Source organism: Carassius carassius, chromosome 31 (assembly GCF_963082965.1).
Source record: "Carassius carassius chromosome 31, fCarCar2.1, whole genome shotgun sequence".
Lineage (NCBI taxonomy): Eukaryota > Metazoa > Chordata > Actinopteri > Cypriniformes > Cyprinidae > Carassius > Carassius carassius.
The window spans coordinates 13,008,010-13,080,098 of NC_081785.1; the positions used below are offsets into that span (position 1 = coordinate 13,008,010).

General features: G+C 37.7%; 2 protein-coding genes across 6 annotated transcripts in view; one reads left to right on the plus strand and one right to left on the minus strand.

Moving 5' to 3' along the window:
• Nucleotides 1-8,128: 8,128 nt before the first annotated feature.
• LOC132111584 (leucine zipper protein 1-like) lies at nt 8,129-57,877 on the plus strand. 2 transcript variants are annotated; one of them, XM_059519015.1, is made up of 5 exons: nt 8,129-8,351; nt 8,419-8,604; nt 45,497-48,645; nt 55,698-55,877; nt 56,067-57,877. In XM_059519015.1, the coding sequence occupies exons 3-4, from the start codon at nt 45,715-45,717 to the stop codon at nt 55,854-55,856; spliced, it is 3,090 nt and encodes a 1,029-aa protein (XP_059374998.1). In that variant the 5' UTR covers nt 8,129-8,351; nt 8,419-8,604; nt 45,497-45,714; the 3' UTR covers nt 55,857-55,877; nt 56,067-57,877. The 2 variants fall into 2 exon arrangements, with proteins under 2 accessions (XP_059374998.1, XP_059374996.1); XM_059519013.1 differs by lacking the exon at nt 8,419-8,604.
• Nucleotides 57,878-63,406: 5,529 nt separating this feature from the next.
• LOC132111585 (lysine-specific histone demethylase 1A-like) overlaps nt 63,407-72,089 on the minus strand; it is a 10,346-nt gene continuing 1,663 nt past the window's right edge. The window contains exons 2-20 of one of the 4 annotated variants that reach the window (XM_059519019.1): nt 71,204-71,369; nt 70,924-71,057; nt 70,220-70,298; nt 69,975-70,067; nt 69,583-69,689; nt 69,409-69,490; nt 69,189-69,283; nt 68,721-68,738; nt 68,302-68,444; nt 68,105-68,195; nt 67,889-68,023; nt 66,408-66,481; nt 66,193-66,304; nt 65,908-66,040; nt 65,635-65,822; nt 64,515-64,629; nt 64,025-64,152; nt 63,699-63,845; nt 63,407-63,612 (exon numbers count right to left, since the gene is read on the minus strand). In XM_059519019.1, the coding sequence (XP_059375002.1) occupies nt 63,424-63,612; nt 63,699-63,845; nt 64,025-64,152; nt 64,515-64,629; nt 65,635-65,822; nt 65,908-66,040; nt 66,193-66,304; nt 66,408-66,481; nt 67,889-68,023; nt 68,105-68,195; nt 68,302-68,444; nt 68,721-68,738; nt 69,189-69,283; nt 69,409-69,490; nt 69,583-69,689; nt 69,975-70,067; nt 70,220-70,298; nt 70,924-71,057; nt 71,204-71,369 (2,229 nt within the window). In that variant the 3' untranslated portion in view covers nt 63,407-63,423. Of the gene's footprint in view, nt 63,613-63,698; nt 63,846-64,024; nt 64,153-64,514; nt 64,630-65,634; nt 65,823-65,907; nt 66,041-66,192; nt 66,305-66,407; nt 66,482-67,888; nt 68,024-68,104; nt 68,196-68,301; nt 68,445-68,720; nt 68,739-69,188; nt 69,284-69,408; nt 69,491-69,582; nt 69,690-69,974; nt 70,068-70,219; nt 70,299-70,923; nt 71,058-71,191; nt 71,373-72,089 lie in introns of all 4 variants that reach the window. The other 3 variants (XM_059519017.1, XM_059519018.1, XM_059519016.1) reach the window with 3 other exon arrangements.

Sequence of the window (72,089 nt, forward strand, 5' to 3'; positions counted from 1 at the left end):
CACACAGTGCCAAAGCTTCCAGTACCTGGTTTAAGGACCATGGTATCCCTGTTCTTAATTGGCCAGCAAACTCGCCTGACCTTAACCCCATAGAAAATCTATGGGGTATTGTGAAGAGGAAGATGCGATATGCCAGACCCAAAAATGGAGAAGAGCTGAAGGCCACTATCAGAGCATCCTGGGATCTCATAACACCTGAGCAGTGCCACAGACTGATCGACTCCATGCCACGCCGCATTGCTGCAGTAATTCAGGCAAAAGGAGCCCCAGCTAAGTATTGAGTGCTGTACATGCTCATACTTTTCATTTTCATACTTTTTAGTTGGCCAAGTTTTCTAAAAATCCTTTCTTTGTATTGGTCTTAAGTTATATTCTAATTTTCTGAGATACTGAATTTGGGATTTTCCTTAGTTGTCAGTTATAATTATCAAAATTAAAATATTTCAGTCTGTGTGTAATGAATGAATATAAAATTACAAGTTTCACTTGTGTAATCACTTTTAATGGAATTAGTTAAATAAATCAACTTTTTGATGATATTCTAATTATATGACCAGCACCTGTATTATGCTTTAAATAAAAGGTTTTCAAAAAACAAAAAAAGTATCTTCAAAAGTACTTTTCTGCAGAGTAAAAATACTTCACTATTGTCAGCCTCTGATTTACACACAAAATGACCACCAAATGCAACTTTCAAATGCCATCTTTATTTTTTTTGCTTAACTGTCACAGAATGTAACACACAGGATTGTGGGTTTTTAAAGGCAGCGAAGAATACATATATGCTGCATTCAAAATTTGATCAGAAGAAGGTACCTCCAGAGACAGGAAGTAAAGCATAATTTGGATTCGGATCTGCCTTGATGCCTTCCTGCCATGGAATGCTGCCTCAGAAGGCAGCATTTTAGAGCTTTCGTACGCATCCAGAGTTTAACGGAACTTATGGCCACTGAGCTGGCTGATAATGCTTTTGGGAAAGTGACTGAGAAAAACTATATGCAAAAAAAAAACTATATTGCATTTGACAGAGATAATTTGTTAAATGTTAGAAAGGAAAGATAAATAGGATTACTGAACTAAATAAATGATCATATATATATATATATATATATATATATATATATATATATATATATATATATATATATATATATATATATATATATAAACTTTTATGCATAAAAGCACAATATATTTCCACAAATGTGAGTGAAAAGATCTTACATCAAACAAACTTGCTTTCAATACACAATTTTTAAAAAAAATAATAATTTTGGCATGTGGCTGACTCCATCTGTTTTTCAAAAATTTTCTAAAGCTATTTTAAATTTAGGAAATATGCCTGATTTTGACAGTCATGATTTATTTCACAAAACCCTGAATGATGATTGTGAATATGAAGAAGCATTTTAAAGTGCACCTAGATGTGCCTCAATTAATTTGAGTTTAAATTATTTTTAACAGGATGTCTTAAGTCAGATTGTGCCTTTAATATTCAGTCGAGGGGCCTGTTAAAGGGTTAAATAAAGTAGAAGCATTCAATCTCTGTCTCTCATTTCAATTTATAGATCTCATAGTGGCCACATGGAGGCACCATGGAATCAAGAATATTGTCTCATCCATTTAGTTCTGCACTGATTTTCTTCTTTCCCCTTAGGACTGTAGAAGGCCATTAGTAGCCTATAAGTTGTTATAATTTTTCAATTAGTATGATCATTATAATTTTAAGAGCCTCAAAAATTATTAAACCCCAAAAGCTAAATCTTCCCAATTATAGGACCCTATCTAGGGTGAGACCACAACATCAGTTAAAATATTCGACTTTTAAAAAAATTATTTCATACTACAAGTGGAGTGCAATTAAAACAAGCAAGAACACACAACGACTACTGTACGTCACACTATGGAAAATATTAGAAAAAAAAGTTCAGCTATGGCTATACAGCAGAAAATCAGATACAGAGCAGCTACTCCCCCTTCAGGCACAACAATCCCTCTCATAGTGCTCGTCAGTCATGGGACAGAGATGAGTCCAGAATAAACCAACATGTTGAAGATGAAGAGACATACAAAAGACTAAGAAAACAACAAAATTCTCAAAAACTTTCCTTTGTTAAAGAAGCTCATATATAAAATAAAAAAGAGGGGTGGAAAAAGTTTATGATTAAAGTGATTAAAGTTGCCTCATGCAATGCTACTTAAGTTTTAATATATTAACTTTAGCAACAAACACACAGCCCTAGTCCTGATGGAGCCAAAGGCTAAATCCTGGATTAAGGTTAACGATAGTCTTCAGCCAAACTGCTGTTATAATGGGAAGCACTGCCTGCAACAGAGATGAGAAACATACTGATGGAGCGGAAATAACCACAGGGCACAATAAAAACACACTCCACACTCTTATATACGAGCCATCTTTATCAAACGTTCTGACTGTGGTTTTGAGAGTCTCTGATTATTTTTTTTTTTTTAATGTTAAGAGCTTTACACTTGGGTGGCACAGAATCAGAATAACGAAAGGGTGCCTTAGGTGTAGTTTTATGGCATTTCAGCAAATGAGAGATTTGTGTCCTATTGAATAAATGTAGGCCTGCATACATGCAAAGTTCTCTAAATGACATTGTTTCCTATGAAGTTCATAATCATAACTCACATCTGTCTGCCACCATTTCATCCCTGCTGATATGGTCCAATGGAAGGTTACACTGTTATACCAGAAGCTGGTGACTGTCTTTTCGAGTGAGTCACTGAATCATTCACTGAACCGATTGACTCAAAAACACTGATTCATTCTGGAATGAAGCCAGTGCTGCGTGTTGCTCTGAGACGCATACACTTTATTCTACTGTGGTTTTGTATAGAACCATTTTTGTTCACAGAAGTAACATGCAATAGTTTGTCTAAAATGGCAAGTCACATTCATTTATGTCAAACTAACAGTTTAGTTCAATGTTAATGTTGCAAAGTTGACCAATTATGAAACAAGTTCATTTCAGCTATGAGCAGCTTCACAGAAGGCAATAGTGTTTTTTTTTTTTTTTTTTTGCTCAAATTCAATTTTGATTTAGAAAAGTTAATGGAAGTTACTCAAAATTAGTGACTTTCTGTATCTCACTCACAATAGTTTTATTTTTTATAAATAAACAATGTCAGGAACAATGTCACTCTGTCTGGGCAACACACCATCATTTTCATTGCATTTCTTAAAACTTCAATCATTCCTTACAGAGGGCAGGTCCTGCAGATGGAATCTGGGAAAGAGGAGGGGGCAGATGAACCCATGGGGAATGTTGGCCTGCAGCCCAAAGGATAGACTGAGCCACATACCAAAAGAAGCTGAAACACCTTTCACTGGATACTGTACATCCCCACGCAGTTAGATGACAACAACATGTTTTGCTTATGTCTTCGAACTGCGCCTTTGACAATAGAGAAAGACATGACGAGGCATCTTATGTATCTTCTAACTCTAGATTCTAAATGGCTGAGAGTGTTAATACGCCTAGAGGCATCTTAGAGTTTTCAGGTATTTTGGACTATTCACAACTCTGCACTAAAGATAAGACAATTTGTATAAGTTCCTAAGTAAAGAAAGAGAGAGAGAGAGAGAATACTCAAAACTTCTCTGTCGTGTTGTGACAAACTGATACCTGGGCATGTCCCAGCATGCCATGCTTTTGTAGCATGTATTTCACATGGCTCAGGCTGTTCTTTTAAATGATTTAACATCAGAATGATTGAACAGATTTTTTGGGATACAAATGAATGCATAGAAAAAATATTTACAATTATGTAAAAGAAAAAGAAAAAAAAGAAACCTGAACAAAAAGATATTTTGTTTGTGATCTCCATACATCTCTCATTTTATTTATATAGTAAGCATAAAACATACTAACTGTGTATATTCTTCTGTGCAAGGCAATAACCTAAATAACTGGGTTGGTCATATGAATAAGTGTCTAGAATGTTATATAAGAGCATATTTTCCCATATATTTAGCTTACCATTTCACTAAACAGTGTGAGCTTGTGATGTTCTCCCCACCTACAGTTTTTCCTGCTGTGACATGCAGTGGCCTTACACAAAAGTAATTAAAGAGTGAAGGACTTTGTTTTGATTTAACCGATGACAGTTTGTGTAGGAGTGAGAGATCTGAAAGCCACTTGTGCTTTATTCCTTCACATTCAAACTCATAACCAAAAATAAAGGTGTTCAGATGAAAAAAGCAATAGAAAATACTGCTATATTATCTTCATAATTACATATTTTGCTAGTAATTTATTTCAAACTTAGTTCAATCCATTCTGAAATAGTCATCACTGAGTATTGTTGTATCCTATATGCTTTACTTGCAATATGAAGTAAAGACAGTTAGAGATATAATTCAATACAATATAGACATAAAAATGGTGTTATTTGACATATACGTAGAGGCTAATAAAATACAGCATAATATTCCTAAAAGGACAGGCAAATCAAATTTGGTGTAACTATAGTTACACTTCAGCCACTCTGAGGCCACTGGCTGTTTTTAGAATTGTATTCCTGCCATGTGCTTATTCAGGATTGCTGACACTGGAGAAAGAGTAATTTTAACTACCATGAACAGAGTATATATATGAAACTTGAACTGTAATGAAGTGAGCCATGGTTCATTGATGACTACTGACTTGATACATAAACATTTTACATGACTGGAGTGACTCTCATCTTATTTCAATGAAACAAAAATAAAGAAATAAAGAAACAAAACCTATTCTGTTTGTCAATCCATATATGCTACAGTACATGGACTTATAAATTCCAGCAATGACAGCTTAGAGTCTGGTTGTGGACTACATGCTGAAGTTGTTTGCCTTACCATGGTGGGCAGCTTTTACTTTTTTATATATACTTTTAATGTTATAATAATACTAAATGTGCCTGTTTCATGGAGTACTTAATTAGTAAATTGCAGAACTCAGATTAAACTTGGCCACCACACTAACATGTTGCTCTCAGAATTGTTGAAAATGTTTTCCATTCTTTTTGGACCAAAACAGGTCTGGTCTGTTAGCATTTGGAGAGGATATAAATGTTACTGTTGAAAATAACATTGTCAGTCCTCTCATCTCAACATCTACCAAAAAAGTTTATTTTCTAATGAGAAACTGCAATGCATTGCTTTGAAATTACTCTAATGAAGAGCGAAAAGAATGCAACCTAAAACAGTGTTGGTGTTAAAATTATAAGGGTGATTCGTGATTTGGTGGTAGCTTGCGGGCTGAGGCTGTCAACCAGCAATCAGATGCTGGTTCATATCCTGCTTTTGAAACCCAAAGAAAGTCAACTCAACATTCTACTGGACTGCTTTTTTTCAGCAGCAATTGAACTATTTCTGACCACTACTTTTGCAAAGTGAGACATCTACAGTAATATCATGTCATTCTATTGTTAATGGAAATATTTAAATTTTAGCCCTCTAATGTTTCCTTACAAATACATTTTCTTTGGTTAGCAAGCACAACAAATAATACATGAATACATATACATAAAAAATATACATATACGTTTTCACACAAAACGGTAAAGTTACAGATACTCCATCCCAAAATGAAAATGTTGTCATTAATCACTTACCCCCATGTCGTTCCAAACCCTTAAAAGCTTTGTTCATCTTCGGAACACAATTTAAGATATTTTGGAGGAAAACCGGGAGGCTTGTGACTGTCCAATTGACTGCCAAATAAAATACACTGTCAAGGTCCAGAAAAGTATTAAAGACGTCATTAGAATAGTCCATCTGCCATCAGCAGTTCAACCGTAATGTTATGAAGCAATGAGAATATTTTTCGTATGCAAAGAAAACACAAATAATGACTTTATTCAACAATTTTTCTCCTCTGTGTCTCTCTGCATCACAGTAGCGCCATTTTGGAGAACATCCGCTGAACGCAAACTGCGTACACTATTCTGAGTCAGCCGCACAAGGATACATTTTCTATGTGTAGTTTAAATTTGATTTGAACAAAAACAGTGCATCCGTGCAGCGTGGCTGACACAGAAGAGCGCGTGCTGCAGCAGATATTCTCCAAAATGGCACTATGGTGATCGAAAATGAAACGAGAATCCAGGTCATGTTGGGCGGCCAAAAAATCGAAGCCATTCTGGATTGCAACATTGTCCTGCTACTATCTATGTCCTGATACGGTTGAGCTCAAGTAGCAAGTCTTCATAGAAAGACTCCTTATCTGCATTGGAGGCATCTTCTGTTGGTGCATAGACCTGAACAAAGGTCAGCTTCACATGTATTTCTTGCAGCCATACAGAAATGATCCTGTCTGAGACAGGTCTCCAACAGAGAAGGCACGATGCCACTTGGTGGGACAGGACAATCCCCACACCACGGACATGGTCACGGTTGTGGCTGGAGTATGAAGGTATCGTCACTTATCAACTTCCCACTGCCCATCCAACGGGCCTCACCAATGCCAAAAATGTCAAGATGATAGCGACCAAATCCTCCAGGAGTTGCATCGATTTTCTCATTAGGTATAATGTACAGTGTCAAATTAATGATTTGGCATTGAGGAACTTGCCATGCATCAGGGGTTGGACCTTTACTTAGTTGGAATTACTTTGTTCCGACACCGTCATCCATAGTCGGCAGTCATCTCTGCCATCAAAAGCACAAAAGTGGGGTCACTGGCTCCATGCTCCAACGCTCCTCCTTTATCCGAGGAGATTATTTTTATGTAATTATAATTTTTCATTTTTAGTGATTTTTTTTTTAATAATTAAAGGAGCATTGCGTAGGTTCTGAAATTTCTAACCGTTACTGACACCAGTGGCCGTTAGAGGAACTGCAGCCAGTCTCATGCTCGTTCTCAGTGCGCACGCTATTTTATTTTTTTTTTTACTTATGAGGAGTGTCCGTGGATGTCTGAATTGTGCTGAAGGCTGGTCGCTTCTTTCCATCCGCAGAGTCCATTTGAAAACACTATTGCCGCTGCTTACTATAATGGCTGGCGTGCCGTACGGTTGTAAGCCCAAGTAGACGAGAACGCACATGACGTCACATTTTGTGAATTTTCGCGCCAATTCGGGCCCGACTCCTCCACACACAATTGAGCCTACAGGCTGATAGCAGGCGGCAAGGAAGTCGACCGGAAGTTGAAGTCGGCCGCGTGCCACCATCTTGTAGCAGAACTTCACTTGCGTTAGCATTCCCATTGACTCCCATTCATTTTGGCGTCACTTTGACAGCGAATAACTTTACATCTGAGGCATTTAAAGACTCTGTTAAAGACTCTACATTTTTAAATACTATACAAAATAATTAATCAGAATACTTACTCTTGCTCACTCACGCCAAAGAACTACCCGCTCAAGCTCGCCGTCTCTGCAAGATTAACGATGGCAGTTCTCACGCACAGCTACTAGAAGATTTACATCTGTCAGACAGGTTGCTGACGTCATCAAGCTTAGTTTGAGTCGGCTCGTCAGAAACGGAAGTGCTAAAAAACGCTAAAAATGGGCTTCACTTGTCTCAATTGAGTTCCAATGGGGTCGCTGTGTCCATTTCTTTTACTGTCTATGGCTGATAGAGGCAACCGTGGTGGACAGTCGAGGTGTCATTCTTTTTTTTACATCATGGTTGGCTCATACATGTACAAATGAAAACTCTATCTTAAAGATTTTTTTAAGTAAAAACCTCCACATAGCTCCTTTAAGAATCATATGAACTACTAAAACTTTTTTTTAATTATTATTATTATTATTATTGTTGTTGTTGTTATTAATGCCTATGTTATTGCCTGACAGGGGATTATTGCTCACCTTTGCAGTGACGTCACATAAATTATACATAATTTTTTTATACTCATTTTTACTACCAATATACATTTTATTCGATTTGTTTACGTTTTTAATGTTTAATGTTTTAACACCTTTACTAATTGTTGAGCTAAAAAAAGAGTCTTGCTGTAGGCTACTTGTGAATTGGCTTTCCCGTTTTTCTTCAAGCTTCCTCTAGAGCTCAGCGCATGTCTGTCCCGTCGTTCTTTCGCTCATCGGGGCGGGACCGTGTTGCCGTGCAGGGCGTTCTTTCTGCGGTCACAGGCGGAGAAATCGTTCTAGGGGTGGGTCTTTCTTGGCAAAGGAAAACCCACCTTTTTCATTGTTTGTTTCTCGAGGAAGGAATGTGATGGTTTGATCTTGCGGCGCAAGGGACGGGGTGAGAGAAGGAACTAGCGAGGAGCCTGCTGAGAGCTGCTCTGTTCATCCTCAAAAAGTCAAACACGACTGAGTAGTTTGCCCTTCCAGAGCGCTACCAACGAAAAATCGTCACCGTTCTTCTTCCGTTGTTCAAGGTAAGAGAAAACCGAAGCGGGGTTAGTTTAGTGGAAGGGTAGCTGAATGGTGGCTTCTTGCCCCTAGACACAACTCCAAACTGCGGCAACTTTGGCACCCTCCTCCCCCTCCTGTTCGCTGCAGAGGAGCAGCTCGATAAGCAGGACTGCGGGGATTTCAGTCAAGCTATATTTTGTGGCAGATGTAAGAATGATAGCGTTCGTAGGGATGTGGAAGAAAACTTCAACGGGACTTTCCAAACGGCTGATAGAGGTAACTTAACTCAAACATGGTCGAGTATGTTCTAATTTTTTAGGGGGCTGAACCAGAGATTGCCTCTGTATTCTGATTGAGACGTTCTACGTCAGCAGCATCACACTATGTTGCGAAATAAAGTTTACGTTTACAGCATTTAAGCTCGAGTTGCACTTTATTTGTTGCGCGCGAGCATCGACATGTCAAACCGATTGGCCACGTACACCAGACGTAACGTAACCCAAGAATATTGTGTTTTCAAACAGGAAAAGTCGCTTTCTCTGAGAACAATACAGCAGACTTTGAGGTAATATGGCTTGGTTACAAGCCAGTATAAGTAGTTTCATTCTTAAAGAAAGCAGTTTTGTTGTGCTTAACCTTGAAAATGTCCCCCTCCCCTGCACGTTTCTGCCGAATAAGAAATCAAGCATGAAAACAAGCAAGTGTTTAGGGCTTCTGTTATGAAGCTCATGTTCGCTTTTCAGATATCCAGTGTTAGATTTTGATTTCTGTATCGTAACATGTAGCTTTTTTGACGCAGTGTGTCCCGACCTGCACTACTGTCTGCGCGGACGCGAATAGAATATGTATTTCAAGCCGTGGCTATTAATGTTGACAGCAGCTATTAGAGGAGTGAGGTGCTTTCACACACGGCGACAGACACAATTAAACGCGTTTCATGTCTTTAAACCTTGCATGGCTCATATTTATGCTTATATTAGAAATGGAAAGTCCTGTTTTTGCCTTGGCTTAAAAATCTGTTGTTTATTTTTGACTTATGTGCTGTAAGAGAACACTGCATATGTCGAGTCGAGGTCAGAAAGACTGATGCTTTCCTCATGTGTTTTGGCAGTCTGTGCATAATTGTGTATGTTCATGTCCCAATCGAGAATACACACACACACACACACAAGCAAATTAGTTTAATCTCAGTGATTCAAATCTTTTGAATTCTTTCACCTAAGGTTTGTTCTGATTTGTTCAGTGACTCTTTGTGCAGGTTGCATCATTCCGCCAGTAGGTGGCGAGAAGTGAGTCCCTGCTTCTCAACTAGGCCAACATAATAGGCAAAAAGTAGTAGAATGGCTGGATAATATGTGAAACAAAAATACTTGCCAAAAAACCCCTTTCCTTCTTAAAGTGGCAAACAAATTGTTAAATTGGTTGATCATGAAATATACATTTCCCAGTATTTTTTTAATGTCCCAGTTTATTCAATTTCTTAAGAAATATAATGTTCAAGTTTAATTGTAAACATAAATTAAATGTCTTTTTAATTTAGGTGTGTTTAAAATGTCTCACTTATGCATTATTCTGTGTTGTTGTGTTGAATAAATAGTGCAGGTAGCGTGTTCACACTGAAAATTCTAACAAGAAAATACTTTAAACACTTAACACTTCAAACACTTAAAGGGTTAGTTCACCCAGATAGCAAATTATGTAATTAATAACTTACCCCCATGTTGTTCCAAAACCCGTAAGACCTCCGTTTATCTTCAGAACACAGTTTAAGATATTTTAGATTTAGTCCGAGAGCTCTCAGTCCCTCCATTGAAGCTGTGTGTACGTTATACTGTCCATGTCCAGAAAGGTAAGAAAAACATCATCAAAGTAGTCCATGTGACATCAGAGGGTCAGTTAGAATATTTTGAAGCATCGAAAATCATTTTTTTTTCCAAAAATGACAACTTTATTCAGCATTGTCTTCTCTTCCGTGTCTGTTGTGTGAGAGAGTTCAAAACAAAGCAGTCTGGATATCCGGTTCGCAAAAGAATCATTCAGTTCACCAAATCGAACTGAATCGTTTTAAACGGTTCACATCTCTAATACGCATTAATCCACAAATGACCTAAGCTGTAAATTTTTTTAATGTGGCTGACACTCCCTCTGAGTTCAAACAAACCAATATCCCGGAGTAATGCATGCACTCAAACAGTACACTGACTGAACTGCTGTGAAGAGAGAACTGAAGATGAACACCGAGCCGAGCCAGATAAGAAGAACCGAGGAGCTGATGATACTGCGCATGTGATTCAGCGTGAAGCAGACTGACACACAGAGCGCCTGAACCGAACTGATTCTTTTGGTGATTGATTCTGAACTGATTCTGTGCTAGTGTTATGAGCGCGGGTAAACCGAAGGCTTGAATCCTATGACGCCATTACGTCGAGCGCAAAAGAACCGGTGAACCGTTTTCTTCAACCGGTTTATTGAATCGAACTGTCAGAAAGAACTACTGGTGATCCGAAAACCGATGCAACTGGTTCTTGACTCGTGAACGAGTCAGTCTTTTGTTCATTATCTGGCTCGGCTCGGTGTTCATCTTCAGTTCTCTCTTCACAGCAGTTCAGTCAGTGTACTGTTTGTGTTCATGCATTACTCCGGGATATTGGTTTGTTTGAACTCAGAGGGAGTGTCAGCAACATTAAAAAAGTTAACAGCTTAAGTCATTTGTGGATTAATGTGTATTAGAGATGCGAACCCTTTAAAACGATTCAGTTCGATATGGTGAACTGAATGATTCGTTCGTGAACCGGATATCCAGCTGCTTTGATTTGAACTCTCTCTCACAACAGACACGGAAGAGAAGACAATGCTGAATAAAGTCGTCGTTTTTGCTATTTTTGGACCAAAATGTATTTTCGATGCTTAAAAAAATTCTAACCGACCCTCTGATGTCACATGGACTACTTTGATGATGTTTTTCTTACCTTTCTGGACATGGACAGTATACCGTACACACAGCTTCAATGGAGGGACTGAGAGCTCTCGGACTAAATCTAAAATATCTTAAACTGTGTTCTGAAGATAAACAGAGGTCTTACGGGTTTGGAACAACATGAGGGTAAGTTATTAATTACATAATTTTGCTATCTGGGTGAACTAACCCTTCAACTAGACCTTTATAGTATGGGTTAGGGTTAAAAAGGGGTGTGTTCATAGCCCATACTCCGATGCTATTTGTTTGCACTATAGTTTGTATAACCAATAGGCAGGAAAGGAGTTGTACGCTTAAAAAACAAAAAGGGAGACTTCAGTAAATGAAATAAATAAATAAAACCCCTGATTCATTCATGGAAAAAAACATTGCTACCATATAAACATATCAGTTTTCATTTGTCAGGTTAGCAGCAGTGGTGATGGTTGGGGAGCTGACAGGAATATGAAACACTATGCACAGAGAGAACAGCAACCCCCATACAAGCTCCATTACATTAGGCAGGTGGGGCCCATAAAGCAAGAGAGAGAGGGAAGATGAGTACAGAGAGGACCTGCCATGACCTGTTCCAGACTCAAATGCAGAGAATCGACAGATTTCTAGTAAGGCTCCAGAACACTTGTCTGTGTTCACACACTCTGCTTAACAGTTTACTGTATCTTGATAGTTTATAGGATTCCTAGCATCTTGCTCTAGCCCTGTCTTTGTGTTGATGCAGGAATTTCATGGAGTCAGTATTAAATATTTGCACTTTTGTGTGAGTTGCTTTGATAAAGCAGTTTCTGTGCGTCAGTGCATTAATTTGAGTTGCATTCAGTGACTGATTAGATAAGACAGAGAGACAGAATTGGTTTTGATTCTGAATAGAAGTCAACGAGATTTTATTAAACCAAGGGGAGATTCTGTACTGTCTGGAGTTAAAGCTCATGAAAATGCAATTTAGTCAACGATGTAGTCAAAAACTGAAAAGTTTTTCCCTTGCGTTTTAAAAAAGTTTTAAAAATGATTCCCATTTACACATTCACGAAAATGGCCAAAAGCAAAAAAAAATTCCAGGCCAATAGTTGGCGCTATCACCTTGTTAATAAACAGTTCCTGTAGGGAAGTGATGAATATTATATATATGATGCACCTCTGCTGTTGGTTGTAATATTTTTTAAGTAAATCCACACTTTGCTGAAGAAGCGTTAGCGAACTCTTGAGCAGCAACAACAGAACCATGTACTCCACCATTGAGTATTTTTTAGTGCTGAAACGATTCCTCGAGTAACTCGATTACAAAAATTGATCGAGGCAAATTCCTCTGCTTCGAAGCCTCTTTTAATTTATTTTAAATCTCACGTCAGGTTCTTTCGCAATGATTTTTTTAATGTGACACAACGCGTTTACGTCACCCAAAAAGCGGAAGGAGACACAAGCACTGTGTCCGAAGCAGGGGGACAGGGTTTCATATTTATTTGAAACACTCCTGGGCGCCGCCATTGGCTAGCGGACCCCCACCTGCTGTTAGCATTCCATTGACTCCCATTCATTTTGGCGTCACTTTGACAGCGAATAACTTTACATCTGAGGCGTTTAAAGAATCCATTTGTCCATTAATTATTTCTAAAGAAACACGAAAATGTATACAAAGCTCCATTACCTTGTATCTTACGTTATGGTCCCGTAGAAGCAGTTTTTGTAAAAAATAGGCTATAGATTGTGTCATATCCAGTGACTCTCTGTCGCACAGTAGAGAAATTACCATATGGACAGGAGGAGAAGCTCGCAGGCAATCTTTTACTGTCTATGAGGCAATCGGGGGGAGGTGGAGGCATAAACTCAATGAAGATAATTAATGAGAATACTTACCAAAATGTGCTCCTGTTCACGCTCGCCTTCTCTGGAAGATTCGGTGGGTGATTCAGATTTCTCTTGGCACAGCGATTAGAAGATTTACAGGTTGCTCACGTGACATCTACGTCATCAAGCTCAGTTAGAGTCTGCGCAGTACGCCTGACCCCCAGGAAGTAAGTGCTTCTAATTGACTTTACTTGTACCCGTTGAATCCAATGGGGTCGCTGTGTCCATTTCTTTTACTGTCTATGGTCCTAAGTTGCATACTGCAAGGAGTCAGCAGTGTTTTGATTTAAGGGCGTGGGCAAACGTAAAGAGAACGTCGTGGTGTTGGTCCATTGCAAGATAGAGCTGGCATACCACAACTAGGGCCCTGTGATTTCCGCGATGCAGAAAACGCGGAGGGAATTGCGGAATCCAGTCATAAAACCGGAATTTACAGTTAAACGCGGAATGGCATGGAATTTGTCAAATTTTGAATGAATTAAATTAAATTTAAATTTATGCATTTAGCAGACGCTTTTATCCGAAGCGACTTACAGTGCATTCAGGCTATCAATTGTTACATACATTTTCAATTAAAAATCATATGAATTAATCAAAAATAGGTCATTGCACTTACATCAAATCACAATATGGACTAATATCTGTAAATATTAAGCCGGAACAGACTATTTAAATATGAATCCTGCATGTTCTGCGTATCTGTGTTAATGAATGGAGCAGAAGCGCGACTTCCTTTATTTACACACTGAAGTGCGCGTGACGCTCGCAGTGATTTCAGCGTCTGCTGTCTCACTAAATAAGACGTGAACACGTGAACAACATCTCCAGAACTGCTCTGACAGTCACTTCATGAGCATTTGACCGTTTGATTTGAGTAAAACTAGCGTCACATCACATAGCTACACAGAACTGTAAAGGTACGTCAACCCGTCAAAAAAAAAGTCCGGTTAAAGACTATTGTTCAGCAGAATGTACATAGCCTACCAGTATTATTATTTTTTTTTTAAAGGTTTAATCAGACAACAATTCTTCCATGTTTTATTTTTAGTAGTAAATCCCCTTTGTTTACCAAAAAGTTAAGTTAATTTTCAATAAGTAAAAGGTAAATTAAATTAATGTTTTATGTGTTTAATGTTTATTGTGCATCTCAGAAAATGTTTTATTTAAAACCCCAACTGAATGGCACTTAAATGCACTTAATTCATCTGTCAACTTTCTTGTCATTGTTCACAGTACAAGTACAGACAGAGAAACAATGGGTAATAATTAAATGTTTATTTTTGATGTATGCATTGCATTCTATGCATTTAAAGAATAATAAAAAAAAAATTCTAAAAAAGGACACTTAGTTGTTCATTTTAAGAGGCCGGTGGCGGTCTGAAAGAAACATATTGGCATGATGTTCTACTTAATAAATCTACTTTGATGTTATTAATTCGTTCACATTAAACAGGAAATAACAGCAACAACTCGGCCACATTGCCCCTGAAACCCCCACGCTCAATTAATACATGGTAGATTCCCACCCTAAGCGGAACCATTAATTCCTGCCATTGTTTCTTACCAGGATTCTAAAAATCACGGGACAAATGCTACTCGGGAACAATACACATAGTTTACAGGTATTTCATTCACTCTCTGATCAATAATTACAATAAACTCTTGTATCACCAAACAGTCTCAGTGTGTGTTTGTGCGTATGTGTGCGTATTAACGTCCATGTTGAACGTGCGGTCCCTCCGTGACCGTCACAAGACCCAGGAGTCTTATTTTATCTTGCATAATTAATATTGCACTTTAATTAAGCAAAAACACATTTTATCTGATTACTCGATTAATCGATGGAATTTTTGGTAGAATACTCGATTACTAAAATATTCGATAGCTACAGCCCTAGTATTTTTGTTTTCGGGCTTGCCTTTAAAATCGACACGTACTGCGCATGTCTAAATACTAACACGTACTACGCACGTGCATGACGTCATCATTTTCAAAGATTCCCGTATTGGGTGTTTACATGGGAACGATAACAGTAGCGTTTTGAAAAACCTGCATTTTGAAACCCTTTTTTTAAAAACATGCGTTTTCAGTCGCCAATATGCTGTTGTAGTGTAAACGAACAGTCCAAACGCATAAAATATTTTCCCATTTTTGGCTGAAAACTTTGTTGTGTAAACTTACCTTAAAGTAGTTGTATTATATATAGTTGTATATATATAATGACCTCCTAGAAAATTAGTCAGATACCAACACTGACAGGTTGTTTGATATCCCATCATCCTCAAAAACATCAACAAAACTTCATAGGGTCAAAGAAAATATGACCGTCCCTGACTGTTTTAAATATAGCAACTGTGTTTGGTTGTCACTTGTAAAATCTAGTTCCTGATGCAAAACTAGCAGAGACAGAGCCACTTTTCAAAAATATATTCAGCTGGAGATCTGGACTGCATTCAAAGCCGGATGTATTTGCTTTCTGCCAACTCTTGTGTTGTTCTTTGTCCGTTTTTTTTTTTTTTTTATTGTAGCTTATCTCTCTCTCTGTCTCTCATGTGTTTCATGACCTGCTATGCCTTTTCATTTCTCTCACCTTAGACGGGCAAAGGTGGATTTCTGATGAGCTGTTATTGTAGGTTATAAAACCGTACATGTGAACTTTGTCAGCTGAAACAGGATGGGTGGGAGTGAAGGCAGGGGCAGTTCTCATTCAAGAGAATGTTAGAAGACAGTTTGCACAACGATCAAGCGATGACTGCTGGTGCACTGTAATTCCTGCCCTCCCTCTCCACTTTTCTTTATGAGCAGGCCCTGCTTCTGGTTTTGCCAGTCTGCTGATTACTTTTCCACTTGGAGGAAGCATGCAGCAAAACGCTTGTGATAGTTATCGGTGTCCAATAAGAGTAATTACCAGACTTAGCACCAGACCCGAGGATTATGGAGAGGCTAAATGACTAGTTTGAGGTCTAAATGGAATATTGCGGTTCACTCCTGGTGTTTGCTCTCTTAATCTTCTCTCTTTTTCTTTCTTTCTCACTCAAATGAACCGACATATTCTGAAACCACATTGTCAGTAAGTCTTGAATCTGTTGCAAAATTTTAGTTTTACAGTAACATTAAGGGACAGTTTGGTACTTTACATGACATCATTGTTCTTCTTTCTCTGTGAGAAATAAGCTGAGATTTGACACTTCTCCTTAAATGCAAAAGGAAGTGAAAACTGTAGTGGGTTTTGCCACATAGATGTATTTCTTGCATGTCAAATGGTAAGGTCGTTGTAAACGTCATTGGCAGATAAGCTTTTGGCACTCAGAAAACTTATTACCAGCACTGATATTGACATTAACAACCAGTTGTTTTAACACAGTTTGGAAAAATGATTAAACTCTTACAGTAATTTTTTGTGTTCCTGTGAACTCTGACATATAGTGCGGTGTTCATAGGTAAAGATGACCAGATCTGGTGCACAGCTGAGTGTCTCTTCAGTTTTGTGATGTCAGGGAGTGTGAGAGCTTGCTGACAGACATCTAGTTTGAGGAAGAGTTGTTAAAGTGTGAACACAAGAAGAAGATTACAGCAGCTCCTCCCACACGTTGAATCGGGTTAAACTGCCGCCGATGTGAGCCCGACGAGTGGAACACACCAAACAGACTAGCCAACCGTCGGCTTGGTGTGTCCCTGCTTTATGACTGTTTACTCCTGGTTTTAATGGGATTATAAAAATTCTGTCATTTGTTCTTCCTTATATAATTTCAGACCTGTATAATGCAAAGAAGGGTATTTTGAATAACTGTTTTTGTCCATACAAAACAACTCCATTGGACTCCATGGACTTTCTTTGTGTAGACATTTTACAAAATATGTTCTTAAAATTTTCAGATTCTGATCTGGAAAGCCATCTGATCATAAGTGTGCTAAATTCAGAAAAAAATGGGGGCCAAGAATATTTTGTGATCTAGTCGAAAATATATGTGATCAAATCACATACATTTTTTACAGGCATCCTCTACTCATTTCTAAAGGGATCCAAGCAATCTGGAATTTTGTGTGAGAGGAGAAATATTTGTCCATTCAGATTTTGAGATTTAGGTTGGTCACACTTGGTCACACTGGACTTCTGCTGTTCTTCATAAATCACTTTACTATTGACAATAGACAGTAGACCTGAAAATGTTAGCCAAAAGTTCACTAATGTGACCACACCTTATCGGTCCATTTGATAGAGGTGTATTAATACCAGCTATAAACTTCATTTGGATCACCCAAACAGGGTCTGTAAAATTTGTTTAAACAAGTACAAAGTCGACTAAGATGAACCTTCATAGAGTGCCTGTATCGACCGCCTACATGTAATGCATGTTATCAAATGGAGTATATTTAGAAAGGCTACACGTTCGACTGGACGTATCAGACTATAAAATACCCAAGACATTTCACTTGTTTAGTTTTGAATGGGGAAAAATGCAATGCTCAATATGGTTCCTACATGTCTAGTTGATATACAGTAGTTTATGTCTAGTTGGAGTTGTTATTTGTGTGGCGTATTGTGATTCAGACAAACATTGGCCATGATTTGGTCTGGTGTGAGAAAGAAAACAGTTTAATAAAAAAAATAATAATTAAATAAAAAATTGTTTAAGTATATGTATATATATTTGTTTTAAATGGATGTTCATTGACCTGATGCACTTTTGTGTATATTTTATTTGCTGTTATTAGGGATGTAATGATTCACTCAACTCACAATTCGATTCATGATTTTTTTTTTTTTTTTTACAAAATGTGATTTAAGACAAATTATAAATTAAATGTGTCCTTTTATTGCTTAGACAAAATGCTGCACGTTTCTTTCTGAAATTGAAATATAACACTATAATAATATACTAATATAGCACTTGCATATTATTGCTCTTTTGTTGGTTTTGATTGCTTCTGTTGTCCTCATTTCTCACTTTTGACAAAAGCATCTGATAAATGGCCAAATTTAAATATAAGAAAAAGAAATAGATTTTTTTTAAACAAGCCCCAAATCAAATAAATACCACAAATGAAAGAAATATCATCATATAACAAAAGAAGGCTTTGTCTTCGCTCTTTCCATTTCAAATTAGAGGCAACTACTGCCTTAAACGCTTAAAGTGTTTCCTTGGTTTCCGTTGTCAACAAAGCAGCGCTGCACTTATGAACTTTAATATGCATTATACAGAGGCAAGATGAAAAGAAAAAATACCATCTAAACTTTTCTAAAGACAGTAAGTTCCCCTCAGACATACATTAAGACTCCTAGCCAGCCTCACTGCAGTTAAGTAATAAAGTGGCACAAAGCCAGAACTGATATCTCAAGTACTGCACTGCATCTGGGATTGCTGATGTGCTCGGATCTGCTCAGACCTGCTCCTTCTGTGATGTTTTGCATCATGAAAAATACTTGTGTGAAGAACTCATCAGATTCTCCTGTTCTAAGCACTCAAAGTCATCTATTTAACGCCCCACCCTTTTGCTCTCTCACCTGTGAACAAACACGCCCGTGTTTACATTTGAGCATGTGTACAGAACACAGAAAATTTAGTGTGTGAGCAGGTGTGTATTTATATGGTATTTTTGCACCTGGTATTAGGATCCGTGTCGGTGACCAGATTGCAAGGGGTCAACCGAGACAGATCGCTGTTCACACCTGGTATAAATTTGCATCTCAAATACTTGTCAGTCAGCAAATGATTCCTTACTGATCTTTAACCCTGTTTTTTTTTTTCTCCCTCTCATGTGTGACAGTATCCACGCTGCTGTTGAGGAGTATGGGTGCGAGGGTGAGAGTGTGTTTGAAATATCTCTAAGGTCTCCTGAAATAGCTCAGTGGAACCGGAGTGATGCACGCACAGCATCCCACATGCTCTCTCTGTATCCGGAAATGGCATGCTGCTGCTGCAGAACCACATTGTTATATCTAAGTTCATTAGCTTCTGTGCGTGTTTGTGTTGGGTGGAGATGGGGAATTCCATTAGGGATCTGGCCGATGGCTCTCAAGCACTATCCTGATTTCCTTCTGTGTTGTAAAGTCTAGTGTAATAGGCCTCTTACAGAGTTTTTTCCACCTCCAGTGTATGAATCACTAGAACTGGATGAGATACAGGGTATTCACAATATACTTGCATTGATTTGTGTTAAAATATACTATAAATTAGTGATTAAAATTAGGGATGGGCGTTTTCCACAAATATCACATTAGAATATTTGAGCTCACAAAAAACGAATATTCGAATATTCGTTTATTTAAATTAAGTTTAATGAGTCAGACGTTATTTTTCAGCAACATTTGTTTTCGTCATTTGGAACAAGCTTACAATAAGCTTGAACATTACACATCGTGTTTTGTAGCTTAAAACCTTAAACAATGCGTGCAAACAAACAAAAGTACAGATAAAAAAATAAAAAAAAGTGAACAAAGAAAAAACGTAAAGCAGCCTGCAGCAATTAGGCTATTGTATAGAATGTAGCTTACACTTAACTTTTAAACTGTCATCAAATCTTTTTTGCTTTTTTTCTATTGTTTCAAATGTTCTTAAGAAATACGGGCATGTAAACATGATTGGGGGAAAGTCGGCTCCTTAGTCTGTTAACAATAAGGCCTGCCGCGGAGAAAACGCGCTCTGATGGCACAGACGTTGTCGGGACTCACAAATAACGCTGTGCTAAGCGAATACGTTTTGTGAAGCGCTTCGTGTTTTCGTTTCAACACTGAATGGGATCCTCATCTGGTGGAATACATGGCTCCAGCAAGAACTGTTCCCACTCATCTCGGCTGGACTCTCTGTAATCATCGCTGGAGAACTGGCTCAGCCTTTTCCGACGAGTGGGCATTGCATCTTCTTCATCGTGGCGACTGCATCTGCACCACTCGCATCAAGGAAAATGTTCTTTTTTTTCTTACTTCTCATGTTTTCATCGAGAAACCTGAGATGTTTGTGCCGAGGGTCTAGGGCAGACGCGAGAAGAGGAGTTTTCACTGCATTCTCCAAGTTAATGGTGTTTATTCGTTGCTTGAGAGATGCTGCAACAAAGTTCTTAGATCACTTTCTGTGATTCTCCACGGCATATTTGAAGTACTGTAGAAGACCGCAGTTCTTTTAGGGGGCGTTCACATATCGCGTCTTTTGCATGCTCAAGTTCGTTATTTCCAATGTAGGCGCGGTATGCGCGCTCATAATGGAAGCGACGCGGTCGCGATGCGCACGCGGTAAGACGCGGTCCCGTTTTTTCCAGGCGCGTCCGCAAAGCATTGAGTTAAAAACATCTCAACTTTCAGAATGCCACAAGCGCACCGCAGGTCATGTGACAAGAACTAAACATTCAGCTTCATCCTTTCCTGTAACAACGTTGAAAGCTCAGCCAAGATGAAGGAACACCTGATCATAGCTGTATATGGATTGCCATTTTGAAATAAATTTAGTAGCAGAGCTACTGAAAGCGATTTTTTTTTGTGCTGCAAATCCATTTATCCTTTGCTGAAATTTCCGCGTCTTCATGGAGAGAACGCGTCACCTCAGGAGCGCTTCTGCCCGAGCGCTTTGGAAAGAAGGAGAAAGCGGCGCGCATAGCCTTTTCCACGCCTTATTAGGCGCGATATGTGAATGGCCCCTTAATCATTCATTAATTATTTTTTGCTTGCATACACCTTCAAATATGCCGTGGAGAATCACAGAAAGTGAACAAATTAGGTTTTATTGTGAACTTTTGCGAAATTCGAATATCATTTTTATTTATCAAATAATTAGAGCAGAACGAATATTCGAATGTTCGACTATCCGTGCACATCCCTAATTAAAATAAATTTTTATGGACATTAAGAAAGAAACCTAATGGATTTTAATTAAGAAAGGTAATGTCCAGATAAAAATGTTAGACTGGTTTTGTGATTCTTTCATGTCTCGGGACATTTATTAATAGTGTGAAATCTGTTTCAACTGCCCATTTCAATTCTGAACTCAAACAATTTGTAATTCGTGTTGTCACTCAAAAATATTAACTTCTCTGAATATTAAAATAGTATTAAAATAGTTGCTTATCACCATGTATTGTTATATTGATGTATACAATTAAAATTATTTTTTTTAAATCCTTAATTTAGTGAAAACTTATTTCTTAACTAATTTAACTAATAATAATAATAATAATTATTATTATTTATTAAATAATGTTCTATCTAATTGCTTATAGCTGTTTGGTCAAGATGATGGCTCCTCGGATTTAAGATATCACTTTTTTTTTTAAATATTTTCATAGCAAATGCTTGAATAAATGCATGGAAGGCAGAACAAAACTGCAAAATACTTAGATAGTATATTTTTCTGTATTATACTAATTACTTTTATAGAAATATCACTTAGCCCCATAAATCACCTAGTTTCAGGTCTTATTTACATGGCTGTTGGTTTTTTAATTCTGCAGTACACTGCCTGTTTTTACTCTCCAGATGGAAACACAACCAGAGATTCTCGGGTCCAGTACTGACCTGATTTCCAGTCTAGATGAGAGGTTCAGGCATGGGCAGGGAAATAGGATGTGCCCTTCCTCCCTCCGCACTCTTTCTCACAGATGCACAAACTCTAGTTTTAACTGATGTTTTAGCCACGTTGCTGTCTACACGCAGTACTATAAAGTTCAGAGTCAGTGTTATTGAATAAATACTGAATGGACCCATCTGTCAGACATCTGACAGTTCAAAGATTTTTTGGAGAGTGAGCTGTTGCTTTCGTAATACTTTTGTTTACTGCAATCGGTGAGTAATGCAGCAAGGATAATTTAGGAGAATCAGATTTTGCTTTATCTTGAGCATCTGCCATCATCATTATGTGTTCATGCTCTGCAGAGGATAGCAACATGTGCCTCCAAAGTCCACACTGTTAGTAGTCTAGGTTAGTATTGGTCCTTGGCCATTTTGACCTCAGACCTCAAGTTCACTCCAAGTTCACCATTTGGGATATAGTTTGAGGTGATATATGTGAGATGGAGTAATGTAATTAAACCAGGGTCAATTAACATGAATGTTGCTTTTTTGTCAGTATTAGATCAGATAGAAAAACTTTCTTTGGGTTAAAAATGTCCACCTTTTTCTGTTTTAGTGACTGAAATTTCAGTACACCAGTGGCCCACTCTTGGTAACCATTTATATTTTATGGCAGTTATTAAAATAAACGTGTTTTTCTCTATAGGACTACAGTAATGGCAAAAAGACTGATTTTAAAGTTATTCTGCTACTTCGCTTTTGCACTGCATGTGCGATCTAAGTGTTTTCCATCCTACACACATTCTCAACAGCCGCAAGCTTATTTCTGTAATCAACTATTTGCAAACCAATAATCTGTTTAAAAATGAAAGGGCCTAAAACGTTGCCCAGAGGGACACCACATATCAAGCTAATGGGAACATGTTAGCATTTAATTGGCATTTTGAAGTACTGCTTAGCATTACAGGGGTAAAAGATAGAGAACTATATCAGCTGCATCCATTTCCTAGTCATGATTCAGCGTCATACTGTGACTTATTTTGAGGAACTACGTAACACGGCCTTTTCTCATTTTTGACTTTCGCACATACAGATGCACCAGAGTTAAATGCAAGGTGCCTCTAGTGTGTCTTTTCTGAAGAACATTTCTGAGAAATGGACAGAATTTGAACATTAGGAATAATGTGTGACTGGATAGAACAAAACTTCTTTCGTTCACAGTCAAAATAGATGATTTTCTCCATCCGGATTGGTTTATTTATGATTGATTGAATACTAAGTCTAATAACTAGTACATCTCTAAGATGTTTGCTCTTAAAAACAGCTTAAAGAAGATTCTTTGGCGTAAAGTGGACAAGATGGCAAAACGTGGGAATTCAAAGCATTTAAAAAAGTTCAACAGTGTCACTCCCAGGCAGTAATCATTATGTTTGAGCTTTACGTGCTTTTAAGTACGTTTAAGTAAATAATAGTTCAAAATGGAAAAGTATTGAAAAGTAATAACACTATAGAGAATAACACAGGTTATTGTGAATAGAAAAGGTTTGGGGGGCCTTACAGTATTGATTGTGGGGGGGGGGGGGTAAAAGAGCATAAAGGGTTAAGAACCACTGCTTTAGATCGTCTAATATGTATATATATATATATATATATATATACATAGATATGTCTGAGGCCTCTGAGGGTTTTTATCGGGTCTATCCAATTCTGTATGGGCTGTTCCCTCTCTCTCTCTCTCTCTCTCTTTTTACAGTCATCAAAGCCACGAGATGTCAGCTCAAACTGGGCAGTACAATGATTTCTCTACCCTTCTCTTGTTCTCTGTGTTCTTGAGGTATTTTTGGAACTTAATGAAAAGAGAAATCTGAACTGCTTGGCCTTAAAAGGGATGTCTGGGTCAGCTGAGTGGAAAGTTGTGTTATTAATGCGTTTGACGTCTCTCTCTCTCTCTCTCTCTTTTTTAAAGGGGCTAGAGAACACAGGAATGCTCTGGGTTGGATGGTTAAGTTGGGCTGGACTCAGTCTTTAGGGAGGGAGAGGGGAAAAGGGGCATAGTTAGCATTTTTTAGAAGCCTTTCCAGCTCGCTTCAAGGTCCACTTTTTGCCCACTGGGACATGCTATGGAAGAGGCTTGTGTAACACTCAGAATCCTGTTCTGTACTGAGGACTTGAAAGTAATTTAAAAGACCTTTTACTAGAGAAAAACAGCATGAGTTTTGCTCATTAAATGAATCCCTCTGTCTCAGCAGAAACTTTGGGTTTTAACAGCTCATCATGTGGATACTGCTCTCTTTCTTGTGTCTATCCCATGTATGATCCCCTAGAGATTATTCTGGAAACTGTACTCAGTTCATAAAGAAGTATTTTGACTTCATGGGTGACTGGGTTACAGTCCATTTACATGCTTATTAAAGAATGGATGAAGAAAAGATTGTTGTTGAGATTGGAGCATATTGGTGGTTTTCCATGATTATTATCTATAATTGTGACGAATTTACAGTATGGGAGCTGCAGAAAAGAGTCTGTTTATTTGAAGTTGATTTTGTGTGCTTCCTTTGTAGTAGAGAGAGAGAGACAAGTGCAATACTCAAACCTATTAGAGGTTGATTTGTAAGGGTCTGTTTGCACTTCAATGACATTTCAGAGTGTTCACGATAAAGAAAAGGGATAAAATATTGTAAAAAAAAAAAAAAAAAAAAAAAAAAAGAAATAACATGCACATTGACATACTCTTTGTATTCATGTTGTTTTCATATAGTTAAAATAAATCTTTGACCTTTTTCAAGACAAGTTTAAATTGAATGATGCCAAAAAAATGAGGTGTAACATCAAATAAAATAATATTTGCATTACATATTTTTTCTTACACCTTAACTGTACACAATCATTGCTTTTATTTAAAATTTTCAAAGGAAAAAGTATAAAATATCATGCATTATTAATTCATAAATATCAGGAGTTGCAACACATGATATTTTAAAATCAGAACTAAACTTGTCTTGGTCAAATTTTAAGAGACTTCTTGACTCAGTCAAGACAAGGGCACCAAATGAATCTGATCTGGCAGTCAATATCTTTTTCAAATATTGAGAAGCAGTGAAGCAGTTTTGTAATTTCATTCAGAAGTTAGAAACTTCAGGTGTTTTCAAGACATTGTATAAATTGTTTTAATTAATCTTTTTTTTTTTTTTTTTAATTAAAACATCTGGACAAATTGACCCTCATGCCATTGACTGACTATTTTAGTGTTAGTCATTTAGTGAATGTTCTTCTGTGTAGTTCAGCCGCTGTGTTCTGTAATGTCTGGCCGTCGCCATGCGTCACTGCAACTGCAGCAGTTCTAATCTCACTGAAACGGGAGCAGCCACTAATGCTACCACTGAATAAAATGATGAAAAAAGCGATCACTGATGTCATGCTCACCCTGACAACACACAGGATCAGAACAAGCTCTCAGAGCCCTTGGCCATGTCTGGTGACCTGAATTTCCATAGGAATGGTTGGTGCACTTATTCTGACCATGCCACTTCCTGTCAATTGGTGACAGGGTGATTTGATTTTAAAGCTGTCAGACAATCTGAGTATCTACAGGACCAAAATCCTGAATATAGACTTTAGACTTTACCTCTTACTGCCTCTTTTACTTTTATTTACAGTTTTAGGCAGCTGAGAATGTTTCTTTGTAAAATCATTGTATTATTTATTATTTTGTTATTCTATCTAAACAGTTGTGCTGCTTAATATTTTTGAGGAAACTGTTATAATTTGTAATAAATATTTTGGTGAATACAAAGTGTTTTTACTGCCACTTTTGATTAATTTAAGGTATTCTTACTGAATAAAAATAATAATAAAAAAAAACATTGGAAGGTTTTGCCTTTCATTGTCATATATCTGGTTTGCAAAGGCTCGTCTCTCTACAGCAAAGACATGTCAGACAAAACTAGATGAATTGATAGAAATCAAATGGGTAGAAAGAGGTTAAAAAGTGTTTGGATGTATGTGACAGAGGGAGAAATAAGGGCGGCGCAGGCACATCCTGAAGCTGACTTTCATAAATCCTGTGCTGAGGTTGGTGGGATAGATTGAGGGGGAAGGGGGTACAGTACAGACACACTGAGACAGGAAGCAGCGCGTAAGCGGAACACATGGGAACATTCAGTGAAACATGCTTTAGTAGCTATGTGTCTAACAACAAAGAGACCGAGCGAGAAAGAATGTGAATATACATGTAAAGAGGAAAATTAAAGCAATGGGTGAATAAAAAAGAAATCAGAGCTGAAACTTGGCCGGTGTTTTACTCAGCGTTTGGATTCCAGCACTGCTGTCAGGCCTTGTTATGTCATCATCTATCATCAACTCTCAGTCCAAGAGTGGGACAATAACTCCATGCCTGTTTCTCACGTCCAACTTTCCATCTGCCAACAGTTGCTCTTTGATTAAAAACCTCATTAGACACACAATGTTAAGCCGATTTGTTTTGATTCGCCTGATTGAGTGTCAGCAGCACTTTTGTCAAGTATTTCAGCATTTGTTAACATGTATAAAGCAACATGTTCACGTTGATTTAAGAGCTTATTAACTTCATGATTAATTGTAAGCAGAGCTGGAGGCACCTATGCTTGTATTCGCCACCAAAATAAGAGCTTGTTGTCCCTCTCATACTTTAGTTTCACAAACACAGAAGAAAAAAAGTGGTCCTTGGCTTTAGAATGAATCGGCTTGGTTCTGACCCCTTATTCATGCTCAAACCAGAAATGGTGGAAAACTTGAGAGGTGTGAATTCACCATACGTGAGAAAAACTATCATCATATTCATAATCCAACCCTCTCAAATATTTCAAGTCTTTTGTCTATCAGGTTTTACATATAGTTCTTGATTTCAAAAGATAAACCGAATACTAAAACATTCTCAAATGTATGTTAATCTTTATATTTTATTTAAAATAATCACTTATTGTTAATGTATATGCATTTTATTTAATAAAAAAAAATGCTAAATAGATAGTATCATATGCTCAGAGATGTACTGTATATTATTACCATCTTCATATTTCTCGTATAGTAGAAAAGCTCTAATTTGGTTTGCTTTGAGGTTCTTGGTGGTGAGGTGACTGATGCTTATGTACGCCTCAAAGCCCATAATTTTTCTTTCCTTCTTCTGTTTCTCTCTTTCCATACATGCGATCTCCTGGGCCTTCTGTGCTGGATTGTTTTTTTCTTTTTTCTCTCAGTGAAAATGTACATATTCTCAAAGAGAGGAATGTACAGGCTGACATGTTGCAGGTCTTCGGCCTCTTTTCTTTTTTTCCTCTGATTCTCTCTGAAAGTATAAAGCAGCATGGAGTTAGCGGACCTTCTCCTGTCTGATAATGTGGTGGTTTAGGCCCTTGTGACAAGGCGTTTGGTTTGTGAATAGTTTAAGGGGCTTTTTTGGCCCCGCTGATGATTCAAAAAGAGGGATGTTGTTGATTTTGGCTTGTGTTAAGTGAGGTTTGCTGTGTGTGCATACACGTCTGCATACACACCGACTCATAAACACTTGTGAATCTTCATGGTCTGACCATCTGGATGACGATGCATCTCATTTTCAACATTCCTCTTCCTCTGTTATGCACTCATTCTTTATCAGTTTCCTTCTCTCCCCCATACACACTCATCATTTTCTCTTCATCCCTTTTTATGACTGTTCCCTCGATCCATTTAAAGTAGTTCATTAATTTCCTTTATGCCTGACGTCACTGTGGCTAAATCAAAGTCTGTCTTGTCTAGCTGATTAAAAGTGTTCTACGTCCTCTTCCCTGTCATTAGTTGCTTCTTGATATTTATAACCAAAAAATACCTGTGTTCAGTTAGTTGAATTCCTTACCGCATTATGTCATTTAGAACTGTGGAACGTCGTTAATCTGTCAGAATAACTGCTTGTAATGCTTTAGCGAAAAGGCATATAATTATCTTGTGTGTTTCATATCTTTTAGATTTTTTTATATATTTCATATCTCTTAATTAGAGAGAAACCTGTAGACAATTATGTGTTATTCAGAAAAGGAAGTATGGAAGCTTGAAATCTAAATTTATTGAAATGGAATTTTTATAATTTCCTATTGCTTATTTACTTACCCTTTTTCAAACACGTATGACTTGCATTCTTCCGTAGAACACAAATGGAGATTTTTCAGACCAATCTTTTTCATATAATGAATGTGAATGAGGACAGCGGCTGTCAAACTCCAAAAGGATTTAAAAAATAAATAAATGAATAAAATAGAATTACGACTTGTGTGATGTATTCTAAGTCTTCTGAAGTCAATAGCTTTGTGTGATGATCATATTCTTCTCTCTAATAAAGACAGGAATCTTTGTGTGTCTGTCTGTCTGTTTGCATTTATAATATGTCTTAACCGTCTGTTAAGAGCGATACTTTATAATATAGACATATTATTTTTAGGCTGGGCTACTGTACATTTTTTTTATGACTGCCGTATTAGAACCTATTTTCCAAGCAAATTAAGTGCATGTTTTTATTGTGTTTAAAATGACTGATTAATATAAAGGATAAAAGCAGCTCGTTTTTTTATACCTACTATATACAATAGGCGTACTACTTACAGAACTCAGGTAATTTGACTTCATCAACTTGATGTGATGTTGTGGTAGGACAGTTTCAAATCACATGTGGCACACAGCCTTTTGTCTTGTTTCAACTCAATTTAAGGTGCTCCAACACATCTGAGGTCTTCGGCACTTTTGTCTTCTCTTCCAGATGAACTGAATCATGACGTTCATTACGTTCACTCATGGGCGATTCATAAGCCGCTTTTCCACTTTTGGCCCGAATGGTTTGAACGGTTCCATTCCGTGCATTTTCATTTTTTATCTGATATTTACTTCGTTCAATAACAGAAGAAAAAACTTGACGTGAAAATATAATAAACAGAAGGCGACGACGGATATAATATCAATAAGCACAAATGTTTCCTTCACAGACCAAACTGTCTCAGACATTTTTATCTTTTTTATATTGAACGTAGCGTAGCTGTTTACTTCGCAGTTATCAAATAGCGAGCTTCCGCTTAGCCAGCTATGGAGAAACAGGTAGACAGGCAACAAAGTGGCGACGTCACACACTCTAAAAGCATGGCTGTCTAACTGTGACGAGAATTCCAGGCCAAGAACGGTTTGTAATCATGCCGCGCCGTACCAGGCTCATGTGGAAATATAACTGTAACCGTACCTGACAGTCCTTAGAACCGTTCGGCCCGAAAGGTAAAAAAAAAACAGCTATATTCAAGTGCGAATGAAGACCGTTTCACGGGGGGAGCCAGGTGTTTAAAAATAATAAAAAAAGTTTTTTTTTTAATATTATGCCAACCCACCGAATGAATATTCGAATATCGAATATTCTGGTCCAGCCCTACAAATTTCCCTAAAAACCTTCCCTTCCTGTGAGCTGTTGGATCATTGAGCTGAACTTGAAAACTTGGATCAGTCCAATTTTTGGATGATACAGACTGAATTATTTCTGAATATGTGTAAGCTGATGTATTAAAGATCTGAATAGTGATTTAAATTTAAATCTGTTCCTCATAAAAAGATGTTGTACGACTATAAGAATTGGAATATAGCACACGTTTTGTTTGGACCACTTTTATGACACATTTAGCATGCGATCTTGGAGTTTGACAGTCCTTGTTCTCTAATGGAGAGATTAAAGAATGAAAAGAATGTGTGGTTCTTAAGAATGTTTGTTTTATTTTGTACAGACATAAGACTCGCTCTGTCTCATCATGTCAAACTCTGGTCATATGATAAATAGAGAAGTCATCAGTCTCCCATAAATGTTGCAATCAGTCAGTTAACGATTATTATTTCAGTTTCTACCCGCGGCCCCAAAGCTGTCAGTCTGTCAGCCGTGCCTCCTGAAACTATGTCAACATGACTTTGACCTGACTCATTCCCACCTATAATAGGATATGGACATGGCCTCCAGCTGAGGCATCAGTGCCTTATGCAGAAGTCTCTGTCTTTTGTCCTGCAAAGCACACACACACACACACATTGATAAACAGAATCAAGAATTCTTTAGGAGAGAGAAGCAGCCCAAGACCTGATGGATATCAGAATTCCCAGACCATTTCCAAATGTCCACTAACTTCACAAGATAATGAGGCAGTTTTCTGCACAGGAATCCCCTTCATCTGCAGGCTGTAGTTTTTGGGCAGTGTTACCATGTCAATATAGTTGTCAAACTTTTGTTGTGAAAGCTGTTTTGCTAATTTTTATTTTATTTTACTCTATTACACATATTCCTGTCACTGAATATGCTCTCCTAATCAGTGTTGGGAGTAACACATTACACGTAACACAAGTTACACATAATCAGATTACTTTTACTTTTTCAAACAAGTAATGCAAGTTACTTTGTTTTCCAATTTATTCACTAACACTTCTCCTATTCCGCACTGAGAGAAATTGGGAGCGAGGTGCAGAGGCACTTCCTTCAGGCTGAGGCTTATTAATTTCATTTTTCTTGTGAAAGGGACTTCACAGTTTTCAAAAATATAACTTTTGAGGCTGTTTGTTATTTGTTAAGCAAGCCAAGCCCAGCCCAGGGGCCTGTTCTTCATACGTGGATTACTCCGTTGGCTGGATTTTATTGTTGGCGATTTGACATGATCCAGGATTGTTAGGTTCTTCGAAGCTCATCCCAGAGCAGCTGTCATAGCAACAAGTCTGTTAACTCAAACCTGCTCGGAGCAGGCTTATCTCACATAAACAGGATTAGATTGTATCATTTTTAATGAAGATGTTACTGAAAGTCTGTCCCAACCACTGCTAATGTCTTAGTAGTGTACCTTATTAAACCAGGAAAAATTATTTTAAAACTAATACATTTTGAGAATAATTAAAACGTTTCATATCTATAATAATAGACACAAGCTGTTTTACTTGAGAGATTTATTTAAGAGATTTATTTAAGAAGGAATAATTATCTCATACTTTTATTGCAGTCATGCACACAATCTTGTTTGAAGAACCAAATTAGCCCGAGTTATCAGGATTAAAAAATCTGGGATCTGTCAGATTTGAGGTACAAAGAATGGACCCCAGGTAACAACAAATTACATAATGCATTACTTTCCTTGAAAAGGAAGCAAGTAATGCAATTAGTTGCTTTTTTATGGAGTAACACAATATTGCATTACTTTTAAAAGTAACTTTCCCCAACCCTACTCCTTAAATGTGTGTGTGTGTGTGTTTGTGTGTTTGTGTGTTTGTGTGTGTGTCAGGGATGGAAATTAGCACCCGCCACCAGCCAAACCATGGCGGGTAAATAAAAATAGTATACTGTTTCACCCAGCCGGTGGACAAAAAATTAATTTCCATCCCTCGTGTGTGTGTGTGTGTGTGTGTGTACAACATGCAATAAAGTGTAATATCATCCGAAGCAGCTCCGTGGAGAAAGGTGGTGTAAGCCGGGCTCGAAATGGCAGCGTTGTTCCCAGTACAGTGTTTGCAGCTGAAGTTAGTGCCGCCGGCGGAGTGATATATTTGTTGGTTATTTACAGTACGTTTTATATCACGCGCTCATGACATACAAGATCGCGTGAAGAGTTGAATTTATCGCATACACGTTTCCGCATACTGTCATGTCTCTGTCAAACCCCGGTAAGTTCTTTCTACTCCAGCTTTCTGCAACATTTTAGATTATATGGACAGTTTGTGTTTATCTTATTGTTTTTTAACGGCATAATAAGCATCTAAATCTTCCTTCTGGCTACTAAATGATGTCAACTATTAGCCAATGGCTAATAAATTCTCTGATTTTACTCGCCAGTGTGTTAGTTGGAGGCTAAGTTTAGCACAGATATTTTCACTGGCGAACTCTATCTGACTCTCCGTCAGACGATCTGTGCTTTTTTTTCCTCAATGGATCCGCAGCGCACCTGTATAATGTACCATAAACTCTAGTGTTAAGGAGCACAAATCGCCGTCGCTTTCTCACATAGAGAGAGAGGGGATTTACGTGCTACATTTAAAAAATATTATTTAATATATTTTCCTGTCAAAATAACGGCATTCCCTATGAAAGACCTCAGCTTTTAAGAACAGCCGGGTTTTCCGGTAGTGGGTGGAGTTAATGCGTGTACGGCAATCTCATTGGCTGGCGCTCACCTATTATCTTCCCTGTTTTGATTTCAGCAAATCAGTCGAGCAAACACACAAAACCTAATTAATATTCATGAATCCAGCAGCTCATTAATCCTTTTTTTTTACAAAAACACTGAATGACCAAAAAAGCACAACCACCAGTCCAGTTAAAATGTTTAGTTAAAACGCCTAATAAGCATTCAAACATGGTTATCAAGTTTACTTCTAATTACTAAAGTTCAATTCTTAAATGATACTTGATTATTATAAAGCTTGACTGACTGGAGAGTAAACTAAAATAATTACTAGCCAATGGCGATTAAATTGCCAAGGTGTCCGTAGAGGGTTGTAAGTTATGTAGAAACAACATTGTATAGCTACACGTGTTTGACAACTCTGGCGTGACGAGACGCATAAAACGATGTATTAAAAACGCTGGGCGTTTGTTTGTCGATAGTGTAAAAGTTTGCGAGCCGAGATTTCTTTCAGTGATACAGTGTTGAACAGGGGACTTTTCCCCACGTGTTCCCTCAACCTCAAAAAAAAAAAATATATACACTTACACATACAAATACTGGTGAATCCTTTCCTTTGGAATTAAATACAACATTATTAATGCGTATGAAAACGGTTTAGAATGTCATAAAAATGTTTCTGTGCATTAAAAAAGTTTAGTGAAGTGTATCAATCCGATTGGGCTACGGAGTTGAGAGAATGAGCTTCTTCAACTAGTGTCGGCTGTTTCAAAACCTAGTAAGCTACCTAGGCAACATTTTTGAGCATCACTGAAAGAGAAAATGTCAGTATTTCATTGAGACTTGAGATTAAATAAACTGCTTAAGTATTGTAGATCTTGTAGTAGTATTAATTTCCACATGCTGTTACACATATTCGGTTAAAAACAAGAAAGTGGCTGGTAAAAACATTGAGTGGCTGGTAGATTTTGAAATCCACCAGCCACAGTGGCAGGTGGACAAAAAAGTTAATTTCCATCCCTGGTGTGTGTGCTTGTTTTCAGTGTGTGTCCACCCAGTTATTGAATGCAGTTCGGAGAGGTTTGCACAAGCATACCACACATACAAGCCATTATTTTTTTTATTTTTGTTTGCTTTCCGTCTGTTTTGTACCCCAAAGTCAAGACAGAAAACAGTGCTAAAGGTCAAGCATGTTAAACACCCACCCACTTTGATACAATCACACCACTCTCTCTCTCTCTCTTTCTATCTTTTTTTTTTTGCTCTGGAGAATGCTCTGTAAATGATGCTGTTTTTATCATTTTGGGCTTCTGGTATTGTGTTTGTAGGTCATGCCAAGCAGATGGATTTAGAGGGAAAAGGCTTTTGATTCAGGCCTTATAAGGACATGAAGTCAAATCTCACATTTACCATTTGCACTTGGCATCTCTCTTTCTCTCTCATTTTATCCACTCTCCCACCACAGCAGGCACTTCACATGGATTATATAAGCCTCTCTGACACTTGTGCAAAATCTATTCATGGTTTTATTTGGAGAAAAAAATAAAAATTAAAGCATGTGCCAAATTCTTAGCAATGTACTCCCGGAATTCCTGTTGGTTTCATTTGCTTTAAAAAAAAAAGTTTTTGCTTACGACTTGAATATTTGGGAGTGCACATCTTATTCATTATAATCAAAATACTTTTTAATAATAATTCTGATTAGGCTTTTTATTATTATTATTATTATGATAACAGGAGAGTTGTATTACCCTGACATTTTTGACCTTATGCCCCAATCGGCATGTCATTGACCCAAGCGTTTCTTCACTTTCATCAGTCTTCTGTAATTGCTCATCCAGTTGTGAATGCGGCCTGTCATTTGAAATCACACTCAGGTTAATTCCTCGAGAGGTGGGTGTGAGTGTTTTGCATGCTGCACAGAATGTGTGTGTGTGTGTAATAGCTCATTGGAGAACACGTTGTTCAGGTCGGACTCAGGCGTTTTATTCAACATTCCTGTCTGTTAGAAAATACGAACATGAATAGAAAACATTCAGCTGCCAGCTTAATGTGCCAGTAGACAACAAAAAATAGATTCCAAAGATGTTACAAGTTTTTTCTTTTCTTCTCTTTTCTTTTCTCACCCCTCCACTCACTCTTCCCTCCCCCCTTAATTCTCTTGCACTCTTTTTTTTCTCTCTCCTTCGTTCTCTCACGCACACACACTGTTGTTCATGCCATCTTTTGAACCTCGTACCTCTTTGGGCGTCCCGAATTCCATGTGTTTAATTCGGGCATTCCTTCCCTTCACTCGCAGACAAAACAACAACAACAAAGAGAGAAAATTCTTTAGACCGTGAGCTCCCTCCTTCTAATCACTCCCAGGAAATGGGCTTCTGTAAAGCCTAAGAGAAAGAAGGCAAAACAAGCTTTGGATGTATCGTGTGGTGGTGCTGAGTATGTGGAAGTGATGATTGTTTGTGCTCCAGTAGGTTTTGTGAGTTTCTAACTTTGCTTTAAAGTTTCGGTTAGTGTGTATTTTAGCTTGTGTAGTTTTTAAAACTGGTTTCAGAATGTGATTCTTAGTATTGTTCCTGATAGGTTGGTTTATGTTTCAGCTCACATGTTGCTGGCACACTAAGCTGGGTTTGCTCATATCTGCATGTCCACATAATCTGCTTTTAGGCTTCTAGTTACTATCCAGATGGACACATTAGTGTACAGATAGTAATGAAAGTCTTTGGATAAATTATTTTTCTGGTTCAATTATGCGTGGTTTTTGCAATGCTTATGGAAATGAAAACATGAAACAGCAAGAGTAAAAAAAGACTTAGCACAAGTGCTCTGAGTCTGCGTGTTTGTGTGTGTCTGGCAGACCTCTGCTTACCTTGGCCAGCATCCTACAAACTGTTTACTGACGTAAATATGAGGGAAAGCAAAACTACCAAATCCACAAACTTACACTTACATCTAAATAAGGACATGCCATATATTTTTAATTTATTTTTTAAATAAAAGCTAATTATAAATACATTATTCAATTTAATACAATATATTACAAAAATTATATACATGCATACACTACCGTTCAAAAGTCAGTAATATTTTTTGAAAGAAATTAATACCAGGGCTTGAAAACGAAAGAAAAATTAAATCGGTTCACTCTGAGCAGAATCGATATTTTAACGTTTCTGTTTTGCGTTCCTCTGATATTGTTACCGTTCCGAAACCGGTTTGGGTGGAAGAAAAACCTGTTAATAACGTTATTGTTTTTTAAAAATATATTATTTGCCTATAATTTGCCTAATAATAATAATAATAATACAATAATAATAAAGCATAGTGTTTTCTTTACTCAAAAAGAAAAAAATAGAGATCTAACACTTAGTCACAGCCAATACAGCATCATCTTCTCTAGATTTTGGCCAAATGTAAGATACTTAAAAAAAAAAAAAAACACTATCAACACTTTAGACATTGTAAAAAAAAAAAAAAGAAAAAAAAAAGACACTTGTATAAGATTGCGTTTTGAGAGTGAAAAAAAAAAAACTTAAGTCACGGCTCACATCCCATTTTATTAGCCCTATTACATCCAAAATAATGAAGGCTAACTAGTCTAAAGTAAAATGTTTATAAACATTATAAAAACAGTTATTAGTTTCTCTCCAAAGCAAATCCTCTAAAGTTTATTCTATAAAAACGTCAATCCAAAAACAAATTAATCTAAGGTGAAGCTGATGTCTACCTCTCTCATTCGGCACAAATCCAAATGTTTCCATGTTCCCGATGTATCTGGATGCTAAAATGTTATATATTATATAGCATTTGTACTTTCAGTTATTATTATTTAAAATAATCTTGTCGGTTAACGGTTGTTGGTTAGGAAAAATAACCGAAATTAACATCCCTAGTCAGTAATGTCACAGTGCAAAGAATATAGAATAATAGTTACTGTATAATAAGTAACGTTGTATTTGCGTCCGAAAGTCGTACTCCAAATTTCACTCTAAGAATTATTTCGAGGTTAATATAGCAAATGAAAATTGTTCTGCTTACGGTAAATTTGGGAAGCTCCGCTAGGCTATTTTAGTTCCCCTCACTCCACAACAAATCATTTCAATTAACAGTATTTAGAAAAGAACATGAATTAATGATTAAGAAGCTATAGCCATATTAACGCCAACCAAAACTAATTAATTTATGCTAAAATGAAACTCAAACCAACGTTGGGTCTCATTCAACACAAAATCAAATGTTTCCATTTTCGCGATGTATTTGAATGCCAAATTATTATAAAAAATAGCCTATGTTTACAGTGTTTATTATAGCCTAATATTTGTAAACATTTTGTGTCTGCATTGTCTATTTCTGAATGAAATGATCTTTTTTTTCTCTCTAAAATTTATATATATATATATACGTAGCATATTTTAACCAAGCAGCAAACCTTTTTAAATATTTTGATAATTTACTGAAAATAAATAAATGACTTTTTTAACCGTTTAATTGATTATTAAACGGTCAAAATTAGCTGATACAGTTTGCTGCATTCATGCACTCAGAAACCGGTGACTGTGAATGAATCAGCAGAGCTTGTACAAGCTTTTGTCATCGTTAAATCTTTCTCAGACGTTTCGAAATGTCGAAATTGGGTTGCACATCTCTCTTTGCATGATGATGATGTCCAATGCCATCGGCAAGCAGAGCTTCAAAGTTTGGAATAATCAAAGGAGAGCCGCGGTCCTCCTCAGTTGGGCAGGAAAGGCTAAGCATGCTGGCTTTTATTATAAACTTAATTATATACTTATATTATATACTTATACTGATTTAGTGCTTCCTAAATAAAAGTATAAAAGTATATGTATATCAATCAGAAGTAATTAAATGTATGATGTTATAATGATATATAAAAAAAAGAAAAAAAAACCTAGAAAAAATATTAGTATGTTAGTAAAAACGGTTACATTTTAAAATATTTAATTATTTTATTGTTTTTATCGAATAAATGCAGCCTTGACTTTACAGACACGTTTGAATGGTTTTGTCAAACTTCTGGAGACAAAATTCTCCTAAATGTATTGCTAAGCAAACCCACTCCCATGGACATATTATTTTTTGTTTGCATAACTGACAGTATTGATGATATAGTTTTAATTGTATCATCCTAATTAAAGTCATGGACGTTGAGTCAGTTGACATTTGTGCCACAGCAGATTGAGATGACTGATGATAAGTAAGGTGATCAACTGATTTTTTTGGTGTGTCCGAAAGGAAGAGAAGAGGAAATATTGAAATGTGTGTAACAATGAAAATGAGTGAGACACACCAAAGCTTGAACTCAATACTTCATAGCTTCATGTAAAGGGAAGGAACAGTGGCGCCGGGTTTAAAGGAAGTCACTCACAAAGGCTTTAGATGGACTCTGGGACCGTATACAAACTAATAAACCGTTTCCTCCTTGCAAACTTACACACATTGTGAGCATTGTAACAGATTACATTAGCCATGAACCTGTGGTTATCTGGATATCAAAGTAAAAGATTGAAATGCAAACACAATTTACTAGATGCATCCTTTTCTGAGTGTCAGTAAGGATGATTCATTTATTAGTACTGTAGATCCATAAACACACACATAACAAACAAACACGTCACCATCTACAGTCTTTCTCTCTGTTTCTCTGTGGACAGTAACCTTTGACCTTTGGCTCAGGAATGCTCAGGATTATGTTGTTTTGCATTGTTGGCATGACATTTTCTTGTATCTTGTTCAAAACAATCTGATACTTCCCAAGTGCTTGTATGCGTGGCACAAAACTTTTGTTGCTAGGTTGTGTTCTTTGAGTCTGTACTTTGTCCATGTGCTTCTCTGTGGCATTTGAGGCAGCGATAACTGACATGAGTCTTTAGTCTTTTGGGGTTAATAAATATTAGTGAAGCTCATAGATTAAAACTCAGAACCCGGATGAAATCTAGATTTTTAAGGTAATAGCTGTGGTCTTATTTAGGCAGTTCTGCTATATTATATCCCACTGTGCTGTAGGCTAATCCAAAGGCAGCAAAAGCAGGTCACCTAAACAGAGCAGACAATTGAGTTCTGTGTCATCCAGAGTGGAATCAGGAAATGTGAAGTGGACACGAGTTCACATTTACTATACTTTTCAGAAGTCTCTTATGCTCACCTAACCTGCATTTATTTGATCAAAAATACAGTAAAAACCATAATATTGTGGAGTTATATATATATTATTATATATATATTATATATATATATTATTGTTTTGTGACTTTAGTGATAAGATTAGCATGGAAACTTTATGTAATTCCCTGCTTTATCACAGCCCAACCTTTAAACCTTACATCATTGTTACACTTGTGTGCTAAGCATAATGAAATGCACATGGGATTAATGTTTCATGGGAAGCACAGTTTTTGATATTAACAACAAAAGCCTGTTATTTTACTATTTAAAAACTATGCATGTGGTTAGTTGCTTTTAATTATTAGCATTTTTCCCAGAACTGGTCCATTTTTAGGTCATGACATACCATCTGAAAACCACTAGTTAATGATATAACAGACTATGGAATGATATTCCGGACATTATTCAAAAGGAATTGCAAATTGTATTTGAAATGTGGACGCATAAAATGTGACATAATCCAAACGCAAATGCAAATTGAGCATTACCGTTTGCATTTTCGTTTAAGCGAACGCACAGTGTCTGCCAAATTTAAAATGGAAATGCAAAGTCCGTTTGCAATTGTTTTTCCCATATCTTACGAGCTATGAGCCTGACATATTTAAATAGCAATATTAATTAACACATTTGCCTTTTCACTCTCTCTGCACTGTGCATGTAAACTGCCAAAACTCAAATGGAATCGCAATTCCTTTTGCATTTGAATTTCCAACGTCTACACGGAAACCTGTCAATCAAGTGACGGGGTGGGGCCATTTTATTGGGCGTGTTTGCATTGGGAAGTGACGTCACTCACAGTCGACGGTAATAAATAATAATTAATTAATTAGTGTGGACTTTGTCATCTAAATACTTAATAACCAATAAGGTTAATGATGTGTCTTAAAAATTATTTCATCCTTTCTATCCTGTGAAGCTTTACTTAAAAAAAGATGTTTCCTGATATTGACACTTTATGTTCTTTTTGTGGAGCTGAACACAAATCCATTTCTCATCTCTTCTGGGAATGCACATATACAAGTCTGTTCTGGAAGAATTTTTGTATCTTCGATCATAGTAAAATGTACTATGTTTTACTATGGTAAATATGAGTTATCGATAGTGTTTATAATTACACCACAGTAGCCACAAATGTACAGTTGTCTGAGACGTTATGAAATGTTCTTTAACATCATGAACCATAAAATGTAGTCAGTGGTCTGCTATGGTTTATTTTCATAATAGGTAAACACAGGTCACATTTCCTTTATCCAGCAGCTGCACGATGTGCCGCCGAGAGTCCTGTCTTGAATCCAGAGATCTGAAGCTGATTCGGTGTAGATCGGTAGATCGGTGGTAAGTGACTCTAGTCTCGCGGCATGGCGCGCCGTCTTTTAGCGCATGTTCGAAACCCGCACTAACACAGACGTACTTTATTGTTTTATTTATCCTACTTCAGCCACGAAACGGGCGATCATACTTATAACTTGTAATCTTTACAAGAATATCTGAATCATGCAATGAGCAAGACTGCGTTTATATATCGCACTTAATATCGTGTCAGTTTGTGCTTTCAGAATCGCAGAGTCTGCTGCCGTCGTTCCAGCACATCTGCAGCAGAGACCTGAACCAGGAAGTTGGTAACCAGTTAAACCGTAACACCGGGAAGATTAGGCAAATAGACTGGTGACGTAGGTCTGCGCGCATTTCTCAATACAAAAAACGCTGATTTCGGACGTGCATCCTCAGTAGTTCAGACTTTGTGCATTCGACTCGGGAGTGTGATGTCTGTGAGGACGCAGGTCCGGTAATTCTGCAAACAGCAGCGTACTTGATAACTTCAGTCAGCTCGTCTTGACTACTGCAATTTTCCACACTGTATATTTACAATAAAACAAAAAAGGATATGAAATACCACTGCCTCCTTTCATTTTTCATTTAAACTTAATTAGAGCAGCAGAAATGTACTTAGTTCAGGGAAACGTGTATATATACAGTCATTACAGATGAAACTAAATATTATATCAGTTGCCTCGTTTATTACCGTCGACTGTGAGTGACGTCACTTCCCAATGCAAACACGCCCAATAAAATGGCCCCACCCCGTCACTTGATTGACAGGTTTCCGTGTAGATGTTGGAAATTCAAATGCAAAAGGAATTGCGATTCCATTTGAGTTTTGGCAGTTTACATGCACAGTGCAGAGAAAGTGAAAAGAAAAATGTGGTAATTAATATTGCTATTTAAATATGACAGGCTCATAGCTCGTAAGATATGGGAAACACAATTGCAAACGGACTTTGCATTTCCATTTTAAATTTGGCAGACACTGTGCGTTCGCTTAAACGAAAATGCAAACGGTAATGCGCGATTTGCATTTGCGTTTGGATTGTCACATTTTATGCGTCCACAAATTGAAAACGCAATTGCAAATACAATTTGCAAAAAATACAAATACAAAAGTCCGGAATATAATTCCATAACAGACATTGTTTCATTCAGTTCCTTTCCTTTCCTGTTCACACTGCCAAAACTAATAATGAGAAAGAATTAATCTCTCTGATGTGATAATGTTTTTTTTTTTTTTTTGTAACAGGCAGACCTTCTCTTACAGCTGTAGTACGTAATATATAGACAGTTTTGTAGCCCTTTGGATTATTGTAAACTGCAATTATGCATGGTTTTCAGTAATGTGTCTGCTGTGCTCAATCTGCTGATCACAAGGACAAATGCTTTAGAGGCTAGCTTAGCATCTTGAAATACACTGACACAGCATGCAGCGTTTCAGAAACGCCAGTGAATTTTTTTATCCCTGCTTTATAGGGACCTAAACGGGTATTCTCAGAAATGCACACTTAATCAAGACAATTGCAAACATACACACAGTGAGTGAGTCTAGACTTCACTCGAAATCTCCACAGAAACTCAAATAACAGCACAAATTCTGCTCAAGTACCTGAGTTTATAACAAACATATGTAGCTGATCACTCTCGCTCTCTCTCTCTCTCTCTCTCTCTCTCTCTCTCGCTCTCTTGAGTCTTTCCTGTTTAAGTGTCTTTGTTGTGCTGAAATCGGTTCTGGGATTTTGCTTTGTTTGTATCTGCGGGGGGTCAAAGACTGCTGGGATGGATTTGTCTCTTTTCTAAATCAAAATTGACTAATGTGTTTGCTTGCTGTGACTCAGGAGGTATAAACCTCAAAATACTGATGTAAATAAAAATGTTTGTTGTTCAGTCTATCTGGACCCGTTGTCCAGGAGATGGAGGTAGGGATGAACCAGTGAGGCCTGTTCTAGTGCCTCACACACTCATTATTTCACTCATTCATCTGCAGTCAGACGGTCTGAGATGTCATTGTCATAAAGAGTTGCTGTGGGTTGCATCTTGCTTTGGCTTTGACTGATAGACTAGTGATGGGAAGTTCGATTCTTTTCCGCGAACCGGTTCTGATTGAAGTTCAATTCAATAAACCGGTTGAAAAACCGGTTCACCGGTTCTTTTACGCTCGACGTAATGACGTCATTCACGTTAGTCACGCTAAAAATGTTAACATCTTGAGTAATTTGTGGATTAATGCTTATTGGAGACGCGAACCGTTTCAAATGATTCAGTTCGATTTGGTGAACTGGTTCAACCGGTTCACTGAGAAGAACCAGTTAAATTGAATGATTCGTTCACGAATCGGACATCACTATGATAGACTGGCATTCTGACACCCCCAGCTTCATGCTTTCTAACCATATCCACACTTTTTTCCCTTTATGTTGCAATTGTTCTGTTTATTTTAAATATAAAATACAAGACGTTAATATCATTAGTCACTAGTCACATATTCATGACTGTGAACACATTCTGTTTACAATGTCTACCATTGTAACATGTTTACATCTACACTGTCTTTATACAGTGTGTGCATACATATATGGGTAGAGAGCATATCTTGCACACCCACACACAAATATCTTACTTTTACTGCACGCTTGTTGGATATAAAATGGTAAAATACAGAACAGTTAGTTCTGAGAAAAGCTGTAGAATCACTTGTTTGCCACTCAGTTTGATATGTATTATCTAAAGCAATAACATTCAGATCATTTTAAGTGCGTCTTAAATGTCCTGATACTTTTTGAACCGACTGTGTTTATATTCAGTAAAATTGGGCAATCTTTTTCTTATTTAGACTGAAGATGAACACCACATATTGGTATTTTGGCATCATTCTTATGGTACTTAAAGGAGTCTTGTTTTTTTTTTTTTTTTAAATGTAACATTTATTTCACTTTTGTGAAAGACCAAACAAATCTGAATTTAACATGCCTTTATGTTAAACACACTAGACTGTTCTTTTCTCACCTGTGTCTTTTTGTAGCCCTGCTGTTGGCTTAGCAGTTTAGAAGTAAAGCTCCATTAAAGCATCAGGCTTCCTCTCCTTACTTTTCCATTTCTCCATAAATGCGGTGAAGAGAGGGAGAAGAAAATGACATGACTGCACAGGAAACAACAAACTGAACATTATAGGCTGGTTTTTGCTTTCATGGAAAAATTTAAAAAATTGCTGCTTCAAGATTCAGGTTGCCACTATTTTGTGGTTTGTCAGTTTCTGCCAGAACTGCACAAGTTCAGAGGAGGCCAAACACACACTCATCATCATCTCTCTTCTTGCTCTCTGTCTCTCTCTTTCTCTTTTCAATTCAGTGTGCAGTCTTGGCATTACTTTTCAATTCAGGATATTGTCTTGGCATTACTTTTAACTGTACAATATTGACAAAGCATTCAGTCACTACAGGATCGCCATTGTTAATGCATAAAACTGATGTGTAGCAGAGAAATTTGCCATTTAATGTGTCAAGAGCGGAAATGATGGTTAGCGATCTGATGTTTAGAAAAGTTGATGTGATGCACTGACTTTCAGTGAAAGTGAAGATACACACGGTCCACATATGATCATATGTGGTCACATATGGTCTCCTTTTATATAATGTAGTCAATTTGTGAAGAAATTCATGTGACTATAAACCATTTCACTATTGTGAGTGGTTTCTGCCCACATACAGAATACAAATGAATTTATTCCTTTTGAAAGTAGAATGATGTTTTTTTTTTTTTTCACAATAGACCAACATTTTATTTTTAAAATTTATTTATTTTTTATTTTTTTCTCTTGTATTTTGACATTTGTCTCAGTTGGGGCAGTGTGGCTTTAAACCTCACCTTGTAGGGATCACAAATCATTTTTCATCTGCAAGCGTTGTTTATAAAACGTGCACTCCTTCTGTGTCTTGTTGCTTGTGATTGGCATTATTTCTGGCATTGAGGGATTATTAAGGGATGTTTATAAAGAATAAAGAGCTTCAGGCTGGCCAACCAAACTGATGTCAAGTGCAGAGGAAAGTCTTTTCCCCCCTTTCCTCCGGGGGAACAGAATGTTTAGGAGGCCAACAGATCGCTTTGCGTGGCTAGGACTAATGATATGGTGCATGCTTGCATGTGTGGTGATCTTGAGGAAGAAAGAGAAAGTATGTGCATGAGACTAGAAGCTAAGTAAGAGAAAGAAGTATTTCCTTTGCATTCAGGTACTTTATCATGCCTTTAGTTTCTGTGCTGTTTTTTCTTAAGGGTCTTTTTCATTTCTTTCTCACAACTATAGTTGCCTTTAGAAATTTGAGAACTTTTACTTGTCAATGCAAAATGTCTTCTCATGTATTCTAGATTGAGGTCTAAAGACATTACATGATGAGACATTTCATTTTATGCTCATTGTTTGCACCTTAATCTCTGGTTAAAAAAATTTATATATAGCAAAATTTTAGCCCAGATGTTGATCCACTATAAGTTCTTATAGGTTTTCTCAGTATGATTTTTCTTCATGTTTGCCTGATTAGGTGAAATCATGTTTGTGCATTTGCACCATTTTTAAGGGGAGCGAGTGTCTTATCACATTTCACATTCTCATAAATTCTTTATAAAACTTTGTTTGATTGTCTTACAATTTATATTTCACAATTCATCTTACTTTTATTCTGACTTCTGTTAGTCACAAGTTTTGCTAGGATTTCTGTGATAGCCGCCCCTCACTCGCACGTCACCACTATTGATTTTTTTTTTATTTTCATTACATAGTAATCATTACATGATTTTAGATTAAATTTTCATTACATAGTTAAAAATGGGGCCAAAGGTTAAGTCATAAACTTAACCCATACTATGCATGCCTAAATGTGTTAACCCTCACTGCATGGATCCTTGTGTAGACCACTGCGTTTATTTATAATGAGAATGAATTACTGTTGTGGCACACTCCTAATAACTGTATTAAAAAAATTGTAACAATAAATTTCAAATTTGTTATGGACTGGATAGGGATTTAAATCTTGATGGGCAGTTTGAAACCAGTCCATGCGCCTGTAGTTTGCTTTTGTGTGCTTGTGAATCATTATGTGTGTTATCCTGACCTTAGAAGCCCCTTCACTGAGGGATCTTGCCAGAGTGGTTATGAATGTCATGTGTCATGGAAATCTGTCTTAGATGTGCTGGATATCCTTCCTGCTTGGCTGGTACATTTACTGGATGACTCGTTTCCTGTCCAAACCCCGGGATACTGCTGCCTGTGCCTGTACCTCGCACACCATAAAATTATGGGATTATAACAGAATTATTGCAATCCACACACAGCAGCTCATTCATTTGGGCCCGTCTCCATCTTGGTGGGCCTGCCAGTCGAACGGTCATATTGAAACTCACTTTAGATAAAGTTGTATAAAATGTTATTACCTCTTGACCTGGTGTTACTGTGAAGGTTTGGGGTTTTACCAAACAACTGACAACTAACAGACAACTGCTATTAAGACATTTTGCATTAGAATTAATGAGTCATTTTGAATATACGTGAGATTTTAATTGGTAAAGCAGTAAATTAGTAAGAGGTAGTAGCTCACAGCATCAAATTTATAATACAAAAATGGCTAAACAGTTTTTATTTTTAATTTGAGTAGCACTGTCCGGTAGGCTACTTATAGTGTGCGTTGCTATGGTCAGAACGGTCGTTGGCATGTTAAACATTCTAAATCTTGTTTAGCATCTTTAGGGCATGATTGGGGTGGCTGTCTCTATGAATGTTGCCATAGAGACAGGCACATGGATAGAGGGCAATATCAGAGAGTCATGCTGCTGTCAGCAAAAGTTCAGTAAGAAATCAATGCCGCAGTTATCATATGTTTTGATGAGGGCCAGCAAAGCAGTGCATGTCCCTTCTCCTTTGTCATCCTCTTCCCCCTTCCAGGTTCTTCCTTATCTTAGTGGCCTAATCTTTCCATTGGCTTATTAATGTGTGTTTTGACATTTTTAATAATCACAAAAATTGGTTAAGTTGAAGGTTAAAACTGGAGGTTTATGAATGTAAAATCATGCACAGATGTAGTATGCATTCAAGTTTGGTTGATGTGGTTACGCAAACCATAGTTTAACTGTAAAATTTGGAACATCTTGGCAATTACTGACATTTCTTGTTTTTGTTTTATAAGAGGCACTCAAGTTTTCTGTTCTTTTCTTTTTGTCTTACAGGTGATCAAAACTCACTTGGATCACCATTGATAGCAGAGTCAAGGAATAAAAAGTATTCAAAACCTCCACCTGATGGTAGGAGGAAAACATAGGGACCTATCCTTTTTGATTTCATCTTAAGTTCCCAGAACCATTTAGAAAACAACACCAGACAAATGTGTACCCCTCCATCAAACAATCATAAAGACCTCACAGTGGATTAGCATCAGAAAGAAAAAATGACAGACACAACAAATCGCCATCTGAGACACAAGTTGCAGAGTTTAGCAAGACGTCTGGATGAGCTTGAAGAGGCCAGAGGCAAACTACAGAAAGCTGAAGATGAACTTCTTGACATTCAGGACAAAATCATTCAGGCTGAAGGGAGTAATTCCTCAATGCTCACCGATGTGGAGGCATTGCGGAAAAGATTGCTCAAAATTGAAGGCAAAGATGAAGAGGTCAGGAAAGCGGAGGATCTTTGTCGTGAGGTTAGGGAGAAATTAGATCAGGAAGAGACAATGACCAAGGATCTTAAAGTAGAGATCGAGCGTCTTCAGCGCAGAATGACTGAACTTGAGAAGCTTGAAGAGGCATTTGGTAAAAGCAAGTCAGACTGTACGCAGTTGTGCCTTAGTCTTAATGAGGAGAAAAACCTGACCAAAAAGCTTGCATCAGAGCTTGATGCCTTGAAGGCCCGTGTCAAGGAAGTGGATACCTCTGAAGCTCGACTAGACAGGGCAGAAAAATCCCTTACTGGAGAGATGGAGAAGCTAAAGAGTCTCACTCAGACGTTTGTGACTGAACGCAAAAGACTTCTGGAAAGGCAGAGAGAGGATGAGAAAATCATTCACAAGCTGACTGAGAAACTTGAACGTCAGGAAAACAAACTAGGCCCAGCAGACCACAGTCGGATTGATTCTAGAGATCTTCGAATTGAGGATGAGTTCTCAGCTGGCCTTACATCCAAACTGGCCAGGAAGAAGAGTTTTGACTACTTGAAGCATCCAGATGACCTAGATTTAAGAAATAAGTCAGAGAACGAGAAAAATTGCTTTGAGGGGCAAGAAGATAATAAGGTTAAAGACCTCAGCCAGGAAGTGGAAAGATTGAAGTATCGTTTGAAGCAGATGGAGTTAGTGGAGGAGGACTTGAAGAACATGGAATCCAAGAATGCTGAACTGATAGAAAAGTACCAGCAGGAGAGGAACCACAGTCAAGCCCTCCATGAACAGGTTGAGCAGATGAAAATGCAGCTCAATGGTTGCAACAGTAGTAATGGAAACTCTGCAGTTACCAGCACTACAACGGTCCTGGAGAATGGCAAGGCAGAAAATGAAGAGATCCATGTGCGAAGCTTCAGACAGGAGAAACCTAAATTACTAAACAGGAGTCCTGCTGCTTCTGAACCAGTCACCTCAAAGTACAAAAGCAGAGAGGCATCTCCTCAGCAGAGGCGAGAAACTAAGCAGCGGAACAAAGACCTTTGTCACTCTACAGAAAGCTCCCCAAAGACTGTACGAAGGACTCTTAGTCCAGCACATAATGTTAGGAAAGGTATAAAGACTAATTCTGATAATGGGACAAAAGATGGAAAGAAAGATGAAAAAATTGGAAGTGTCTTATCAAGTGCTCTCAATGAAAGCAAGAAAGTTTCAGTCCTTAGTCGCTATCCTCCAGCTGCTAATGACCAAAAGTCTTGTAAGCCACCGGTCAAGCAAAATGACAGTGATCACAATAAGAGTCGAACAGAGAAGTTGTTCAAGTACCCTGGAAGCGATAGTAAATCAAACAACTGTGATGGGTCACTCATAAATTCAGTCAGTGCTGCTATCATTGTTTCACCTGAGAAAGGACTAACCGAACCTGAGAGTTTAGATCAGGATGCTTCTGCAATGTTGAGTCTCTCCAAGGCCAATGGATCCTATACTGCTTACAGATCCCATGTATCTCAATCTGTTCAGAGTGATCATGGTTCTGATGGTCACTCCTCAGCCTCGGAAATGGAATATATTGGTTCCATGCGATTGCCTGGTGAGCAAAATGACCCCCTGATGTCAAGTAGAAGTGGTAGAAAATCGTCAAAGTACACTAGATACTCACAGCTGCAAGAATCTTACTCCGATAGTTCCTCAAAGGGCCGTTTCAGTGAGGAGCAACACAGGCCTCTTACAGTGGAAGGGGATACCCAGGAAACTAAGCATACTACCTCAGGTATTGAAGTCCGCAGGGTATGCAGCCCTCGTGAAGCCCTCCAGTCAAAAGCTGTCATCAAGCAAGCCATTGTTGAGACTGACAGAAAGGAAGTGATGTCAGGGGGAATCCCTGAGCATTTGACCACTAGCGGGAAACCCAAGATATCCACAAAGCCAGAATTGACTAGCAAGATGACCAGCAGTATCACCTTCTATCCCAATGACCCCTGCTCCTCTCGAACAAGCAGTCGGAGCAGTAGTTTATCAAGCGAGCCCCCTTTTAAGGAAAGACACACTTCCACAAGTAATATTGTGATCAGTCCCAGTAGTGAGCACAGAGGTAGCATCTCTATACCTTATGAAATATCCATCCCTAAGAGTGAGATCACTCTACGTCAAGGTGAGACTGATGCTGACTTTTCTGAACCTCACGGTTACCTTGAGACTGCTCCCGTGGAGGCAGCCCTCCTATCTCAAAGCAGTTTCAGCCTCCAGTCTTCAGAAACTTCAGACTTGAACAATGACATTGAGTCTGGGTTTGAGAGCAGCAGTAGCAGCACCATCCAAACCAACTGGAAAATCCACCACAACCACCACTCATATGATGACATTTTGCCAGAAATGAGAAACGTCACTGTCAGGAGCACTTGGAGGAGCCGTGGGACAGCTTCTGGGGATGAATCTGCTCAAGCACTAAGACAAGATGGCTCAGAGGATGAGGGTGAGTCTGCAACCACCTGGAGAGCATACAGGGCAACTGCAGTGTTGGACACTCCCTCAAACTCCAGCACTGTTGCTAAATGTGGAAATAAACCCAGCCCAGTCGAAGTATACATGCGTAGAATCAACAATGCAGCACCAATGGTCCATGATCTGGGACGACGGAACAAGAAGACTCCTTCACGAGAGAGGGCTATTGCACATGAGCCTGTTAGTGCTCAGCAACTTCAACCAAGAAGCCGTAAACACCCCATGGTGAGTACTTACTTTTTACTTTTTGACAATATAAAGATGTAGATTCCATTCACAGACTGGACAAGCATAGCCATCCTAACTTTATTTGAAAAAAAAAAGAAGATAAATTAATAAATGTATTTAACCTCTAAATGTTTTTATACATTCATTTAACCTTTGGCACCTCATTGTATCTATCTCTTTACTACTTTAGTACAAAATAAACATGAATGGGCACCAAAAGGTATATTATAAGATAGCCTACAGTACAACTTACTGAAATGTCTCATGCAATTGCACATTCAGTATTCAGTAGGATTGAGTACTGAAACTCGGTGCCATGGTACCAATGGAACCGGTATGCACCGAACCGAATCAGAACGCAGATTTCGGTGCCTGTTAAATGTCTGAGAGATCGATTTAAATATTTGTCCTGGTTCTCTGAAATGTACACAAGAAGAATGGGAGTAGCTAGTCTTTTTTAGCGGGGCTATAGCATCTAGCTCCATAAACTGTACACAAATTTGCTAACGCCTCGAGTCAATCCCCTTAAATTTCATATGAAAACGGTGGCAGACCTGTCTCCTCTCCGTCTTTCAGCACGCTCTTCAATCTGTAGTGTGTCAGTAGAAAATAACAGTATACATTTCCAAACATTGCTTTTGCCATTAATTTTAATAATAATCTAGTGAGATTTTTGAAAGCACAAGCAGTCTGACAACAGCCGGTGCTCCACACAGAGATCTGATCTCACCATCATCGAATCTGTCTGTGATTAAATTAAGAAATGGATGAAACTAAAACAAACTAAATCCAGAAGAACTGTGGTTAAATCTCCAAGACGCTTGAAGAAACCTTCCTGCAAAGCTACCCAAAAAACTATTTGCAAGTGTACCTGGACAAAAGCTGTTTCAAATGCAAAGGTTGGTCATACCAAATATTAATTCAATTTAGTTAATATAAGTTAATTGATTGTTAATTGACAATATTTTTGAAAGCATCCTTACCTATCCTACAGTATATTTACACAAGTGCCTAAAACTTCTCACAGTACTGTAGCTTTGGAGGCAGGTTTCTTAAAATGTCTTGAAGAGGTTGATACTGTTCTTCTGGATTTAGTTTGTCTCAGTTTTATCTGATTCTTCATGTAATCACAGACAGATTCGATGATGGTGAGATCAGATCTCCATGTGAATTCAAAAATCTCACTAGATTATTATTCAAATTAATGGCAAAATGAATGTTTGGAAAGTAAACTGATATTTCTTACTGACACACAACAGCAAAATATATAAATTAATGGCATAAAACCTTTTTTGGGGGGTGAAAATACTAATGTGCCTAAGTCTTTTGCACTGTACTGTACTTTACAAACAACATAGTTGCTACTTTAGAATGACCATACAGTCATGCACAGAACTGATTAAAGACAGTGACAGACAGCTCTCATTTTAACTAAATATCAGAGTATTAAACAATGACCCAGAAAAGGAAATACATTTATAAGCCTTAAAGTAAGGGAAGTTTGGAAAAAGAGAGCATCCAAGGAGTGTGTGAAAGCTATGGATTTATTTTAAATATTTTTAATGTTCTTTAATGTTATCCATAGTTTTTTTTATGGCCATTTTTTTTTTTTTTGAAGTATCGGTTCAGGCACCGTTTAAGCACCGTTTTAAAAGTATCGAAATGGCACCGGTATCGGATAAAACCCAAACGATATCCATAGTATTCAGTACAATGCCACCTCAGGCTCACAATAACCACTTGGTGTCCGTAAACTTGTCAGGTAGAAAAGCATTTTGCTGAATATATGTGAAAAATTTACATCATAAATGAATACATTTATAGGATGCATTGAAGAGGAGTCCAAGCTACAAGTTTTTTTGTTTGTTTGTTTTGTCTGGACTCTGTAGCTTTGATTTAATGTTCAGGTTTATTTTGTATTCTCATCATGATATTTGCCATTTTGTTAGTATGAATGCAATTCTTGCAAATTGTAACTTTTTTTACTGTAAGAGATTTGCTCAGTCCACTGATGGTCGGTTTTCACCATGGTCAGTTTTGAGCATTGAAGATAAAGGTAATCAGGAGTATAAAATATCCTGCTACAACTGAGGTTAGGTCAGCAGTATGCTTCTGCAATTCATCTGATTGTCCAAATCTTGTCGGTTTATTCTTTTGGTACTCCTCCCAAAGTCTATGCACATATTTTGTGCTACCATTTTTCATTAATATTACTTATTATTAATATAATATTAATTTGTATTAATATTTCTTAGCCATGTTAAACACTTTATAAAATTTTGTTTAATTTGGAAGTCTTTCTTTTCCTAATCTTCTGTGAAGGCGGAGAGGGCATATTTTCTAAGCATAAGGTATTGTTGGATCATTCTCTGTTTTCTGGAAAAAAAAGACCCTTGAGGTATCTCTTCTCTTGTTTTTCTTGATATGGAATCCTTACCAGAAACTTGTTTTCCAGTTGTTATAGCCAGTCTATCTTGTCATTTGAATACATCATAGGTACATGCAATAGTAAGCTGAAGTGTGAATAAATAAACAAAACTCTTACTCTTTATATTAGTAGTTTAAACTTGCTTTTTTCTCTTTTTACTTGACTTCACTATCTGCAGAGAATTGAACTTTATGATCAGACTGAAGTCTTCAAGTTAATATTTTTTCTTTCTCTTTAGAGTGGTATAATACCACATGAATGGCAAAAATTATGTGGACAGTGGACACCCCAAAATTAATGTGTTCAGCCTATTACTACCAGGTTTATAAAAATCAAGCATCAAGTGTACGTGTGGTCTTTGGTTGTCAAAAGATTTGGTCATGCAGTATATAAGAATTTATGGTAATCACTTAAAAAAAATTAAAGCTTTAAATGGAATATGACATAAATAATGACATACACATAAAAAAGTTATATATATATATATATATATATATATATATATATATGTCTGTGTAAGATATCGATAGATGTAAAGGCTGTTGAAAGGGTGTTGAAAGGAGGACAGGTCAGAGGTCATGCCTTTGTTTTTAGCAAAACTGTTAGTCAGGTCAACTGGCAGTTTTTGTCTCAGCAGTTAAACCAAATTGAGTCTGGCGTCATCCCAGCAGTCAAAACAAAACTGGGAAAGCAGGCCCTTTTCACTAGCTTTCACCCTTTTTCATTTACTGAGAGTACAAATAAAAGAATAGAGCTGTATCCTATCAGCACAGCAATGACCATCATCCTTTCATTAAACATCCCAAACAGCCCAGCCCACAAATTTACCCACAAAGACCTAATTAAATCACTGAGATGGCCTTCAAACATGGCCCCTTCCTGGCACACGACTTCAAAAACTGCCCCTTTTTCTTCAATCTCTTGTCTCACGTTCTATTTCATGCCATGTTTGTTTTCTTTGTCTGTTACCCTGATGGATTGCAAATGCCTGTTCATTTATCTGAGAAGGCTGAAAGATTTATGCTCAAGTGAATTCTAGCACTTGCATAACCAGAGGTCAGATCATTTGTCTTATTCTCTTCTCCCTATCACTCTGTGAAAGTTCGCTTTCTGTGTACTACAGATGGTTCTTCATGCTGTCATTGCGGCTGTAAGTTAATATACTGCTATTGTGATCACACAATCATTCATTCGCTCTTATTTCTCTCTGTCGGGGATTCTCTGTCATTAATCTTTTATCTCTTTCAGCTTTAAAGCGTCTTTCCATCTGTATAAGTAAATATGATTTGTACCATACACCTTTAACATTGAAAGTGAAAAAATAAAGTAAAAATGGTTTTGTAAGTAAAGATATGTATGAACATGGCCTTTTCTTAAGTTGTGTGTGTGTGTGTGTGTGTGTGTGTGTGTGTGTGTGTGTTTTGACTTGTGGACATGTCAAAAATGACCTCAGTCAAAACACTCTCTTAGTTTTATTTTTCTGCTATTTCCAACAATGTATACTTATACATCTCAGAAGAATTTGTTCATTCATTCTTCGTCTTGCTGTCTATTTTCATAGCTAGCATTTGAATGTATACTACATACACATAACAGATAACTTTTTTTTTACATAAATATCACTCTTTATTTAGATACAGTAAATATTTAAAATATATATATATATTTTATAGATTCAGTTTGAAAGTCTGAGTCTGTGAAAAGACTATAAACAATTAACAATAAAATCTTTACATTAAATTAATGAGAATAGTAGCATAAATAGGCCAAAAATTAAATATTAGTTTTAATTCAAATTAAATCCTGGGACATAAAAATGGTTATAGTGGAAGAAGCAGCTACATGTTCTCAGTCTAGCAGGCTTCAACAACTGATTGAAAACAATCTCCATCCATTCCCACTCAATCTGGAGTCCATTAGGAATGATTTATCTAATCAGCCATGGTCAGGCATGCATTCAACTTTATCTCCAACTCCAATGTGATTTTTATTTTATTATTTTTTTAGCCCTGAATTTAGACTAGTCATCTCAATAAATACCTCAAACTCGGGGTTATCACTATGATTGTTACAAACACAATATAAGAAACCAAGAATTCGGTCTGTTTTTCTGCTGTTTGTAAATCATCACGAGTTGCATTTTTAAAACTCCTCAGACTTCAGCTAGTAAAATAGATCTGCTAAGTGAATTGCGGTCAGCTGTGGATGCTGTATTGAATTGGTGATTCCATTATTTCTATTAATTTCTCTGTATCACATCACACTATTTTATCCGTGTATCTACAGTGGAATAGCTTTACCATGGATGTCTTCATTTAAACCTTTAGATGGATTTCCAGACTGTCTTATATAAGATCAATACCTCAGTGATTAGAGGGCGCTTCGATCCATCCATCAATGATGTGGTGTCATTGTGCTGACAGGGGCAGAGGTTCTATCTCCTTCATTATTAATGAAGGTACACATCCAGGAGTGTCCTCACAGATCATGGTCATCTGTTTCATGTCTCTGACACAAAGCCTATGTAAGTCAAATATATGTGCTAAAGTCATTAATACTCCTGCTGCGAAAAGCGCAGGATGAAGTAATCCTGGTTGACCAGATGCCATGTTATGTTTAGAGCTAGTATGACTTTTTTCTTCCCTGCGTATAAAAATACTCAAATCTGGAGCGATTTTGATCACAGGTTTATGTTGTTTTTTATTTTTATTATTTTTATTATTAATTCTGGACGTTAATATGGGACAGATGTGCTTAGAAAGGCAACCATTAGCTGCTTGCTAATATAACACTTTGGTTAATGGCATCGTGTAGTAATATATATATATATATTCGTTTTTTTTTGTTTTTTTTTTACAGCTTACCGTAGTTGGATAAAGTCATCTTGTAAATTTTTCCTTCACTTTGGGTGTGCTTCTGTCTTGTTTAATGTTTCTTAATGAAGAAACTTCTAAGTGAAGAAAAATGGAACATTAAAAAGAGTTGGTTATTAATTTTTTATAATTTGCAGTGTTCATAAAATTATCACTTTCAGAAATTCAATGTGGGAATACTGTACATTAAGAATATCAAAAGGTAGTACTCTAGTACTTTGATATGCAGCATGTCATGGTTTTGAATAGTAATGTTACTCTCATAAGCACAGATTACACATACTTGAATCACACTGGATATACAATTATGGAATTTATTTAATTAGCTTTTTTTTAAAGTTAGCATTTCAAAATGTTTTTTAACAGGCCACATGTTCTACTCTTGGTAATTAGTACACTTGATCTGTGTAAGTCAATTTTTTTTTTCTGTCTAGTAATAATAATAAAGATATCTAGACATTTTCCATTTCAGGAAAATCACTACTAATATTCAGATATTGGGCTTTGAACTTCCTGTACCGTGGATTTACATGGAACCCATTCTGTCATGACATCTTTCTGTAAGATTGTGCTTGGGTCATTTCCACCCATTGCCCCTTCCTGTGTGACACAGGAAGTTACAAGTTTGTGCCTCCCCATTTGGCAGCCAATGCATCGTAACTGGTTTCCTGTACACCCACCTCTTGTATTCCAGCAGGAGTCAAGCCCTATTATGGACAATTAGCATCTCTCTGCTGTGTACGAAATTCCACAGCAGTGTGTGGCATATCCTGCTGCCTCATTTGAGAACTTTTTATAACTGACGTCATAAACCATTTGGTTGGCTTTGTAAAGTCTCCACCTTAATGGTAAAGATCCGAGACAATAGTCGTTCCATATTAGGACTTGTTCTGCGTTCTGAGCAATTTCTCTCCTCTGACGTGTCTGATAAGTGTTTGGTCTGTAAAAAAAAAAAAAAGAATTCTTATTCTATCCTACTTTGGAATTGATAATAAAGATTTTAGTTAAACATCTAATGTTTAAAATAGTTATCCTAAGGTCCTTGCTGTTTTTTCTGGAACCCAGCAAGCTTGAATGATACATACGTGTGTTCTTGATATTAGGGAATTAAAGAAAGTCATACAAAAAATCTGGGAAATTTCTTATGGAAATGCTTTTATTTTGTCTACTTGAAAATGCTCTTTGTTAGTCCTTGAGTTTATAAAATGAATCTTGCAATAATCACAATTGAGTAGAAAAGTTATTAGTTATTACTTTGACTACTTCATGGCATTTCTATATCTGCTTAAAATGCCAGTTACATCTTGCCATTCAAATAAAGGAATGTTATGTCCACTGTGTTCCCCAATCAGAATCAGAATCAGCTGTATTCACCAGGTGTGTGCAAACACATGAGGAATTTGTTGTGGGTTTTTTTAAAGGTGCTCCTGGTACATACAAACATAAACATCTGACATGAGAACAAAAAATAAAAATTAATTTAGCAAGACTTAGTAATAAATAATGTGTATGAATCTGGAACAGTAGATTGATTTATGTACAGATTTGTGCATTTTTACTCTATATAGAATTGTATAAATAATAGAGATATATTGCACATAATAGATCAAAATTTCATGTTCAGGCAGTTGTGTGATTGTGACAGGCCTATGACTTTTCAGAACATGACAGAATTTGGTGGATAAATAAATCATTTGAAATCATAAGTATAATTTATCACATTTGTTGTATGTTTGTTCTCCTTCCAGTCTACAGATGATCAAGAAAGTGCTCTGTCTTCATTGCGAAGGCAGCCTGGGGGGGATGTGGACCCGTACGATAGGTCTGGGAGCCGTGGAGCATGGCTTAGCAGGAACCGCACAGCTGATGCAAGCCGGTCGTGGTCAAATCGCCATCTGGACAACTGACACCGATTTTCCTAATAAGAGGTACATGTTTTCTTATAATCTTATTCAGCTTAACGTTTCTAAAGCTACACCCCATAGAGGATTCTGGGTTATGCTTAATTAAAGCATGCTAGAAGCTAATTACTCAAATGTAAATGAGTCCTAACCTAAAGTATCCTCATGTGTTTTATTGCCTTAGTTCTTACATCTCAATGTGGCTCTTGTGCACAGGGAATGAAGCTCATCTCCTCTCTTCAGTTGCATCATATTTTTAAAGACCCATGAGATGATCAGATTACCAGGCAGTGACCCCCTGGAACCTCCTTGTCCTTTTACATCAACCACACCTGTATGATCTCACCAGCTTCCAGCTGTCTCTTTGGGAAACAGAAGTCAACATATTCCTACAGCGATGAATCCTCTTCTGCTCCTTGTAGTTTATTAAAGTCGTCAGATGTGACAAGGGAGAGGCTCAGACATGTGACCGTCTTGCTGTTGGGAGGATGTGAAGGGGGCTTTGGGTCATTTATCACTATTTTGAGAACCCCACACAAACCTCTCTAGTGCCACAGGTCCTGGTGGATGTCCAAATTTGAGTTTCATGCATTATTCTCACAAGGAGCAAGTTATAGCATGTAACTTTTCAAGTAGTTTAAGAATCTCACTTTTTGTTTTTTTTCTGGATGGTGTTTAATTCAGGAATTCATTGGGATTATTTCACACAGCTAAAATTAATTGATTGTCTAGGTGTTCACAGGTAGAGCCAGTAGTCAACCACATGCTAAGAGTATATGCTAAGTCTTCAGTATGCATTCATGTAATTAAGCCCAGGTTTTTAGCCTTAAAGCTCCAGGTGTCCAAGTTTATTTGGTCTCATTTCTAATGTGATCTTGTTCATTGAACTGTATTCTGTTACTAGTTTGTTTAATTCCTTCATCTTCTCTTTAACTGGATTTGATGGTTGCACAACCAGCATATTGAATGCACAGGACCACCAACACTAAAATCTGCATTTGCATGGTGACCCTTTCCCGTCTCAGTAGCTCTGAAGGCTTTGGATTCCAAACCAGCAGGAGAAGAATCCAATCATCTAGAGCTCATCTCGATGTGACCTCGTCCATCTGGGTAGCTAGCCGGGATTAACCCAAATGCTGGACATTTATGGAGGATTTTAAGAGTGGATTCCTCACAGCCGCTTTGTAACTCTATTCGCAAACTTTGCACAGAAAGACACTGATCCGAACTCTCAATGTGTCACAGGAAACCAGTGTTAGAGATTCTGCTGGTCCGAGTCAGTCCCTAGATGGGTTGTGTTTTCAGTTATTTCAGCCATTGAGCTTGTTGAGCCTTGAGGGTGGCTAGCATGACACCACAGAGGATCCAGAATGCTTAAGTTAGGAATGCTTGTGCCTGGATAAACGACCTCACCATCGAAAGCATTGGAATGCCCATCACACCTCATGCGGTTAGTGCTTGTTGAAATATTATTGAATAGAGCTGCTGCAGTTGAAATGTCTTGTACTGTTTCTATTAGGTTTTTAAACTCCAGTGCCGCAAATGATTCATTTTCTCATTCAGGCTCAGATTCCTCTTGTCCTTAAAACCTATGCTGAAGTGTCTGTGTGTATTAATATCTCTCTTATTCAATTCCCTGTGTCGATTGAACCCGACGATGACGGCGAAGGGTCCATTGTCCCTCGGCCCGCCAGATGATCTCAGTCTCAGATGTCACTGGAATGTGGGATGTTTTATTTGTCTGTTTTAATCTAATGCTGTACGTATAATGTTCTGGGAGTTGATGTTCAGGTGGGCAGTTTGCTTTCTTTGCAGCACCTTACTTGGTTATTACAGCTTTAAAAAATGCCTCACCATTGTGGTCAGTTTCTGTGTCCTGTATAGTCATTCATCCCTCTGCTTGGGTTGGATGGAGTATTTGAAGTCGACATTTTTTTGTGTCTATTGATTTATCCATTTAAAGTTGTTCTAATGAATTTGTAATTGCACTTAAATCATCATTAAAACAGACTTATGTAAGTAAAAAACACACACACACAAAAAAAGATTAGATACTTCTGAAAATGTCTTTTTTTATTATTATTAATTTCTGGAAGTTTCTCAATAACTCATTTGACTTTGGCCAGTGGTTTGGCTTTGTACTTCACAAATTTTGGTTTCTGCTTTGTTCTGCACAGTAAAACCAAACGTGTTTTTCCAAATGCCTTCCCCAGACTTCACCTCTATTTCCTGTTCAGGGGTCTTGGGCTGAAGCGAACATGCTGGTTCCTCTATCTCATGCCTTTGCTTTCCCAGAATACCTTAGTGCTCTGGGCTGCTGTAATACAAGCTGCCAATTCCTCAAGACATTTTATTAGCTGGCTAAAGCAGTGGCAGCAGGCCTGATATATGGCTCCAGGGTTGCTTGCAGGTCGGAGGTTACTGCTGCATTTGATGGGCTAGCTTCTGAGGGAGGAAGTGAGACAAGCTGGCAGCAAAAACAAAAAGCAGAGAGGGTGAACAGTCAGCCAGCTCACTAGGATGGTGTCTATGAGTGGTACCAAGGAGGTTCGCCCTGGATTCTGTAGAGTTTTAGCCATTTCTCAATTTCCACAAATAGTTTCAGGCATTATAAATTGTAAATCCTTCTATAAAAATTTGGGCCTGCTCAAAGCTTGAAAACATGATCCTAAAACTGCAGCATGACCCAAATCGATGTGATGATATAGTGCGAGTCTGTACCAGCAGAAAATACCAGCAAATACCTTCCCTCCTAACCCCTACGGCCAGGCAAAGGTCTCTCGGCTGCCCTGTGGCTTCAACTCACAACTGCATTGGTCTGAAACCATAATTTTTTTATGTGTTCACAAGACAGTCCAAAGTTTCTGAAAGCGGTCTTTTTAAACTGCAATTCTCAAAGAATTCTTCCTAATTTCTCCACCCCATTTACTAATGTGTCAGTGTGCCGTTCGCCCCCCTGAGAAGACATCGAATACGTCTCTGATTTTCATTTCTCCACTTCTGTCTTTAGCGCTCTGTGGAAATGGCTGTGAGTCGATTACACATCTCAGAGCAGATCCGTGGTTATAGTTTCACATACTGTTAGTTTGAAAGAACTTACATATACAAATAATAAAATGCATATTCCTTCATCAAGGTTTTCCAATCTACATCTCTTTTGTGTACATTTAGGAAGTCAAACTTAACCTAGCTGTGACACAAGTCAGTAAGCATTACCATGTTTAACTTCTGACAGTTGGTGATGAGTCGGAATGGTTTTTAATGGTTTTCATTTTTAGTGACAATTTTCTAAGCCTTATTGAGGAAAGTAGTTGTAATTATTTTCTAAATGTCATTTATAAGCAATAAAGTAATATTGAATGTACAGAAGAGAAATTTTGAAGGCTGTGTTATACCCACATTGTGAGCCAGCATTGGCCCTGAAAGGTCAAAAATAGGTCACTGTCATGAAAAACCGATTCAGAATTGCACTTAACCAGCACTTAACTTAAATGACTCTTTTGACCTTCTCCTTAACATTTATTGATTTCCTTTTCTAATGGAAATCTGATTTTTCCCCCTTTTTTTGTATCACTTTACCCTAATTAAGTGAATGTACAGCCATCAAAGATGTGTATATATTTACGTGTGTTTGTGCACTGGCCAGAATGACTAACGAATAATGAATAATTCACCTGCAGAAACTGTGAGACAGATCTTGTATTTTTGGGGGGTTGAGAAATAGACTGTCCACATTATTTTTATAGACTGCAAAGTGCTTGATTTTGTGTCATTATTCTTTTTTCTGTAAGGCCAAGTGCTCTGTATTGTCTGTTTCAGTTGACACGTAATGTGCCAAAAATCATTCCAAGGTATTTTTGTAGTTTACAAGGAAACGAAAAGCTTCTTAAGCGTGAAATTGAAAGGGTAAATATTTCTGTTGTCAAGCTTTTCCTTTATCTGCCTTTTTTTTCTCCAAACTTCAATCGGATAGGTTTTATTTAAAAGTATTTTGTAAAGTGGGCCATTTTTTTTTTTTTTTGGTTTGTTTTTTTGTTCATTGTGTAGATGTGTACCTTATTGGGCTCCTGGAGAGTGTTTTTTGAATGATTAATTTCAGTGTTCTATTTTATTCAGAATCTGTATGAACTATTAAAGTTAGCAGACTCATTTAAGTGTGTTAATTCACCAGCTTTTCAAACTTTGCTTCCCCCTCACCCCCCTTTCATTCTAAGGGAAGTGTTTGTGTAAGATGGACCTGTTGAGCTAGGGGCTCAGAATGGTTCTGTTCTGTACTGTTCTCTTTTATTAACCGCTCAGACTGTGGGTTTCCCTTCTGTTCATTCATCTCCTGTGCCGTATTAAAAGCGCTGCCAAAGACAGATTTCAGGCCTTAAACACACATACATAAACATGCTGTAACACACAGTCACTGAATTAAAGTTCACTGATATATAACTACAGGCCTGCTTCGTTAAAGAAGGGAGACAGATGTTGAGAGCATCTATGTGGTGTTTCTCTCTCTGATCAAGTGAATGTTAGTGTAGAGGGAACCTGCGGTGAGGACACAGGTGAACATGCTCATTGTATTCAGCCTCTCAGTGTCACCAATAACACACTCTGTGTCAGTCTTACACCTTTGTACTGTAATATTTGTGCACGTTTCAGCTCAACATGTTTCACCATTGTGCATGGAGCTAGACATCTCTTTAGGCTGAACTGCAGACTATGTATTCCAGCTAATATAATAAAAGCAACTTGTTTGTAACAGGTTTGGGTTGGTGTTTTTTTTTTTGGTTTAATCTGCTGGTAGATGGTTATTAGACAGGACTGAGGGACTGAACGTAAGCACTGCTGTCATTTAATAGATTTATTGGTGATAACAGTAATAAGAACACAAACCAGGAATTTAATATTCAGTATTTTTGACTGAAACCCCTTTGGTTTCCATTGGCGGAACACATTCTTTGTGTAATGCCAGATAGATCAATCTAAATACAACTCTTCAGTTGGAATAAACAACACTCATGGCAGTAAATTTTAGGTATAGCCTATGGGTTTCCACAATGTATTTTATTTTTTTTGTATGGTAAGCACAAAGAGAATACAGTAAAGTAAAGTCCATACCACATACTGATAATGACACAGCAGCAATGTTGATGGAATCACTTTCAGGACTTAGAGTTTTTTGAAAGACTTTCCAAATGGATAATTTGGAAAAGTCTAGACTGAAGTTTCTTCCAGTGTAGAACATTTATCAGCATTACAGAAGAATACAGAGTTTTAAAAGCATTTTAATGGAGCGATAACATGAAACTGACTAGGTGATTTAAAACTGAAACTTTAGACGGCCTATCTGTGTGTGGAGGTGTTGTATGAGTGTCTGTGCGTACGTATGAGCATTTAGTAGATTGTAGATAAGTATATTTCTGCACTCTGAGCTGCAGGGTGTGGGGGGTTTCTGTGTTGAAGGGCACATTGTGAAATTGTAGTGTGTGGGTGATTAAGAGTAACATCTGTCTGTGAACAGGATGAGTCAGGTTTGAGTTCTGACACGCTCATGTACCCGTTACTGCAAAGCCCACGCATCAAAAACCAGTCAAGAAGAGACACAGTCAGAGTCTAACCCAATCAAAGAAGGCATCCAGCTGTCTTTGAGAATATTACAGCAAGTCAAAGGTGTAAAAATACAAGTTGGATTGTGGAGGAGATCAAATCAATTGTAATATTATGCAATCAGACTATAGAGTCTGTCCTGAGGAGGTGTAGCTCGCGTATCATTTCCTGCTACCGGCTTGTGGCTCTAGGAAAGTCAATAAATCTAGAGGAACTGGTCTTGAAGTTGACTGCAGTTAACAGTTCAACATAAAAGCATCCACAAAATACCATCATATCTAATAAACGTGATTTGATGGCGATTTGGATCTGCGGTCAGTGAACCAAATGAGACCATGAAAAGAGGCTTAAGAAACTTAAAAGTGCCTGACCAAAATATTAAGAAAAACAATTACAAAAAAAAAAAAAAAACCTGCCGTTCACTCCAAACACATAATTGCATATAAAAACATCAAGACATAAAGTTGTGACCCATTACAAAATCTTCTTGGGAACACCTTTTTGACTTCCAGAAAGGGTGGATTCCTACAGAAATTACCGTACTCCATTTCACCTGCAAAAAGAAATTCAGAATGCACCTCAAGAAATAAAAAAAGGAATGTGTGGTCGTTTTCATTTTTTTATTACTTAATGTTGTGATGCAATGGAAGTAGCAAAAGGTCATTTGTTGCATATTTTGACATACAACCTAGGGAATGGTTAATCATGAAATGTGGGCTGGGACCTTGCTTCTATTCATTGTTGATTGGATGGAGGCAGATCTGAATGCATGCTTGAGGTAGAGCATGTGATCTTGGTTTAAGCAGACTAAATGATTAGAGTCGTCCAGCGTATGACCGCAGAGAGAAGGCTATCATTTCACTGGAAGATCGAGTTATGACTTTTGATTAAAAATTGTAAAACCTGAAGCATGCATAGATGAATGGTTCACAATAAGATTAGGAACATCTATTATATGACAACTTTAACTTGACTTGCGGCTGCACCAGTGAGAGCGTGATTGTGGAACACAAACACGTTTTGTCTGAAACAGACCTAAGCAGGCAAACTTGATGTGATAAATAGCACTGATGAATGGAAAAGAACAGGAGGTTCTCAAAAGGTTTTAAAGGAGAATGTGAAAATGTACATAAAATTATCCATAAACTACCAGAAAGCAGGGGGTATGAAGCAGATTTCACATTTATTTTTACTACAAAAAGGAAAAGAAAAAACACAAATATAAAAAAAGATTGCAATGATCATAATTAAACAAATAATAAAACTTAAGAAAACCATGAGCTGCTCAAAAAAGATACAAAGCTAGAACTGATATTCTATTTTAACAGGAACAGACCTATTAGCAACACAATGTGAATTTCAGCTAAGCAGCAATTTTTCCTAACAAAAACATTCAAGCTACATAGAAAAGTCATGACATTTGATTTGATTTTCTTTTCTTTTTTTTTATTATTCTGAAAAAATAAAAAGTTGGCGTTCAACTAATGCATCCATAACCATATCCTATCTGGTTTTTAGAATTGAAATTTTAATGCTCTGCCATGAAACATCTGATACTTTGTGATCGAAGATTTTGCATGAGTTGCATTGTGTGTGAATAACAGTCCTTGTCCTTATATGTGCCTCTGCAGAGAACAAACCATTCCAGGTAAATTCCGACATAACCTGGGAATTCTTCTGGAACCATCCACCTGTCCTTTTAGATGACTTGAACGTTAGCCAGTAAAGCTGCTGCAGCAGAAAGCAAATGAGTGAAGGGTTGTTTTAAATCTCCAGATCCCAGATTAGTGAATTATTTCCCTAAAGGCATGTTCTTACATGCAGACATACTCTCCCATGAACACACACATTCCCAGTCTGAGGAGTCACCCGGTGTCCTTACTTGACCCGCCCGCTCTTTATCTAACAAGGCATTCTTTCACTGAATATCCCCAACTCACATTCTCTCTATTTGCACATCATGTGTGGGTTTAGACGTTTATTGGTTACTGGGGGAGGGCTGTGGGTTTGGATTGGCAGTGGCTTGGCGTGGCATAGTGTACATGGCTCCCAGAAACTGATCAGCAATCCTTCCTGCCTCCCTCAGCCCACTCAGCAAAGCGCCATGGACCGTTGCGGGATAGTTTCTGATTGTGTGTTCACCCGCGAAGAAAAGACGTGGAACAGGCTGCAAAATGCACACAATCAGCATAACGTCTGCTTCTGGTGACACAACGATCTTTAAGGAAATGAGCAATAAGGTGTGACACTCACCTGTGAGGCTCCGGGGATGGCAGGACCAGGTGTGATGGGCTGGGCCATGAGATCGTAGTCATTACCAGATGAACCGGCCGCTACATACGAGTAAGACCCACGGGCCCAAGGGTCGGCACGCCAGCGACTCACCACCGTCTCCTTTGGCTGCCAAGTCGACAGAAACAGAACACACAGTCAGTTTGTTGTTGTTGGAACAGACCCAGATGCTTCATACTACAGGAATGAGCTCCAGAGTCTCAGTGTGTGAGTGCTTTTCTCAGTGCTTTTGTTGCACAGTGCGGAACTACAACTTAAATAAGTTTCTCTAGCACATCCGAGCTCACCTGAGGTACTGCACTGCTTCCAAAGATGCCCTTGAGGATTGCCAAACAACGGCCCACGATGACATCATCACTGATATTCTCCATAATGCCTGCAGCCTCTCCTGCCATCAGAGCCAGCAATATGGGAGCTGAGAAGACACAAAAGATCAGATTCAAAGAGCTCTGAATGACAATTATGCAACTATAATTATCAGAGAGAATTTCAATATATCAACCAATATATTTATTACTGATATGTGGTCAGTATTGGACACATCATTGTGCAAGCTCATTTCTGCCTATTTTTACTTTATTTTCATTGTTTTAAACCACCATCACTTTAAATACACAAATAGTTAAACAGAAGGGTAAGACGTAGTCTTCAGCAGATCTCATAATGAATATTGAATGGATGTTTTATTTTATGCATTATCCTCCATAACATCAAAATAATTAACAACTTAATAGCCATATGTTTTATTGAAACATCCCTAAACTGAAGGATGATTACCTTTGTAGAGATTCCAGAAGAGAAACAGTTCCCCTCGACTGGCCGTAGTACTTCCCACATGTCCAAAGAGGTTAACACTGGGGTCCCAGAATACTCGATCAAAACACAACACAACCTAGAACAAGGACAACAAAGATTAGGACAGAATGGGCCTTTTTAAGAGCAGCTGGTGAGTTTCTTCTGTGGAACAGTTCCCTTTTTTGCCCATTCAAATGGAAGTCAATGGGAACTAAAACTGTTTGGTTACCAATGGTCTTTAAAATATCTCCTGTGTTCCACAAAAAAGAAAAAGTCATACAGGTTTGGAATGTCAAACCCTTAAAGCAAACCCTTTAATTAAACCCCATTAAAACACTAGCAGTCTAATGCTGCATCGTCATAATTCAAAAGTATTCAAGTCCACTTACAGCCTCTATAAATTATACCATCATAATGCAGTATTTGTTTTAATCAAATGCACATATTTTAGCAGATACTTAAGAAGCAAGACAACTTACAATACAGTGCACAATGCCGCAAAGAAACCAAAAAGCTATTACGAAGATTCTTTTTGTCACTAAAATGATAAAAAAATAAAAAAGCACATGCAATCTAAAAAAAAAAAGCAAAAGTAGCAGATGCTTGCTTTCAATGATCATTGGGTCAATGAAAATGCATTTGCGTGAACATTTCTGACATCCTGCAGTGTATTCAGACAGCTGTTTCTGATATAGTAGCACTGTGCATGAATCCGGTACCACACTGTGCCCTCTTGTGACAAAAACGGAGAAATGGTGCAGGACAATTGCATAATACTGCAGTATTTTTCTGCTGCAGCTGAGGAAGTGAGGAAAGAGAGAGAGAGAGAGAGAGAGAGAGAGAGAGAGAGAGAGAGAGAGATGATGCATCCTGGACACTATGTGTAGGGGTAAATTCGTTAAAGACTCATTGCACACACGCCTATATCTATCATATTAAATATGATCTGACCTAACCAGCCCATCCTAAGCTTCACTCTTTATTAGCCAAAGTGGATTTGTTTGATACACACATATAAAATGTCCCATGCTGATAAAGACCAGCATTGTCATTACATCAACACCCTCTGGTCTGCGAAGTAATAAACTGAAATTTTCCACACCTTGTTGAGGTTCCCAAAGCCCATTCTCTGGACGGCAGCCGTCTTCCATTCTGGCAGGGGAGGCACAAACTGCACGGCTGGCGGCTGCTGCTTCAGCACTCCCAAAGGAAGTGTACATAACACGGCATCACACTTATAAATGAACGTCTGGGTAGTGGAGCGCGTATTCACCGCAATCACCTCACAACCTGAGACAGGGAGGAAATGATGGGCATAAATGTACATACACAAACACACCAAAACAGCAGGAGCTGGACTGACTGACTGACTCACCAGATGATGTGTATCGGACTTGTCTCACTGCAGTGTTGAGTTTGATATCCAAACCCTCTGCAAGTGCCACTGGAACGCATGAGTATCCATTCCGCACCGTTAGGTGACTTCCCGTGAACTCAAAATCATCATCCTGCTCAAACACAGAAAGAAAGGGACAGACTGCAGAAGCAAGCTTTGTTTTCTTTCTTTGTGTATTTGACTGGGAATGACATTTCCATAGTGAGCACTGTTCTCTACAAGTAGAGTTACAAAAACACAATTCAGACATGAAAGGTGCAGTACCTGATCCCAGTGTTTGAGTGAGAGTGTTGAAAGAGGTGTAGCGTTGGCAAACTCAAGGTTAGCAAAGTGCCAGTCAAGAATCTGTCGGTCTCTCGAAGACAGATAAACATCACTGAAAAAGAGATCCAGGATGACATTATTTGGATTCCGTTTGGAAGGACAGACAGGTGTGTTAATGTGACCTCAGTGTACTTGCATGGGTTGTATATGATTACCTGGGTGGGTTGGCCTCCAGCTCTTGCAGTCTCTCCTCTAATTTAACCTGCATCTCCACCAGCTCATCATACTCCTGCGGCCCAAAGACAGGATCAGAATCAGCACACATGTGGGTTTTTAAATGAAAGATGGGGATAACAGTATCTAGAGAGCACGGTGGTCAATGGCTGACACAATACAGATAATAATAGTGAATTTTAAAGATAGCCTATGTGACAATTAAATGCAGTTTTTAAACAGTTAAAAAAGAAAGAAAGAAATGTATATTAGTCACAAAATAGGTTTGACCAGAAGTTTATTCTTAACAGTGAACACGGAAGAGTTCAAAATAAGACCGTCCCTCTCTCCTCAGCACCTGAGTGTGAGGTTTTCGGATGTGTAAACTCACTGCTGAGTGGCTGAGATCAGCAGTGGTTTCATCCCAGAGGGCAGAGTCATCCCCCTTCAAGCGGGCCAGCCGTTTACCCATCTAACCAGCACAGGACTATTTAAAGAAAACCCTCCCCCCTAAACCACATCACACAACTCTGAACTATCCTGCTATAGTTTCTCTGTGTGTCAATCTGTTACAGTCTGCAAGAAATAACCCCACACTTTTGACCAGTAGTGCCTACACACATATTGATTTGTAAAAGCTAACATTTCCTTCTGAATTATTTTTGAGTATATGAAATAATTGAGTATATGAAGTTTTAATTTTTGCATATCAGAAAGCTAAGGCTTAAGGCTACATCTAGACGTGAGTCGTGCACTAAAAGTATGCATTTTAAAAGGAAGCAAGCAAGCGTCGAAATTCATGTTTCAACCGTAAATGGTTTGAACAGCTCTAATGGGCTACAATTGAGAGAGATTATGTGAATTAACATGCTTAAAACTCACAAGTGAAGACCGTTTAAGTTAGGAATTTAACTTTTTGCTCTGTTGGTGCTAAAGAGAGTACGACCGTCTTAGACTGTGGTTTGGGAAAAAGTACTAAAACAAGCCAACTGAAACAGCAGGCTGAAATGGTATTATGCTCCATTACCAAGCGCAGAGGTGTTTGGCATGGCTGGAAAACACGGCTGTGCAGTAAAAAGATATTAAGATTGAGCATGATGGATCCAGAGCTGTCGCCAGTCGCTAGCAGAGGAGATGCTTGGCTGCTGAATGTGCGATCAGCATTGTTGGTGAGTTAGTTGGCTTCTGGGACAACGAATGAGTTCGAACCTTAGTTTGATTAGACTTCAGCTTTAATTTGACAAAAGGGATAGGCTTTAAGGGACAGAAATAAAATTTTCACAACCCATGTTTACCATTTTTTGGCCACTGGAATGGGATTGGGAAAATTAACAGAGCCAGAATCTTTTGCAACAAACTGAATTTGTCAGTGACATGGTTTCCTATCAGAGTTTTTATTTGTGTAAGCGTGCACAATGTTTATATGGTCAGTGTGGGGTGAGGTCATGAGGATTTGGTTAATGTGGGGAGTTCGGTCTACTACCTTGCAGAGTGCCGTGAGGTCTCTGTGTTTGCTCTTCACCAGGAACTCAGCTGTGATGTCTCTGGGTGGCTTTACCTCACTGGCCTCTTTATACTGCTGATGCAGCTCCTTAACTTTCTCCTTAGTAGCCACCAACTGAACAAGAGCGGGCACAATCAAATTAATTTTGTGTTAGGAGCATGCTGCAATTAAGGGAAGTGTACATGCATGTATTACCTTGTTCAGATGGTCCTTAAGCTCCTCTTGAGTCTTCACAATCTTCTTCCAGTGTTCAATCTGCTCATCTTTCACATGTTTCTCCTGCAGCCTGAACACAGATGAGCGACATGTCAAAAACCATGCTATATTATCTTACTACTTTTATTCTGATGCTTCATCTCATAATATGAAGCAAATAATCGGCGCTCACTTACTGTATCACTACTTCCAGTGCTTGTCCCAGAGACACAGGTTTGTTGTTGAGAAAGTTGAAGTCGAGCTGGTGGCTGAGGTATGACGTTGCCTCTAACAGACGATTGAACTCTTGCTCTACCATCTCATCCTTCTCTTTAGGGACCTTCAGCAGAGTTACAACCATGTAACTTGATATTATGGATGATAATTTATCCACATATACATTGTTACAGTATTAATATGCAATGCGTACATATGCCAGATGTTCATTTTCATCAAGTTTTTGGGTAGCAAACTATACTGAACAAGAAGGTGTTCATAACTCATAAACGTGTACTGAATATGCAGTTATCATTGGGTGTTGCTGAGTGTGTAAATAAGTCCTATATAGTTCCTCTATTTAAATATGTTGTATGAGATTATAAACAGAAATACTTACACTCGTGCAGCGTTCTCCCTGTATATCCATGGCAATCCATCAGTTTAAGAAGTGAAAATGGAGTGAAAGCAAGTGAGATAAAAAAGGAAGGATGTGATGTAGCAAAGACAATGTTTGGAGGTTGAGAGGGGGCAGAGAGTGAGAGAGAGAAAAATACCGTTAGATTGTTCTTTCCTCTAATTAGAGTATGAGTGCTTGACTTTAAACATGGTTGAGATGCCAATCAGAAGAGAATGGGAGGAGCAATGACTTTTCATATTTGATTTAAACATTAAGTTAACTGGTCTGAGCAATGACTGTACAATATCATGAGGATAAAATTGTGACAGCTTTTAAATTTTATCCGTATTTTAAAATATTACTTCATACGTCTATTTCTACATATGATCAGAATATTAACATATATGTATATTAGCGTATAAACCCTAAAATGATGTGCATCTGTTTATTTGTTTCAAGATCACTCACAGCTTGTCCGTTGGCCTCATAGAGTGGACACTTCTGTTTGATTTTAGCCAGCTCCATGTTGACCTGTTTGCTGACTACAGCCATAGGGTTTCCGCCTTAAAGACATACACATTCATTTGTAACTGTTGCACAAGCTTTGAGATAGCGGCCTGAACATGTGACTCTCTTCCATGGTCAATAGTGCCACCTCCTGGAGAGATGAGTATTTACTAGGTCTTACCCAGTCCAGTCACCACCATAGCACCCAGGTCAGCTACATAGTTCCCTTTCCTGAAAGTGGCCACTCGCCCTCCCACACGATCCTACAAAGAACAATCAAGGTTTGTAAAATAAAAAAAACTTGTCTCAGGCTCATCAGCTCTACTGAACAGAGTATCAGATTTCAGATACTTACTCTTGATTCAAGAACAGTCACATCCATCCCAAAACTCTGCAGCTGTCTGGCTGCTGCCAGCCCTGACACCCCACCTCCAATCACTATAACTTTTCCAGTTTTCTTTGCTACAAGAACATAAGAGAATACAATTTGAACAACACTGGAGACCAGAGTGCTTTCTGCTTTGTAGTTTGTTACTCTTTTTGTCTTTGCATTCGAACCATTTATCTGTTTAAATGCCAGCTGCAAACAAGCTGTCATATATTAATGAAAATGCTATACAATAGAATTCATTCTACACCAGACAAATGAAATGCAAGTGTGTTAAAAGCCTTGTACTGCTGTCATCCCGTTTGTTTTGACACTGATATCTCTAGATCTGCTCTGTGGTAACATCAAGTCTCAATTACTTGGCAGAGGCTTTACTCTCTTGTAGACACCAAAGTTGATGAACCCATGTCTCTCCAGGTAGCTGTGTATCCGGTGCACTAGGACAGCATCACCTGAAGAGAAGAACCACCACAGACCCATTAAAAATATACACATGAATATTTAAACAAATACAGCCAAGTCTATACATTTGGTAAAGTGTGTACATTTCTTAAGATTAAATAAAATTTTGGAATCAGAGCAATGTCAGGTGACATAGACTCACTGTTGTATGGAGCTTCTAGCTGCTGCACAGTTGCCTCAAAGGTCAGCTGAACTTTGGGGTTGTCCAACCACAGTTGAAGCTGAACATTCGAGAAAAGACATTTTCACAGCTGACTGGAATTTTTAAACATTTTTGTTGGATCAACTTTGAATACAATCTACCGTCTCATTAAAACGTTTGGGATCAGTAAGTAATGTTTCTGAAAGAAGTCTCTTATGCTCACAGAGGCTACTTGGCTTCTTGTAATAATATTTTTTGTGAAATATTACAAATTAAAAGAACTGCTTTCTATTTTAAAATGTAATTCACATCTTCTCTCTACTCTGATGCTCAAGAAACTTTTATTATTCTCAGGGTTTAAAAAAAGAGCTGTGATTAATATTTTGAGAAAACCACATTATAGACTTTTCACCATCTTTAATTATTTGAAAGGTCAAAAGAACAACATTTATTTGAAATTGATAACTTTTGTAACATTATAAATGCCTAAAGTGTCACTTTTAATCAATTTAATGCATGCTTTCTGAATAAAAGTTTTAATTAAAAACTTACAGACCTCAAACTTCAGAACAGTATATTATTAGCCAATAAGACTTCTAATAGAGTTTCTACCATAATAACAATGTCTATTTAGCTCCTGTTTATCAGCTTCAAAAAACTAAATTCAAATGCTTTAAATATCACAAAATGTATCGCAAACTCACCGTTCGGTTCCGGATGTACAAGAATACTTTCTGAGTATGCTGTGGTCCACCGATAATGTCAGGGAAGCATGCAGCTTCCTGTGATGTCATACGGTCATGTGGGAGGCGGCTCTGGAAGGCGGCTCCCTCTACACCTAAGTCATCACAACATTCATTAACCCACTAATACCACCATTTTCTCCACTTCCATAAACAGTATAAAGTAATAAAGTATTTCAAAATATTTTTTAAATTCTGTAAAAGGTGCAAATATTTAGATTAGTCCAACCTCTGACTATACCTGACGGTTCCTCAGGTTCGCTGTCATTCTCCTCTTCTATTGGTGGGGGTGGTGGAGGAATTACCTGTTTCCTTTCTTTCTCAGCTTTAGCGTTCCTCTCTTCCTCTGAATAATACTCATCCTCCGACAGATTGGCGAGACTCTCATCCATCTCCCTGTACTCCACCTGCAGCAGGAGGCACAATAAAAGCTTCATTAAAACCTAGTTCTGCTTCAGCTGGGGTGAAACATGAAATTATTCCCTACTTAGACAAAACATCAACTGTTTACTATATAGTATGTATTCGGGCTGGTTAAAAAATATAGATTTCTCATTTTTCGCTATTCTTTTATCTTTATCTAATATCTTTTTCATTAATCCCAAGATTCAATTAGTCTAGCCTGTCAGATAATGAACAGAACATTTTAGTGTGCCTCCCTTCCAATGAATTGCAATAAATTTGTGATTTGTTACTTTTGATATGAAACAAAGTCTTAGATTTCAAATTCTGTCCATTTTATAACAATATTCAAATATTAAATGCTGTTTTGGTGCTGTTTAATGCGGAGAGACAGATCGCTGTAGTGCCTCGCGTAGAAACGGCAGCAGGAACTGATCGTCTCCTCCACTTTAATATCAGCTACAGAACAAAATAAACATGAATGAACATCTGAAGGTATGTTAAAAGAAAGAGTACAACTTACCGAAATCTGTATCCTGTCTCGTGTATTAATTCAGTTGGTATTTCAACCGAGGGATGACGTCAATAGCTTGTAAACAATATTGTCACGTAACGTCACATTTACCACAGAAGAACACATTCGACAATTAACTCATTAGTCAACTAGAAAAATGAACTCTAGGAGCATTTTGCTAAATATATGCACCATAAACCATATTCATTAT

Bases quoted from the DNA above. Each gene is read 5' to 3' on its own strand.
- LOC132111584 (XM_059519015.1), top strand. From the start codon at position 45,715: ATGACAGACACAACAAATCGCCATCTGAGACACAAGTTGCAGAGTTTA. The intron at 48,646-55,697 runs GTGAGTACTTAC...TTCTCCTTCCAG, and splicing joins GAAGCCGTAAACACCCCATG to TCTACAGATGATCAAGAAAG.